The following is a 72089-nucleotide window of genomic DNA, read 5'->3' on the forward strand; positions in this document are numbered from 1 at the left end:
TCAAACTGAAATCACAAATATGATTTATGGATTCAAATTGCTCTATGGATTTCTGCTGACAGAACTCATGACTTCATTTAAACTAGCAAAGTTTAGATGAAAATTCTGCAATTCCAGTAGAATCAGTGACTCAATAATATAGGAAAAAAGAAAATAAAAATGATTGTTTCTCTTTATTTATGTTAGCTCAACCATACTGCAACAAGGACTCAATTAAAATATAGCGGAAAAGCTCCTGAGAGCAGATTGACACATTCATTTGATTCCTTCAAAAGTACCTACCTGGCATACAAATGGTCTTCTGGAGAAAATACTGTGTGGAACAGTCCTCTATTACCAGAAGGACAGGACTGAAAACTTCTCTCAATTTCAGATGAGTTCTCTATTGCTTTTTCCAAGAACTGCTGTGATGAGGGTAATTCCCTCTCCCCCCTTTCAGGAGCTTCTCTGTATTTCCTATTTATTAGTGTTGCTGATTTCTAAACGCCAACTTGGGTCAAGAAAGCAGAGACTGGTCCTATAGAAACAACATAGGGTTTATGTGCCCCCTTTAGCCCTGTCTCAAAGGGTGTGAACATGACATGGGAGACAAGCTTCTCCACTCCCCAACGAGCTGGTACAGGGTAGGTAGTCCTACAGCAAATTACTCCCTGAAACGAGGTGGATGGCTGAGGGCAGTCATATCCCGGAGGACCATGCCTGAACAGCTGCATCACCTTCCAGGCAGCACACTTACGGCTTTGCCTCAGGTTGCAACATCTTTCCCATTTTACAGAATTGTGTAGGATGTTCATATGGGTTGCAGTTTGGAAAAAGACGGCACCCATCCGGACACGTCATAATGCAGGAAAACGCGGGAGGAGACCAGATGTTCATACAAGGGGCTCTCTTCTGGAAATGCAGGCTGTTGGACGCGGAGGGTTTCACCCTCAGTTCATATAAACCGGCAGAGGCAGCGCTGCCTCCAGCTGTTGTAGAGTGCTGTATGAACGGCAGAGCTGTGCCAGGTATTGCAATCCCACAGAAGACCAGGTGGACAGTTTCAGGGGATTGTCATGAAAAAGCATCACAATGCAATAGTCAGTGACTGCCTGGATTTGCTGACATTGCAGTCTTTGCAGAATTGTTTCCAAAGCTGTGATCATCTTACAGTTGCTTCACGTTTTCCTAGGTTGCAGCGGAAATGACCTAGCTTGTATTCTGGTTCAGCTGTAGTTGACTTGCTGGCTGGCTGTTGTTACTGCAAAGATTTCTGAATTTCTTTTATTATTGTCCTCCTCCACAGCATCAGTTTTAGTTTAGCATCTTGTGCTCCAAAGTGTTTTTAATGTCTCTTTTTTTTTTTTTTCCCCTCTCCCATACATTTCCAAGCTACTGTAAACAAGCTGTATTGCTGGTCAGCAGACAGGAAACAGCTTGAAAAGATAGGAAGGACATACAAAATTCCCATGAGAATAGAGCTTGAGTATCTTCAGCTGTGGTTAGGCAGGTATTTGCACTTCTGGTGTGGCAATCAGACCCTTCAGTGTTGGGCTGTTGGAGGGGATCTGCAAACTTCTTATAATACAGCTTTCTGATAGGCTACTTGGAACAAAAATCCATGAATTCTAGCAAATGCTAGATATACTCTGAATCTGTTTGCTAGAAGAGAGCTTTAGCCAGGTGTTGCTGGGCAAAATTCCCCTTGCGCCCCAAGGGTGGGTTACCCTTCAGTGAGCACTAGTGGCTGCTGCCGTCATGCCAGGAATGGCTGTGTTCAACTGGTACTGCGTGGGTATGATATAGAGAGTGACCACAGATCCTCTGGTTGGAAAGATATTTAATCCAGCTCACCAAACTGCTAGTCTTTGATCCAAATGTCCTCTGTTTGAAGTACTGCTGAAGGGGGAAGTTCTTTTTACTCCCATCTGGTTACAACTAATCTTCTCAGCCAGGCTCCCTTTGGCCAAGGAGGGGCCCAGGACAAGAACGGTCTCTCTCCCTCCTAATTACAGGCTTTACCCTTTGGTTTAACACAGAAAGACTAGTAATTAGAGTGCAGAAATGCCAGCTGGTGTATGTGAACATGGGGTGAGTTTACAAGGTGCTATGTTAAAGCTGATTCAAGCCTGTACACAATCTCTTACTCATTATGGAGGTGTAATTAATCACTTTGTCTCATTATCACACTATTGGATTAGAGTCATTTTAACCTTCCTCCCTATCTTGGAATCTACTGTGGCACAACCAAAGCCAATTTCCTTTGGAAAATGTGACTGAGCTTTTGTTATCTGTGTGGACATGTCTCTGCAGAGATCTTCTAATATTAACTCGATTTTAGGCTTTTCCTCAACCGCCTGAACTTGGACAGCGTGCTAGAGGCATTGCCTTGGAGAGCATCGCCCCTCAGGGTGCCTTGTTGGCTCAGCTGAGGAGCTCAGCTGGCTGAGCCCAAGGTTGGCTCCTTTGCTGATAAGGGCTACGGTGAAGACAGCTATAGGCGAGGGCTTGCCCCTCCTCTGCCTTGGGAGCTGCTTTTCTGCTGAGGATTTGCTGCTGGTCCCACCTGGGCTGGATGGCCATTGGGTAGCAGCTGTGCCTGGGCTCCTACCTCCATCCATGATCTTGGCCTGGACCCAGACCCGCTGCCTGGTCGCCGAGCCGGGTGACTGCTGGGCTGTGTCTGGCCCTGGTCGCTGGCTCCGGGCCTGATCCGGACCCCCACATGCCACTCGGCATTCTGGCTCCTTGCTGCTGAGGCCGCTGCCTCTGCCAGCCTTGCTGCCGCACATGGCTCCCAGGGCTCCTTCCCTGGGGAGCAGCTGGCGCTTGCTGCACCCTGAGACAAGGTTTTAGGGTTCACCTAAGTCTACTAATAATCAGGTAAACTTTCCCGTGTCTCCTCTCCATGGTCCAGTTCTGAGAGAGGTCTGAAAGCCGTTTCACCTGAGTAAAAACTGAGGGCAACCCTGAAAGCCATAATCTGACATAGCCCGAACCTTTAAGCTTTAGCCTTGTGTTTTATTTCAACAAATCAGGATTTATTGAATCACAGCACCTATCCTCCTGCTTGTCAGTTGATCCCCCAGACGTTTGGCACCCTATTACCCCATTCCTGTCAAACTTGCAGTATGCGGCCAGCTGTGGTGGTCATTAGGTTACGTTAAGGGAAGGTGGCCACGAGGGAACAGAGGTCAGCAGAGCCATGGGAAGGAGAGCCTGGGTTTACTGCAGTCCAGGGGACCTGTAGCATCATAAAACTTCTCAGGGAAGCAGCTTTCACCATTGATATTATTCACAAGGCAGGACAATTGCGATGTGAGGCAGACATCCGTGCAATTTTGCTGTGGTTTATATTCTGCAGCGGGGATGGGCTCAGGCTTTGCAGTGGTTTGGGTTTTGACATTAGACTCCTTCAGACCTTACTTAACCCAGTCAGACTGCTGTGGTAATGCAGGGACCATGTGGCATGGAGGAATCCCTATCGAAACACAGACCTTCACCCTCTCCCAGGTTCCACAAACCAGTAACACGCTCATTTGTGTTCTATCCGGTACCCAGTCATTTACAGCTGGACGGGAAATAGGAAAGTCGTCTCCACCCAAACCAGGAACATTTTGAGTCGCGTGAAGAGCCCCACCTTGGCGAGTGAGCGTCTCCGTGAGTAGCAGGGAGTAGCGTGAGCTGGGCGCAGAACGCACGCCAGTGCACGGAGCAGCCAGCACCCGCCGTTACGGGCTTCCCTCAGAGCAGCTTCGGCTTTACTTCACCCATACGCTGCTACAAAAGCCCCGCGGGGCACTGCGCTCGGCAAGATGGGGGCCTGGCAGGGAGCGAATCCTGTACCTCTTGTGGGGTACGAGGAGCTGCTCCTGACTGCTGCTCGTCACCAGAGCCAGACTGTAAGTCGGTGGCTGGGTGGGACAGGGCATACCAGAAGGGTCAGACATGCTTCGATGCCCTGCTGCAGCCTCACCCTGCGATGGCCCCGAGCCTGCGGGCCGGTACCAGAGAGCAGCCAGGGCTGCAGGGGAGTGCTTTGAGCAGGAGAGACTACCCAGCAGCTCCGGGCAAGGAGGGACCACGGCATGCCATCAGGCACGTTGGAGCCACAGGCACCCTGAGCTGCTGGTCGCAGGGGCAACGGCAGCAGAAATTTGTGTTGTGGACTTCCTCTAGGAAAGGCTGGTATTCTCTTTCCCCTGCCCTCGCTGGGGGGAGTTGAGAGGGAAGAGGCGGTGCAGAGAAGAGGCAATGGCGCCGAGCACGGGCAGGCAGAGTTTGGGGAGCGGAGGACAGGCTGCACCGTGCCAGGTGCTGTTTTGTTCCCAGCTGCCTGCACCTTATAGAATAATAGCTTGCTGCTGGACATAGGGATCCGAGGAACTTCCACCCCACCCCAGGTGCCCCTGGGTGCTGTGTGGCCCCGAGAGCTCTGCAACCATTCAACTCCTGGGAGGATCCAGGTCTGTGTCGTGCATCAGACCTCAGAGCCCTGTGGCAGTCAGCGTACCCCGTCCAGGGGCTGGCCTGGCTCTCCTCCTTGCTTTAATCCATTCAGACATTTTCCACCTCCTCTCTGTGGTGTGGAAAATGCTGAAATGTTTTTTTTGCCATAGGGCTTGGAGAGGCCTCCCCTGGCTAACCGGCTGCCCGCTGGTGACTGACTCCAACAGACTCACAGAATCATTTAGGTTGGAAAAGACCTTTAAGATCATCAAGTCCAACCATCAATGCAATGCCACCATGCTTGCTAAACCATGTCCTGAAGTGTCACTTCCACATGTATTTTGAACACTTCCAGGGATGATGACTCCACCACCTCCCTAGGCAGCCTGTTCCAACACTTGACCACTCTCTCAGTAAAGAAATTTTTCCTAATATCCAGCCTAAACCTCCCCTGGCGCAACTTGAGGCCATTTTCTCTCGTTCTATCGCTTGTTACTTGGGAGAAGAGACCCACACCCACCTCACCACAACCCCCTTTCAGGTAGTTGTAGAGAGCAATAAGGTCTCCCTTCAGCTTCCTCTTCTCCAGACTGAACAACCCCAGTTCCCGCATCTGCTCCTCAGAAGACTTGTGCTCCAGACCCCTCACCAGCTTCGTTGCCCTTCCCTGGACATGCTCCAGCATCTCAATGTCCTTGCTGTAGTGAGGGGCACGCTGCACTTGAGCACACCTCGGTGCTGCCCTGCAGCCCCACAACGGGTAGACGTCCCAAGGAGGGATTTCTTCTTCCTGTCATTGCAGCTCTGGTTTTCCTTTTAATTTTTACCAGGCAGAATCCCTCCTTGAAAATGAAACAGAGGAAATAAGTATCACCTGGTTTTGCATAGAATTAGAAAAATAAGATTTTTCTATGCAAACTCATAATCCAGGCTTCCTGGGCTTCAGCAGACTTAGGTTTATGAACCTCCAAGATTCATTTTGGTCTCCTTTAATTAAAGTCTCCACATCTTGAGAAAGCCAAAAGGAGGCTACAGACGTGTTTACCTGGCATAGCAAATGGCAGGGACTTTGCTAGGAAAAAGCTGGTAAGCTGGCACTTTCTTTCTGTCCTCTGGTTTCTCCCAGAGATAACAACTCACTAGGGTCATGCAGGACTGTGCAGTTTGCACTAGCTTGAAGAAATATCTGGAGAGACTTCTTAACTGGGGGAGGGGGGAGGCTGGCGCCTGAGTGAATCCTTTTATCCTCTGCAGAGGCTCCTGGAGCTCAGCCCTAGCTACTCTGGCAGGGCATTGCGTAGTTATCTGATTATAGTAAAACATATTCCCTGACTGCATCTGAAATGTTCTTTCCTCTTTAATTGTATATGCTGGGAAGACTGAGAAAACTTTTGCTTTCTCAGCCTCTTAAAATAACCTTTTGTCTAATGCATTTTGAAGTATTTGTGTAAATGTCTTATAGACATAATGAGCTCCAATCTGTGTGACTTCAGCCTCACACTTATGAAGAGGAATCTTACATTAAAAATCAATGGTCAGACAGCAAGGGAAGGTCACTCCGAGACCATCAGGCTTGTACTGCAGGAGCACAAGGGCAGGTTTGGATGCTATTCCAAGCTAGCAGGCTCTGACATGTCCTCAGGGGCAGTCTTAAATGATGTGAAGTCCCAAGCAAGGCTGAGCAGAAAAGCCCTAAATTATTTTTAAATCAGTGAATGTATGTGTCCAACTGTTTCTTACTGCTTGCTCAATGGGGCTGCTCCCTGCCCTCTCTCCATCTCCCTTTCCCCCACAGTACAGATCCTCAGCTCTTGTGAGGCCAGGTGATATTCCTGGTTGACTGCTGTTGCTTTGGTTTTAGAGAAGTCAAAGAGTGCTTTGCTCAGTGTCGTGCCGTAGATGATGAGCAGAATTAAGCCCAGAACCAAGGGACGGCTCTTCCTCGCCTTCAAGCCGATATAAATCAAGAGTGAGTCCACTGGAGCCACTGGCACTGTGCTAATATCAAAGAAGACAGGAATACCAACCTTTGCCACTTTGGCCTAAAGGGTCTGCAGGGATATTATCCACCAACATTTTCCAAACGTCCTTGTTTCAGTGCAGTTATGATGGGAACCCTCATAGGTGAGGTGCCAGTGGCTGCTTTTGTCACGACAGCATTAGAGCAGAGCTCCAGCCACCTCCTCCCTAACATCTTCTCCCTTACGGTCTTTAAATACCTGGTGCTTTTCAGGCATGCAACTAATTGTTACCAGTTAATCTATTTTAAAGGGGTGTAGGGATATTAAATCCTTGGCTATCAGTGAGATGCAGAGACTGTGAAGAGGCAAAGCATTTTTCTTAGTATTGAAGAATCAGCTAGCAAAGTAAGGGAAATGTTTCCTTCTGGACAATTTATTGTTGTGGAGTGAAATCTTTATACCTACATCTTATTTTCTAGGCTTTAAATTGTTTCCCTTTTCTTCCCAAGATATTAAACCTGTTCCAAATTGGCCTATTTCAGCTGTTGTTACAGGCACTTATGCACTTACCAAGTTGCAGTATTTTATTTTTATTGCAGATTTGTTTGATTTCCCTGCAGCGCCTTCACTACCACACCACACCTGGGGGTAAGTCTGTACACTGCTGGTTCACAGCTGTCAGTTTTCACAGAATCATTAAGGTTGGAAAAGACCTTTAAGATCACCAAGTCCAACCATCAACACCACTATGCCCACTAAACCATGTCCTGAGGTGTCATGTCTACACGTTTTTTGAACACTTCCAGTGATTGATAGTGACTCCACCACCTCCCTGGGCAGCCTGTTCCAATGTTTGACCACTCTCTCAGTAAAGAAATTTTTCCTAATATCCGATCTAAACCTCCCCTGGCGCAACTTGAGGCCATTTTCTCTTGTTCTATCGCTAGTTACTTGGGAGAAGAGACCCACACCCACCTCACCACAACCCCCTTCCAGGTAGTTGTAGAGAGCGATAAAGTCTTCCCTCAGCCCTTCTCCAGACTGAACAACCCCAGTTCCCTCATCTGCTCCTCATAAGACTTGTTCTCCAGACTCAAAACCCTTTCTTGTTTTGAAACAAGAAAGCAACTGTTGGAAAAAAAAAGAAGTTTCATGCTCCTCTCCCACCCAAATGTGGAATGTCATCTATGAAATTAAACTGCTGTCACATCCAGGGTGAGAAATATCCAGCCAGATAGGTGGAAAGTCTAGCTTCTCACATTCAGGGTGAAAATGAGAACTTTGTTTGGAAAATGGAGGAGCTCTGAGTGAGGCAGACCTTTTCATCCCCTGAGGGGTCCCGCAATATCAGACGTGGAGGTCACGGCATTTTGCAAACAAGCAATGCAGCCTTTTGCCCACTCACCAGCAAAGTCACTGAGCCCTCCAAGGGGAGCAGGGGAAGGCTTCAGGCTCTTGGAGCTTAAGCTGGCACTGACCGACATGGTTAGGATTCGTTTCATCGCTCCTGGAGGCCTAGGAGAACACGCTTGAAAAAAATGCCCCAAATTCTCATCGCATTTCTGGTGCAATAAATGAATTTGGAAAGAATCTGGATGTTAATGCTTACTGCCTACATGGAGCTCCTCAGAGGATCACAGTCAGCATGGCTTAAATTGCCTCATTTGTGTATGAAGTTCGTCTTTTCACCCCTTTACATCCTGCATATAAAAGTAATAATTTTAAATTATTATGTAGGCCATGAAGCCTCGCTCAGGACCTCTCTGAGGTGGAAGGAGAAAGCATTGCCGTGACCCAGGCACCTCTCAGGAAACCCTCCTTGTTGACCAAGAGGGTTGGTGAAGACCTGCTTCCCTGAACACGGGGGGAGTGGGCTCTGCGTTGCGCCCCGTCGGAGGCTTCCCCTTTGCTTCTGCCTCTGACCATGTTTGCTGGCAGCGTTCAACAGCTTCCAGCATCAGGGGGTTATTTTTGTCTCCCAGCCCAGGCTGTGGAGCAATAAGATTCTCATCCACAATGCCACTGCTTTTAATTTTCCCTTTTTATAGTGGGAACTAAATCAGGAGGAGTTTGATGTTCCCCTCTAATTATTTTATACTTCAAAAGGAGGAGTTTTAAGAGCACCAGTGAGGATGAGAACCACTAGAAGCTACAGCCCTGCTCCTCTGTAAGGAAACAATGGCCATGGTCCTCTGGAGCTGGGTGAGGGCTTGTTAGTGCTCCTCATGCCATATTTAATCTTATTAAACTTATCAGCCTTCCTCTGTCAACTGAAAGGGAAAATAAATATTGGTGAAGTCACAGGTAAAAAAAAAACCCAAAACAATATTAAGTGAGCTGCTGGGTTTTTGTTTTAGAAACAAGTTTTGAGGAACTCAGCCAGGCACAACTCGGGCATTTTGCGGCTGTTGTTGGTGAAATGGGACATTAACCCGTGTCTCTTTAATTACAGAGGGGAAGCAGGCGATGCTGGACCTGCTGAAATCAAGTGAACCTCTTGATTTTAATGGGAGCAAACTTGGGTTTGGGTCAAGGTGTGTCTTACGTGTGTGTGATTAGGAAAAGTAAAGAGAAAGGGAGAGGAAGCTACGGCTACGTTCTCCGTTTCTCTCATTTTAACGAGGGGGTGGTGGTTAACGAGACGGTGGTTCCTGGCTTCCACCTGCGGGAAACTGGCCTCTGCGTCAGGGCCTGCCTTGCTCTTGGGTGTCTGCGGCCGGCGGTCGGGCAGGCATTGCTGCCGTCCCACAGAGAGCCAGGCCAAGGGATGGCTGCGGGCCACGGGGTGCCTGGGGCAGGCCCCACGGTGGTGGTGGGATGGGCTCCCATGGTGGTGGGGCTAGGGATCACCTCGCATGGTTTTGGGCCAGGGCCACGGCGTGTTCCCCTGGCCAGCTCCAGGACTTTAAGAGCCAGTTGGCATTGCACTGGTCCAGCTGGAGCGGAAGGCATGCCCGTGCTGCCTAAAACAGCCAGACACAGGAGCCACTGGGGCAAGATGTCGTCCTCTTCTGCGTGTCCGGTGCTCAGAGCCAGCAGGGACTGCTCACCTGGACGTGTGGTGGATGGAGGTTTCTTTTCAAGGGCTCTCTCCATACTGAAATCACAGCCTCAGCCTCGGTTTTAATTCCATTTTTATTATGTAAAAGTTTAATATTTTGCTAAAAGATAGTATATTAAAAAAAAAAATATTCAACCCAACAGTGTGATTGGAGTAAAGCGATACGCAGACAGCTAAAAAGATGGCTAGAGAGCAGGAAAAGCAAAACACCTAATCACTGAAGAACAGTTATAACCAGCAATAAAATTAATACCTATATTAAACTAGCAGTGCAAAGATACAAACTGGAAGCAGCTTTACATTAAAAATACAGCTTTTTAAATACAGAAATAGCACCAATTTACAAAAGACAATCAGAAATGTAAACGTGGCAGGTAGATTCAAGTATAAGTTACACACTCGCTCTCCTCAGCAACTGTCTTGGGACAGAAAGGTTTCACAAACCCTGTGGAACATCCTGGGTTCGCACTTCACCTCAGTGCAAACACAAATTCTGCTTCTCTAAAGCTACATTGCTGATGAATTGTTCCCCGTTTATTTTACTTCTTAGCTTTCAGTGAAGGCAAAGACAGGACAGGTAAACTCATTCCCTCTTGACAACCAACCCTTCTCCCTTGCCGGTCTAGTTAGGCAGCTCAGGTACTACAAGTAGCATTGATCCCTTCGCTGCTCAACTGCTTGGTGGTCCCACTCCTTCAGTTCCCCACGCCTACCTCAATGAGAATTTTGCATTGATGAAAAACAGGACAGCGTATCAACTCCCTTCTCCTCCCAGTCCCAAATCTGCTTTCACCACCATGACCCACCCAACAGCTTGGATTGTGAGAGAGTCAATCCTCATTTCCAGACCTGCTTTATTTACGGAAACTCAAAACTGGATCAGAAATTGGAAAACTGAAGATCCATTTTCAGTCCCTGCATTTTCAAGTATAGTTAAGTTAGTTATGGCACAGAATAACATTACTGACAAAGCAAGGCAATTTTTGCAATGATGCTTCAACTGGAGCCAAGACCCAGTATTAGCCCTAATCCTCCTTCTCTGCTCCCAGCTGCCATTTTGCTAAAAGTCTGCATCATACTAGAGGGGAAGAGAAAAGACAAGGTTTGGAGAATCGACATCCACCATGTCATCCTGAACCCTAGCAGCCTGTTTGCAGCCCCAACAGCAACAAATGCACGCTAGCAGAAGTGCAGGGGCAGCACCGTGCCTATTACACATCACTTTTCAAAATGAAATTAATTTAAGTGGGTGTATAAGAAGAAATAATTCAGAAGCAAAAACTGTAAACTTTCACAACTGTAGTGTAATTAAAAAAAACCCCACAAAACCTCTTAAAATTTAGCAGTCTGAAGATTTCTCTTTACCACCCCTGAAATTTCCTATGATAATTCTACTATAGAAATTTTCTTTAAACGAGGGCTAACCAGTCCTCCTTATAAGGCTGTTATTGGTCTATTCTAAGATAAGGCCACATTACTCAAACTCCCAGCGTCACTAAAATTCTGTCTTAAATTCCATTTTCATAATACATTTTATTATAAAAATAAAAAACCTCATAAAATCCCCAACCCCCAAACAAAGTCCTAACCTCCCTTGACCATCAAAGTAGGACATCCAACAGTGTATCTACCCGTGGAAAACCAGTACCAGTACCAATGAGAGAAGAGCTGATAACACCGGCCCTATGTTTGCTAAAAATCCAGAGTAATGTGATGTCAACAGCAACACTTTCTGTCTTTTAAGCAGGAAACTGCACAAATTTAATCGCAGATTGCTACACCAGTGAAAACATACACAAGCATTAACTTTTAAAATTATGCCCTATATTAATAGCACCATTCATTATTTGAAGACTCTGAATGTTAACAGTTATACTTTTCTTCCTCTTTATCTTCTCCTAAAGAATACAGATAATTTTTTTCCCACTTCTAAAATTTATGGTTGCTGCTCTTTTCAGCTTTTTATGGTTTGGATAGATATGTGCCAGAAGATAAGATCTCCCTTGTCTTCCAAGTACACTCAAATGCACTATTAACTAGTTATGAAATTCGTGTAAGTGAAGAGTTAGGCACTTAAGTGCATACCCCTTAAGTAGACTTAAGTAAACCGCTAAGTAGGCACTTAAGTAGACTCAGGTTAGCATGCATCTAATCGTGTGGTTAATGACTTTCCTTGGTCATAAACTCTAGGCTATATATTTAAATGGGAGATGAAATCTTAGTACAGCCCTCTCAGTGGCTTGTCACTCTCAAATTACTTTGTCAAACTTATTTAAGGAATCAGGTTTTGTTTTTGTATTCTTTACATCTAACTTGTACATTTTGCTCAGAGTAAAAGGAAAAAAACAAACCCCAAGGACTAATATAGTTCATTAACACAATTATAAAAATGTTAACATTCACAGTTATTTTGGTCTTAACATTTTTCACATGTATACATTCAATCATATTGTGTTATTATTAGGTTTTTCTAACCACAAGTGCTGGGCAAATTGTACAATAATCAACTGACATTCAAGTAATCCTACCCTGAGAAAATCTGTTATTCTGAAGCTGCAAAAAAAATTGTTTGCACTAAATCCCACTCCAACGTACAAAGTAAATAGCAAGAGGCTGTGCTGCAGAGGCAGGATTTGACAGATTGGAACCAAGGAAGCACTTACTCTCACAACTGCAAAAGTTTGCCATTTTCACCACAGATTTACTCAGGGTAAATAGAGTACATGCGGAAAAAAAAAAATGCTTACCCCAGTTAAGTGCTAGACATCTCACTTAAAACCATGAATAAAGAAACCCTGGGGACTCCAAGGAAATCTGTTTGCATCTCCTCACAGCAATAAGGAGTTTTCCAAATCAAAACCACAAATATAATTTGATGCCCACAAGGCCGTGTGAAGCACCACATCTGAATTCAGATCAGTATTGATGGAACAATTCAGTAAAAGGTTTTCAGTACCAAGGGTGATTTGTGAAGAAGGTGGTTAACAGAATCGGTGGGTGAACAGATAGTGGGGAAGCATGTCAAAAGGGATGACATTTTAACGCGCTCCTCTTGCCAGGTAAGAGCTTGTTCTCTTGTAGTCGATACAGGGTCCTAGGAAAATCTGCCCACCCTTTGCAGTGAGTGGACTTAGTCAGGGCTGGTACTAGAGATTTCCAGTCTCCTCTGCACAGAGCTGGCATTTCTGGTCTGGTAGCCTTCATTTTTCTTGCATGCAACAGGGTCTCCAAGACTTCCAGGAGTTTTGAAAAATGCCTCATGACGTGCAGGACGAATGCTCTTGGGAGTGAGGGGAGCTGAAGAAGGCTATTTGTGAAACAAAACCAAAGTGATTCAGCAGGGTTTTCTCAAAGCCTCCAAGCAAGCATGCAAACAGAAGACAGCCTGTAGACATTAAGCCCTGTAACCTGCTACTATGGGGAACCATGTCACACATCCTTTCAGAAGCTCCACATGAAAAGCTACAGGCTTTGCCCCTTTTTGTTTTGGAGCTGTTTGTCAGTACATCACTGATGGAAGCTGAAAGCTTCTATCTCATTTCCAACTTAAATGTATTCATGACTAGTTCATACTCATTCATTCTTATGCCAATCTTGTCCTTTAGCTTAAATGGCTCTTTCTCTTCCACGATGTTTTACTTGCTTTTGTTATTTGTTAGCATCAAAATAGATCTAAAATTAGTCTCCTAAACCCTGGCCACTTCTATTTTAAGTGCCACTCTACTGTAACCTCTAATGCTAGTATCTGTAATCAGATTGGCTGCCAACCAGTTTCTATTACAGCATTTTTCTAAAGCTTGAACAAGATAAACATAAAGTAACATTCACAAAGATTCCAAAAGTTCAATCTAATTGTCACTGCGTCAGAAAATAGGAAAAAAAAAAATAACCACAGATTTAAGAATGTAAGCTGAAGTAGTGCCAAAATGTCACTGCTAATAGTTGTAAAGACCCAGGTAACACAGTGTGTCCCAACTGTTTTATGTCACTCAATGTACTTCAGCTAAATAAATCCTTCTTCACTTTTGAATTTCTCATTTTTTTAACTCAAAAAGTCTGTTTCTATGGTAGATTTTTAAAAATATCCTTATAAAAAAGATCAACAAAAGCCACAAGAATTGGATTTTTTCCCCAGTTCTGATGTTGTTATTATGTTTCCTTTAGTTAGTGAAGAGAGATCAGAATGGGGGTGAGGAAGCAACCCCAGACACTACTGCCTGAGAAGTGTTGCAGCCAGCTGACTCCAGAATTGTGACAAACAATCCTCCTGTCTTCCTAATGTGTTGCTGTAGCCATTGTGTAACAGACAATGATAGTGTCAGATGGGGAAAAAATACTGACTCGGACTTCTGGGGGAAAAAAACCCTGTAACTTATTTTTTTCTCTATTCCTATAAGATTTTTAAAGATTAAGATTTTGATGATTTTCTAATTCCTGTAAGATTTTTTAAAACTCACCATTTCACTTTTCAGGGCTAGATGTTCTATGCTGGGCTACATCTTTAACACTGTCCCAAGCCCTGCCACTACTACAGATGGACATGCAAACTAAGTGGAAGACACCAGCTCCTGGTGTACCAACTTACCGCTCTGACACAGCGGCACCAGCCTGCAGCGCAAGCCGCCTTCGGTCCCAGTGACCTGGCGCTGCTGTTCTCATCATCACTCAACCACCTTCGAGTCTTACCTGCTGCAGCTTCAGAAGGGTCACTGGATGCCCCATACACATGGGGGAGTCCAGTTTAACAGCACCGCAAGACCTCGCAAGCACAGGACTCAGGTGCAGAGTGGGGTGAGCCGGTTGCTGGGGGTCCACCGAAGGCACAGGTGACACCTTGGGGGTAACCATTGCAGTGGTGCCTATGAAAACAGGTGTTGTTGATGCCAGGCTGGACATACTGAAATTCGTGGAGGTGGCAGCTGAGAAGGAGCCATCAGGAACCGGGGAAAGAGGACTGGTGATTGTAGGAGAGCAGATGAGAGGGAAAGAAGCCAGGGCTGCTGAAGGCACCACGACGCAGGGAACGCTCAGAGAAGGCAACTGGCTCGCAGCCAGGCTGATAGCACCAGGGGCTTGGTTTGCAGAGAACAGGAAATTAAAACTGTTTAATCCTAAACCAAAGACAGAAAAAGCAAGGCATTAATAGAGTTGACAAATTGGAATTAAGCTATTATAACTTAATCTAGAACAGGAAAGGGGTATGACAACAAAGAAAGAGATAGGCTGCCTGGGAAGAAAACTGCGACAAAAAGAAGAAAAAAGAAGTAAGAAAACTGTCACAAATCCATGACTCTTCTGTCAAGTTCCCTTTCCCTACCTGCTTCCACCTCCCCCCCTACTGCCTGTTCACTATATCTACATCCATTTGCTTTGTTCATGCTAAGTACAAACCACACACCTTGCTGTTTTGTGCTTCTAACTTCAGTTACGAGCAACATCTTGGCTAAATAAACTTTTTTTCAGTAACAGGAATTATATCCTCTGCTATATGAAAACATACACACTGCTTTTAATGAGCCAAAAAACCCCAAAAACCACCAATGGAAAACACCCACAAAGACATACCCCAAAGACACTCATTTTCCTGAGAACAGCTGAAATACTCTTTTAAAACAGAAGCTGCTCCGTTTCCCAGTTTGTCTGACCTTCCAAAACACCTGGCTCAACATTTTCAAACTGAGCATCTCCATCCTATAAGTGAAATCCCATAGACTCCACTCTGTGCCACAAGTGAATAAAATACTAAAGTAGTAGTCATGGAAACCTGCCACACGTTCCTACAAAACACTTCTCTACTCCACAAAAACACAGGCATGAAAAATGGTGGACACAAAATCCTCCTGTGGTACTTTTAGCTACTTCCTCCCCATCCCTATTGTGTCCGACGAGCAGGCCTGGCTACACTCCCAGTGCCTCAGTTTTTGTGGGATTATCCTGATGATGCACATGACAAAACAGTACAAAGTTTATAGATGACTAAATTCACCCACTGAGGGAAATGCTGTTGCATTATTCTGGCTGCCTTACTGCCAAACCTAGGCTTCCAGCTCCCCCAAGTTCTGAAGTTCTGAATGCTGGATAGGTGTCTTTTTTGCTGCACATAATTCAAGTATACAAACCCCACATTATTAATCTCTATTAAAGTTTGGGTACCTCAAAAAAATGCCCATATTTTCAGAGAAGCAACAGGTCATTTGGAGTTGAGAGAGTTTAGAGCTATTAAAATACTACAGAGAACTGCTGATAGCTTTTGTGCCAAATACAGACTTATTCACCTATCTGTAGGTCTCTATTTGAACAGCTCAGTGAACAGATGCAGAAGTTTGAGGGTTTTTTAGAGTGCTTCTAGATCTCATGACTGTCCTTACCAGCAGTAGGCTGAACATAAAGGTACTGTGGTAGGAAAGGTTGATTGCCATTTTCTTTACAGATGTGGTCTTTTCCTAGAGAGGGTTCACCAGGGTCTTTATTCTGAGACCGTTTTTCTTGCTCCTGAGAATCTAAAAGCTTAGTAGACTCCTCATCTGCAGCCTGTGGAGCAATGGGACTTGTGAGGTCAAGATGAAAATTTTCTAGATGTACAGCAGATGTACAGCCACTTCCTGGGGTAGATTCTGCCTTGGGTGACTCAAAAGGCTTCTAAACAAAAACAAAAGAGGAAATGACGAGTCCAAATTGAAATAACACAGTACAATGTCTCTCATCCACTTTCCTCAGTTACAGAGTAAAACGTGCACCTGTGCAAAGGGGCAGCACAAAACTCATTAGCCTGTCACCAACTTAAAAATTTTGTTTGAGGGTTTGAAGAGCAATATTAGTGATGCCTAAGCCCTGTGCTATAGTTCAGTTTCAGTACTTGGAGACACTGGATAAAAACTTGGGGATCCATTTCTCTTTATTGATAAGGAAAAACACCTGTTTCAAATGGCTTGTATTCAAACATTGATACGACCTTGAGCTTGACCCCCATTTTCAGTACTTAAGAGAACTGTGAGATAGATGCACTTCACCTTTCCCATCATCTCCTCTCTCACCAGCCTGCTAATGGGCAACACTGAGCGTGAGAGAGGAACTCAGGCTGGAGAGTAGGGGGGAAATACAAATCACATTTGCGGTAGCTCAGTGGAGTAAGCAATGCTACTGCTGTCTGGAAAAGCCCAAGCTAACAGGGGAAGATGAAGAGTAATAGTAACATTGATTTCTTCCCATTTGGCAGGCTGTTTTGTTGAAGACAATGATCAGGACACTGATTGCAAAGAACAGCTGACCATCACTTCACTATGCAAAGCAATCACAGTCCATTCTCCCCTGGTAGTGTCAAAACATCTCCCAGTTAACGCTCGCCTGGCACAGCATGCTTACAGTTTTAACATGTGGGAGGCAGCATCTGTATCTATCGCAAGAGTGGTGCAGTGAATTTTCACTTCTGAAAACAGTCTTGAGCAAAAGTCTTTCCTTGCTAACAGGAAGCCTAAGCGATAATGAAATTCAATTCTTTACCTTGGGTACTACAAGTGAGAGGGGCACATCACTCTGTTCCACGGTCTGCTTTTTAGCAGCTGGCTCTTCATCATCTACAGGTGTGGAGGGCGATGCATACTTGTGGGAGCTGCGTTTCTGGCAGGCAGCTGGAGGTACAGTGGCCTGAGCTTCTGCACTCCAGTTTCCCGTGTCTCCTGTGGTGGGCACGTTCTCCCTCAAGTTATTTTCCTGAAGACTGCCACACAACATAAAAAGGGATGAAGATGGGAAGCACAGGAAGGGTTGGTTGGGGAGCAGAGCAGGTTTTCCATTTTCTGTTTTGGAGGCTGCTGGCGTGGAAGGATGTAGAGCTTGGCTGCTGACCCCATTTGGCAGCGAGAGCCTTGGCACATCTGCCTGAACCACAGGGAAAACTGGCTGAGGCAAAGGGTTAACACAAAAATCAGAGTCCCCAGGAACCGGGAGAAGGGAGAGAGGTGAGGTTATGCTTGCACTCCTTACTGAATTTAATATCGTTTCTGCGGCACAAGCTTTATTCCTAAAAAAAAGGTAATGAAAAGAGGAAAAATATTTACTCCAAAATTAAACCTCTATTTTAGCCTTAAAAGCAAACAGGTATATTGCTGGACATGAATGTGGAAAAATCCCCCTGCCAACCCACTACTTTTACAGTTTACAAGGAGGGTCACTTTTTATTATTTCTAATCACACAAAAGCAGACTTATCAGGTTTTTGGCAGAACAATAATGCTTTCCCTTGCACTTGACTAGAGTCAATCATTCACAAATGAATTCAAATTAGGATAGGTGTAGAGACGCACTGATATGACAAAGAGGCTCTTCCACAGAATCATTATTTGCTCAGCCTACCTAGACCACTGGCCAAGGGAGGCAGGGTTGACCTATATAAACACTCATGAGATGAAGAACTACTGAAGCTAAAGGACAACAGGGATACAAGTACAGGTGGGTATAAATTTGGCATGAAAAAAAAAAAAAAAAGCAAGCCACACTGAGATCTGTCAGCATCAAAATAGTAATAATAAGACACTCTCGCAATTTTCTATCTCAGTCCCATCAATGGATTCTAGCCTTGAACTAAACATGACTATTACAAAGCTGAAACCGGACAGGAGTTAAGACCTACCTAGTATCCTCCTCTATTTTCTGCCTGCAGACAGCTGCTAGATTTATCATTTTGGAGCAATATTCATCTGAATTCACAATACAGGCTGAAAGAACAAAGGAGCATTCAGTTAATAACAGGTAGGTTTACCAAGCATATTTTCATACTGGACATATAAAATAATTGGTATAATTTTTCTATTCTGGCACATTTTTATAACATCCACTAATCACCTAGAGCCAGAACCTGCAAGACACTCAGAACTTTCAGTCCCACCAGAGAGGTGGTCAACATCATCATTTCCTCTAAGAGGGAACTGTGAGAAGCCTTGTAATTGCTTTATCTTTTTTAACAGCTATCTGTTAGATTGTTACAGTAAATTCCATTATATTAGGAACCATAAAATAAAGCAAGCTTTTGTGGCTAAAGAATCTTTCTTTGTCTATACCAAATTTTAACAGAAGGAAATGTAGTATAGTTGCAGTTAGTGGAGAACAGAAACATTCACCAGAAAACAAACTGCAGATTCAAGGCAGTATGGCCCATATTCACCTCATCTCACTTTAGGCACTTGATTGGAAGGCCCAAAATAGAAGTCTCATCACATGGATGGTAGAAATATAGGCACTTCCCAAAGGTAATTCACATATTTCATTAGGCTGATTCACCCAATCAAGTGCCTTAAATTGGTGGGCCCACATTTGGGCAGATCCAGCGGGATGCAAAAGAACATGCTTCATTAGTAGTTACCTTGCCTCTCTTGATGTGGGCTGTTGGGCTCAGAACTGACCTTCCTTCTGGTCAGTTCACAAGGCTGTGCGCAGTTAAATGAAGCGTGACGTGTAAACCTTTGCTTTCCAGTAGCACAGATCTGAATCGGGGCACAGGCTCCTCTCTGTGTCCCGGGAAGAGGATCAGATGTTGGGCTATGCCCTCTTGGCTCATCTGTAGGAACATAATTTTGTACAACAGTCCTACAGGGAATGCAGCTTATCATTTAGTCTTCTGTCAAGTTACTGAACTTGTCCGTAAGAGAAGAGGTAGCCTCTGTACCATCCCAAACCTGACAACACTGAAGCAGACCTAGGCTCGGTAAGCACCGATAGACGAGATAAGGGTTTCTCTCCTTTACATTCCATGGCAGCTGCACCAGCAGCTACATTCTAGTGTGCACACCCAGGAGGAGAAAGGGTACTAAGATGACATTAACGCTATCCTTCACTTTTACTTGGTCCTAGCACTGGCCTGACCCAAATACATGAGCAAAGGGCTTTCCTTTGCTCTGGCTTCTAGCCAAGAATCTGCAGCTTACAGAGATGCTCTGGCCCACTGCCTCCTTCTTTGCAGACAAACAGTTTGTACAAGGGGACATGTGCAAGAAACAGCCCTGCTCTACCTTGGTAAGCCCCCTTACAAAGATAATCATTCACTGTCTAGTTATGACAGAATTACTGAGATTTTGCAACCCAGAAAAGCTGTGGACCCAGATTTTGAGATGTAGGCATTACCTGCCATTGCTCTACAGTTCATACAGATATTCATACAGCTAAGTGGGTATGAAAATACCAGCAAGACACAGTATCCTTCAACATCCCTCCACAGTTCCCACCTTGAGCATAAAGTCTAACAGGGCAAATGTTGAGCTGGCCAGCAGTTAATAATCAATGGTGGACAACGAATGCTGAGCCATTCTTTACACATGGAAAACAACCTTGTACCACTTGGGAAGGGATTGTCAAAACAAAAAGAAAAGACATGGGAGCTACACAAGTTACCAGTCTTTCCAGGGAATTCCACAGGCCCAATCCACTTGAAGGCTGGTTTGCGTCCTCGCTCCTCTGTGACATGAACTTTCTTGATCAAGCCTAGGCTGGTGAGAACATTGGCAATATCATACAGTCTTCGTACCTTTGCTAAGAAGAAAGGGCAGAAATAGTCAAGACGGTCACATTTACAATGCATACAGTACATATTTACATGGCAATTTCATTCCAGAATATCACCACAGCTTTCATAGATGAGGTGGGCAAAATCAAATTGGGATGGACTTAGCCACCTCCTATGAAGCCTGCCATGCCAGCTCCCACCTGCATGTCACTGCTTCTTCATATCTTAACTGCTCAGGTTTAAGCTCACATACCTCATTTTGATGGAAACAGGGAGTGATTACATCACCAGCTTGCCCAGAAAAGGCAGCTACCTCCACATGGGGTAAAGACAAGCACTTTGGGGCAAGAGGCACATAAGTGTGCAGCTGATCACAAGAGGGCAAGTATTTATCATCTTAAAAATGTAACACTCTTAGAAAAATCTCTGTGACTCCAATAAATAACATGTTTGAGTTGAATATGATACCCACAGGTTGTACAGCTAAACTCCTCACAACCCTCCCAGTATTTGGGGTAGAATTTTAAGACTGAAGTGCAAGTACTTTATTTTAAAAGTACTTTAAAGAATTAAAGTAAGTCTTTATTTTAAAAGAATTATTTACTAATGCTGGCTTTTTCCATGTTGTCCAAGGGATCTCAGTACTATGAAAAGCAAGCTGTGTCATACAGCTGTGAAACATTTCTGGGGTGAAAAGGAGAAGTAACACATTTCTGTAGAGAAGAAAATGGGTTCTAACAAATTAAACATGTTTCATTTCACTAAGTTCTGAAATGTCATTCAGAACGGTACAGGAAACAGGGTTAAAGTATGCAAAAAAATTCAAACAAACAAAAAAAAAGATTTTTCTTCATTCTGAAACTAAAACTTGGAGATGATTGTCAAATTGGCTCCTTCCCACCCCAAGCTCTGTTTTCACAAACTGGCACCTGCAATTAAAAAAACCACAAACCATATTTCAGCAAAAGATTCCTGACCTGCTCTTGCCGTTACCTACTGGTGTCAGTCCAAACATACCGCTGTTTTCTTTACTCACTGAATGATTGATTCATGTCTCAACAGCCAGCTTACTTTTAAATTTGCTGTGGTCCACTGTATCCTGGGTTTCTTCTATCAGTATCTTTGCTGCAATGTCCAGAGTGACTATCTTGGTCTTGGAGACAAGGAACAGCATGACAAACTTTTGGCTCATAATCCGCAACGACTTGTCCTTTCTGCTGTTTGCAGATGCTGTGTTACAAATAATACCCAAGCCTCTTAGCATACGTCATCCATCACAGCCAGAAAACTAGCAAGCAGGTATCTCACACGCAAAAGGGGTAAAGTATTTCTTTGTCGGGAAGCAGGAATCATTTGAAAGGCAGCAAATAACTGAGCAATGCAGACAGAAGTCTCTCTTCCAAAGGCAATAAAAATTAAAGCTTGCAGAAATAGCTTTTAAAGGCAGATTCCAGAGCTGAGTCTATGTTACGTTACACAATTTTGCGGCGCTGTTATCTTGTGACTCCATCAGACTAGGTATTATATGGGCAGCATGCAACAGTGGACAAATGGAAGATGGCACCTTCTGCTTGGATAAAGCATTTACTGTCAGGTACAGGTGGGGAAAGAAGAACCAGAGTCTTTGGCAGAAGTTTCTGCCAGTCTGGAGGATAGGGAAAATACATCCTGAGACCCATGCTAAAAGAATGGATAAAATGGATAAAAGGAAGAATTGTCACCTCTGCAGTGAATTTGGCACAATTTTGCAGAGTATTTTTTTATTATTTAATTTAAAAGCAAAGCAAGGGAAAAAGTCACATAATAAACTGGAGAAAGAGACTTGTGTCTGTGTATCACATCACACACATGAGTTATCTTACCAGAGGTGCAATCTGCTTCTGAAAAGTCCAGTAATGATCTGTCTTGAGAATCTGGAATAGTTTCCTTTTTCCGTTCTCCAAATTTGTACTCCAAGTCCTGCTCCTTGTGCTGGAAGAAGGTCATTAGCTCTCCATACTGCAGCTCTCCTGCTTCCTGAAGCGTTTTCAGAGTCTGACTTAGGTTGTGCCGGCCATGCCAACAGTACTGGTTCTTGGCCACACGGCTAACCAAGTGTAATGACTCCAGGACGTTCACTATATCATAAATACGTCTCCGCTCAACTCCTGTTTTAAGGGGGGGGTGGAAATAAAAAAGACATAGGTGCTCATCTAACTTTAATATGCTCTTCAGCAGAAGCAGAACAGAGGACAGGCTGTTCTCTTAATACTGAGTGTTCACAACACATTTTTTCACTGTTCACTTGGACACATTACATTAGATCTATCCAAATTTGCACACTTAAGAGCTGACATATATGGCCAGCCCCATAGTATTAAGCCCTTTGTTAACTGCCGGCTGAGGCATGGCTTCAGCTTGAAGAATCTACACTGTGTTTAGAAGAACTTATTGCAGTCTGCCCCATCCCACTCACTCAGACCTATCCAGACTGCCCTGAGGTTTTCAGAGCACTTTGGCCCTTCTTGTCAGAGAGCTTCAGAGCTCAGACACAGACCTGTACACAGGCATGTGTGTAACAGAGGGCAGGAAAGGGTCTGAGCCTAGCACTGACAGAGAGGAGATATAAAAGCCCACTCCTTCGGGATGCAGTGGGAGTGTGGTCCTCCACTTGCATTTCCAATGGCACAATTACTTGCTAAGCACATACCAAGCAAAGGAGCGTTGAAGGCTTCACAAATTGCAAACCAGTGGAGAATGAGGCCCACTGTTTCCAAATGCAGCAGAAAGAAGTCCTCGCTGCTGGCTGGGTCTGCACCAATGGGAAATCTCTGAAATATGTCCAACTTGGGTTCATCCTGACTGACGTGAGCAAGGTTGGGGACTAAATATGAACAGGCAGGTGGCTCTGCTCACTATCCCGAGTACTCATGTCGAGCGCTGTTTGAAGCATGGCTGTCACATATAACACAGTGCACTATATGCTGGTGGCAGCCTCTTCACCAGAAATCCCATAACGGTTAACATCAGCTGAGCAGAACAAGTGCTAGCCAAGGGGAAAGGTTTTGAAAGACTTCCCAGTGGAAGGCAAGGCCTTGATACATCTGTTTACCCATCTGGAGAATATGGATAACACTTACCAGCCTCAAATGGGTTATTAAAAAAAACAACTCATGAGTATTTCCAAGTGTGTGGAGATCTGGAGTGAAACATACTCCAGAAAAACAAGAGCGCTACACATATCCTGGTGTCTGTCATGCACCAGCAGCATAGCCCCCTTTGTGGTCTTTCCATAGGTCTTCAGCGAACAAAGCAATGTACATTTATAGCAAAAGCTATATTGCAACCATCATTTGTTACACAGGGAGCAGCAACAGCAGCAGTGAATAATTTTGTGGTCCCTGAAGAAAGTGGATACAGGCAAGCAAGGAAGTGAAAACCAAAGGGAGAAGAACAAACACACCCCTTTCTGGGAGGTAAAATCCCCAGCAGTAAGTTTTAAAACCAAGTTTCTAGTATTTAGGAAAGCAAGGTAATGCCACTCCCAACACAGAGCAAAGCACTACTCATGTTCAGCTGTACAAGGTTGGAGTACGAGCATCTCATGCAAACACAGAAAGGAGTAACTGCAAAATCTAAAAGACCAATTAATTTAAAAAGTAATTTATTTAATTAATTACTACATCTGAATTCTCTCCTATTTCCATTTCCCATTACCAAGGCAAATAAATGAGCATTTCTAGTAGTTTCTTAGCAGAGTCACACAGGACATCATTCTTCCGTTCCCTTTCTTCCCATAACAGACTCATTTCATTTTTGCTAGCTCTTTTCTGTTAAATACCTGAGTCCTAAATGTAGATAAAATATTTATTTAAAGTCCAATTTTGTAAAGCCCTTCCTAGCTAAGAGACAACCTCTCTAAGGACCTGTATCTTTTTGTTATTGGTGTAACCTGGCTGAGTCCTCTCTCCTGAGTTTTATTACTTCTCTCAGATATTTCATTAATCTTTTAACTAAGACCAAACCTAACAGCAGACCCAGCAAATAGGCTACTCGATACCTTCTCCCCACTTCAATACATTTTCTCATTCTACTGCTGCAGGTCTCCTGGTAACTTCCCCTCAGAAGATGATATTTAAAGCTAAGATAACCTTGATGAACCATGACATCTTGAAAGGTATAATGTAAGGCACGTTACTGAAGTCAGGCAGTAAAGCAGTGATTTCGTACACCTACTAGTTTGCCATTGTTTCCCCAAATGTTCCATTTTGACAAAATTTGCTGTTTACAAGTCCTCCTTCAGAGGGTTTGTAACTCATAACTCCTTCAGTGTTCAGCAAATTGAAAATTTAGGAAAGCAACAGAGTTGGTAAACAGCTGGAGGATAGAGCTGTCTAGTAAAAAGTACTGTCAGAAAGCAGATTTCAAAATGGTAGTGTTATCAAGCAGTAAAGACACTTAGGAATGATAGGCATTTTCAACTGTTGGTTAGTATGATTAGAAGAGCATCCAGACCCAGGGAAAGGCAGACCTTGAAGGCCCTCCTGCTGGGCTCCCCCAGGTGACCAGTTACCCCATTTTTGCAGGTATACATACCAAGAACTGAAGCCACTTCATCCAAAGAAATAGTAGTTTTTTCTGTTGACAATGGGTAACTTGGATAGCGAGCTAGAAACTTTTGGCACAAGAGTCCTAAGCTTTTCTGTTTTCTGCTGGGCCTCTGCTTTTCAAATTCATCAATCGTGCTGTCGTCTACCATATCATACTGTTAAAAAATAAACATTAACCCTTTAGTGCAGAGCTTTAGAAGCAAGGCATAGGCAAGCGAGGTTCATATTTCAGAAGTTAGCAATATTTATGCTTGGACTTTCTAATAAGGAAAAAACCACGGATTCCTTGCAAGCACAGAGCACTTGGGTGACACACTTTTGCTTGCAAGCTCTTTTTAATTTATCACACAAGATGTCTACAGAAAAATTCCTATCTGCAAGATTATAAAATAATAGTTATGCATAGGAAAGAAAACAGTAAGACCAAACACCCAAGACTAGCAGATGCTAAAATCCTGTTTGGAAGAAATATTTCTTTTTGAGAGGAGGAATATTCCCTAAAACACCTCTGGATCTAATGAACCAGATGACGTACAAGCCATCAAAGAGTTCCTGCAAAACCTCTTTCAAGAGATTTTATTGCCCTTTACCATGCCTCTACAACCTTAAGAAACCGGGTGTTGGGGAGGGGTCATGATGCTAAGAGACTATAAAAAGCACCACCTCGTCTCTGAACCTTAAACTCAGCCAAGCTGTTAGCTTGAGTGATCTCTATAGGATGGCCTGAATATGGTCTTTCTGTCCCTACAGGGTGAAAAAAACCCCAACAAAACCGTGATGGCAAGAATGTATGAAGGCGTATGTTTATTTATTACAAAATGAGAATGATAGAGGATTTTTCTGCACTGGTAACTTTGGGGTTTTGCTTCTGTGTCAAAAAAAGGAAAAAAAAATTATCTCACCCTCTGGCAAAGAAATGCTGAGATTAGTGGCAGCTGTTGAAACCCACATTTCCTTGCTTATGAGGTCTTAATTGTCCTTTGCTTGTTGTGACTAAGTGACCGTGTGGCAGGCTGTTGCTGTGATTGAATTCTTTGAGTTTTATATGGTATGGAAATAACAGTATTCTTACAGTAACACTTTTAGATATTTTGTAAGTTAACTTGCTGCATGGAGAAAATTATTAAGTATAAGCTTTATTAACTAGAAAATATTAGAACTCTTTATAGTAGCCACCCCCAAAATGCTATATGATCTTAGCAGGCTTGGAGTGGTAAAAAAACAACCTTTAACATCGACTATCTTTTACTTACTGGAAGCTATGCCAGCAATTATCTTTGGAGAACTGTTTGTTCCTTTATGACTAACTAAACTGGACAATTCTCCAGACTGTCACTGTAGATGCTGTAAAATCTACACTTGTAAAGTGATCTATACCTATGAAATGATGCTTCTCAGTAGGAGGACCTCAGAACTATCTTCCTGTCACTGAAATCACCACAGAAGGGTATTCTACAAGAAATAATCCAGGAAAAGTAGAGCAGTGGTTGGAACAACAAAAAAGGCTGAAGGAAGAAAACTGTAATGATGCTTATTACAACCTGATATAATCATCTCAATGGATGGACTTCCTAAAGTAAGACAGGGATGAGCCCACATTACCCGAGTCTTGACAAGCAAAAATCTTCCGAACACTTGACCATGCCATCTGAATACTAGTTTGGGGGCTGAGATGGAAAATGGGAGAAAGATTTTAACTGACCACTCTGTGGGCCTGTTGTGGACAAGGTACAAGTATGTTATTCAAAAGTATGTTGAAAAATACGCCCTCACTGTTGTCGAACTGCTTTTGAAAATGCTGTCTGTCTATTTAAAATGATCTGGCAATCTTCTTTCTAATGCAGTTCAGAACATAGCACCAGAAGTACTTATGTTGGGTAAAATGACACATTTAAGCTCTACTTCCTTCACTGTCCTTTTAAGTAATATTCAGGCTCTTGAGAGGTCTCAGGTCAGTTGCTAGTAAGACAGTTACTTTTAGTCTTTGACAGTCCTACTGCTCAGCCAGTGTTGCGTAGCAACTGTCCTTGGACATGTTTTACAATTCTGCAGTTTTTCATAGGGAGCAAAGGACCAGTTGCAAGAAAAGAGAGGCACAACTTAAGGAAGGTCTGAGTCCTAACTGAACATAAGTTAATCATGTTCTGAGTCTCACCTGTAACGAATCAGGTGTGTCACTCTGCTCACTGTTTTCTATAGGTCTGAAGAGCTCTTTCTTCTTTTCCCTGTCCCTCATGTCAGGGCTAGCAGCACTAACAAGCATCTTCAGGTTAGCAGTGGGGGTCCAGGGATCAGGCTGAGGTCTGTCAACGAGCTTAACAGGTGTAATTGGATTTCTTTCCGGAGTGCAGCCTTTTTGCTTTGATAAATCAACTGGTTCATTCTTAATGGGAGTCTTTGGGGCCATCCTGGATCGATCAAATATGTTTTCCTATTAAAAACAAATTTCTTGAGACACAACAGGAAAGAAAACAATCCAGCAATCAATGTAATCGTTCTTAAGGTAATTGTAGTGACTCATGCCTTGGCACTCATAGCTATATTTAGCACAGTTCTGCCTTTATTGGAAGAGGTAAAATATTCTACATGCTACTGTACTAGAGGCAGTGTATATGAGATACTGCCCTGAATTACAGAACTTGAGGTCAACCAGTCACACTTGTGGCCTATCAGGCTTTTCAATGCTGACTGTTATTACAAGACAGCGTTGCCCATGAACAAAAATCACCAAACTGGATCAAAACTGAAATAATGCATCAGTCACATGACATTTAGCAAGAAAACACATTGCTCTGCTTGAAAGGTCTCCAATGAAAAGCCATACTGGGGACGCAGCTTAGGCTATCATAAAATGTCAAACTAAAGTGGATGTAACTTCATGTGCAAGTGAAACAAGTTTTGCACCTGCACTATCTGCTGCTCAAAACAGAGAAAATCTCCGTTACTATTCCTTGACTACAGCTAAGAGCTGCTAGAAGAAAAAGTCTAACTCATCAGCTGATTTTTATCATGCTTTGAATGAAGCTCAACTCCCTCCAGTCCCTAGCTTCAATCAAATTTTTTTCATATTTCATCTTTGGGTCCAGTTTTAGCCCTTCTTCTTCCTGCAAGAATTATCACTACCAATCAACTAGTTTCAAGGAACTGACTGAAGAAAGTGTCAATGGTATCCTTGAGCTCAGAGATCTGGTTTTGAGCAACAAAAGACACTATTTCACTCTAGCCTGTTAGTGCAAATACCTCATGAAGACTAAAGGAATGAGGTAGGTAGGATGCCATACTGGCTTTCTTTGCAGGATATCAGAAATTGAGGTCCAGGTATCTTAAACATGGCACAGAGCAAGACTTCCAGAAATGCCCATGCAGAAAGTTGTACTGTTGCTTTTTGCCCAGGGAGATCAATGTTCTGTTCTTAGATAGTCCAGCTACCACTTGTCCTTAATACCCTACAAACAGGACACCATGTTTTTTGACTCTAGCTAATATTGCTCAGTGGTTTCTAGATTTAGTCCCTTGAAATTAATGCATGCACGTTGAGTAAAGTGAGAGAAAGCAAAGCAGAGCTTATAACTTTCTGGAATTGGGAGTGAAGCCTTTGGTATGACAGCAAACTGCTTTTAAACTATAAATCAGGCCTCAAGTTGTTTGCTCTTCAGTCTAGCTGTGGCTTTTTTGGTGTTGGTCTCAAATTGAGCAAGTCTTCTTGCTCAGATTAAGATTTCCACTTCTTTTTTTTCAAAATGAGTTTTAAAAATCTAACATGACAACTTTGAGGCCAGATATTGTTATTATGTGTTTTATTTTGTGCTACAAGAAGTCCAATTCTGAAGTGGAATATAGCCTGAAAGAAAATATTAAGTTACTATTGGCTTGCTGTAAGAACTTCCCCAAGTTAAGTTTCACTGTTTACTTGGAGCAATTCCACTATCACAAGCTAATAGAGATATTTAAATGGGTGATTCCAAATATCATCTTATCTGGTACAGTCTAGGTAGAAAGCAGAAATAAATTCTAGTAACTGAAGTTGGCTTTTACTAGGAACAGTTCTGTAGCATTCAAACTGAAAATGAATTTGGCACATAGTGACCTCAGCACTGATGAAGAACACTTTGCATACATTCACCTATGAATTACCCAAAAGTGTATAATAAATATATCTCCTTTTACAATTAACAGTTCGCCAGTTGTAACTTACCACACTATGATAAATAGGGGTCAATTTAGAGGTACTTCTTGGAATACATGTTCACATAGTGTTGGCACTCCATATATTCTTGCAATTTCACATTTGGCAGTGAATCAAGACTTAATCTCTAATGGAGAAAGTCTACCTTCCCCTCAAGTTCCTGTTCACTATAGCTGGTGCGAATGGAACTGCAGCGAAGGCAGCTGAAGCAACCTGCTGTTCTACTATCTCAAATTTTCATGTTTGTGCAAATATCACAATGAAAAAAGTAGTGGCACTACATGAGAAACAGACATCTACTACGAACCTTTCAGATATTTATTGCTTGAATGTCATAATTGCCTACTAAGGTAAGAAACAATTTTATGCCCTCTCCCCCTCCTTTTTTCTTTTCAGTAGCTGCAATGGTCTATGAACTCCTAGCTGTATTCCACAAAATCGCAAGGGCAGTTCGTAGAAGTACAAGATTCACCTTGATCCAAGCAGAGATGGCTTACAAATACAAGAGGACAGGGAAAGGCTAGCTTAATGAACTTAGTGTGTAAGCAGGAATTGAAACAAGTATCTGAGATACCAGAAGCCGAGTCTGACAAGAGCTATGTTATCTTTGGAGGACTCAGATTGAGCATGGACAGCAGGTCATGAATCGGGCCTAATTCAGGAGACGTTACTGAGCAAGGTATGCCCAAGGCTAGATATCCTGTCTCCTGGCTGGTGGGGCAGGAGAGGAACAATGAGCTTGCTCCTTTGCAGAGTGGCACTGCGTAGCCTCTTGACCTGGGACCACCACTGTATGGATACAGGCATATTTTTGCCGGCCAGAAAGCAAGCATAGCTGACGTGCATCAGCACGCTCAGACTGCTGCTAAATAACAGGACTATACTATTCCCATGTCATGTCAGGCCGGGTGTCGGTTAGCTTTTGAGCTGCGAGTGTGTATGAAAGCCTCCTGCACCTTACCCAACGGTAGCCACTGGGATGCTTGAGATTGTTTTGTGAATTTTGCTTATTGAAAGCTAAAAACTGTTTCCCTGGGAATAATGCCAGAGTGTAAACCCTTCACTTACTGACAACACTGGTGTGACTCACGGCCATTTTTCCTGGACTGTCTCTTTACGTTAACGGTAGCACCGGACACCCCCTCGCTCCAAGTGCCGACAGGTAAGATGCTGCTGTACAGACCAACATAGCAGGGCAGACCAGGTGCGGTGGTCCAACGGGCAGCACCCCAAATGCTGCCATCGGGACCCAGAGGGACACCATCCGGGGGCACACGCCGGAACCGACCCAACTCCAAGCCCCCCGGGCCGGGGCTCTGCACCCCTGCACGCACGGGGCTGGGGCGCCGCGGCCCCAAAACCCTCTGCAGTCCCCGCCGCCCCTCCCCCGTCCCGTCCTGGGAGCTTCGCGGCGCGATGCTCCGCACCGGGAGAGGCGGAGTAACGTGTGAGGGGACCCCGCGCCGCCAGGGACAAGACCGGACCTCCCGCCCGCCCGCTCACCTTCTGGGCCGCCTCGGCACGGCCCCGCCGCCCCGGCCGGCCGCTCGTCAGGTCCCGCAGCGCCAGGACGCTCACCTCCATCTGCAAAGCGAGAAGGCGCTTTTAGCCCGGCCCTTAAGAGGAGCCGCTCCCATCCCCGGCGGGAGGCGAAGGGAGCGCGGCAGCTCGGGGTCGCCCTCCCGGGGAGAGTGAGGAGGGGGGAGCGGCCGCCCCGGGCCCGGCCCGGCGGCGGGAGGCTCCGCGCCCTCACCTCGGCGGCGGCGGGCAGGCGGGGGGCGCGGGGCTCTGCCGCTCCCGCCAGGCGCCCTCAGACATCGCTGTTACAATCCGGCCAATGAGGAGCGGCCCGCCGGGGAGCCCCGGCCGCGCGGCCGGCCAATCAGCGGGCGGGCAGGCGGCGCGCGGCAGCGGGGCGCGGGACGGGGCTCCCGCCCGCGCGGGGCCGCTTCGCTCCTTTTCTTCGCGCGGTCGCCGGCGGCCCTCCCCCCTCCCCCGCTCCCGCCGCCGGGCCGCCAGCGCGAGGCGGGCCGTTGGCAGGCGGGAAAGGGCCGCCCCGGGGCGAGCGGGGCAGAGCAGGCAGCAGGTGGGGCTGGGGAGGGGGAGGTCTCTACCGGGAGGGTCCGGGCTCCCCCTGGGCCGTTGTGGGGGCAGGTTTGTGGCTGAGGGGCTCATTCCTGACGGGAAGGCGGCGGGTGAGGCGGGGTGGGGACACACGCGGGACCCTCTAGCCCGGCGCCTTCTGGATCCGTCCTTAAATCTCTGAGGGGGGAGGAAGGGCTGAGGCAGCGCGAGGCGGCTGCAGCCTCCGTCGCTCGGCCACCGGCTCCCGGGAAGCGCCGTCGCCGCGGGTGGAGGAGAGCAGCCCGGGCCGCCGGTCGCTGCCAGGACTCCCCGCTGAGCGGGCGGCCCGGCGGCGGCGGGCTGGGCGCTGGAGTGCTGCGGCTCCTCCGGGGGTGCTCGGCATGGGGCCTGCGCGGCCGGCAGCTCCCCTCGGGGGCCCGTGCAGGCAGGCTGCAGCCCAGCCCTGGGCATCTTCACGGTCATCCCCCTGAAACGGGTCTGCTGCCCGGAAGATAAAGCGAGCAGATGCTTTGGGGAGTAGTTTGGGCAGAAAGAAACTTTTGACGAGCCCCGAGTCAGTCTGCTCCGTGTTTTTCCCTGTTTTACTGAGATAAGGGAAGGATGGGGAAAGAGCCTTGTCCAAAGTTAACACACCAAATCCAGGCAGCCTGTGGAGCTGTGCAGTGATGGGTTTTCAGCTGGTCCTGTTTTGACTATGGAGATACAATGTTACCAAAAAATTGTCAAAATAACAGCTTTCCGCTCTGCAGAACTACTTCAGGATTGAAGGTGGTCACTCTAAGCTTGAGACCCATTACGGAGAAATTTCCTCTGTGCAGTATAATTAATTTTGCTTTTTAAATTGAGTTTGTACTTAAGATAATTTTTTTGTCATGCTAATGACAGGCATATTGCTGCATTATTTCTGTCTTGTTTTGTCGTAGGAGGATTTCCTTCTCAAATTGCTCATGAGTTAGTAATGAGTTGTTACAGAAAAGAAACTTCAGTACACAGTTCTGATAATTTACAAAAATACTCATGTGTTAAATTTTGATGAACAGAAAAACTCATTTTTTTCAATACATATGTAGAAAACAGATAGATATTAAGTCTCTTGCATTAACTTTAATTTATTCACTCTTAACCTGCTCTAATTTTTTCTTTTCAGCAAGTTCCAGTACACCGCAGTTTGTTGAAAAGAATGAAATGTAAACTCCCAGAGAACTTCTTTTTAATAAATAAAAAAAAAAAGCCCCTTGCTGCTTTTGAGCCTTAGTCTTTCTATTGTCTAGAGGAAAATTAATTCCATAATTGCAAAGTATGACTGTCAGTATGTATTTGGATCATAGCAGTTATATATGGAAAGAGACATTTCTGATGAGTAAACTGTTACTATTGCTCTCACTCACAGGAACTCTGAAAATGGACTCATGAGAATCATAGGAGATGCAGAGTCATGGAAAATCTAAACAAGAATCTCATGTTGCAGACTGACATGCTCAGGCATGAACTCTAGACCGAGGTAAAGAAGTTGAGAAGAGAGTTTAGCAGCTGAGAACCTGCTTGTGTGCTGCACCCCCAGTGATACAAAATTGCTACCTGGCCCCTCTAGTAGTCTACTTCAAAGAAAAATTACTTAGAAAAATACATTCTCAGACCTTTGTCTTAGATCCATCAAAGGCAATTATGTATCCATCACCAATTACTAACTTCTATGATAAGATATTATATGCTGTGAAAGTTTAATAGGTCTAACTGCATTTGCAGTTTTAGTACAGAGACTTTCTGGTTAAGAGCTTAATGGTGGTCAGGACCTTAATATTTGAGTCGCTTGCTAAAATACTATGGCACGTGTGTGTAGAAGGTTGTTTGATCATTACAATTGCTTCTGGCCTTAGAAATCTGGTCATTTATAAGGGATGAAACAGAATATCTGTAGATTGGCATGAGACCCAGGAAGCATAAGTCTGGATACTTGTCAACATCAACTACAGGCCATGTAGGCAATGCGGCACATCTAGTTGAGATGTTACTGACTTGTAATACTGCCATTTTGCTGGTGGAATGGACCTGGGGCCCTTAATCAATGCTTAGGGCTTGTGACTTTTCTTACTTTAGGTTAAGGAAGCCTCTGAATATAAATTGTGTTACTAGTAAAGGTCTCTACAAGTCATTAAGGGAGAACTAATTTGAATCAAGTTTGACACCTTCATTTAATGTTGCTGATGTTTTAACATGCACAGTATTCTTGGCAGCTGAATTGCTTACTACTTGAGAAGGAGGGGTTAAAAAAAAAAAGAGTCAGAGGGAGAGAGGAGGCACTCTTGTGTTTAAGAGGGGTGCCAGAGCCCCCTTTGGCACTGGGTAAAATAAGAGGTATGGGTTGGGTATATAGGCTAAGGTGGGAGAAGTGAGATGTAGCACCAGATGAGCAGCTGTGGAAGCAGCAGTGGGTGCGAAGGGACACTGGGTGCTGGTTTAGTCTGAGGAAATGATGTATATTTAGACTGGAGAAGCCCCTTTCATGGGAGATATTGGCAGTGATTTGGATACAGTAATTACCCTTCTGTAATATGGAAATGAGAATGTTCACAATTAACATGTTAATCTTAAACTGTTACACAATGTGAGGAACATATATAACATAAAAACATATTTGTTAATGTTAATCTTCTCCATAAGATCAATACACAGTATTGGTATGCATTTAATAAGCTAATTCTTTGTTCAGTGAAATAAACAACCAAATCTCCTCTAATAGTGAAATACAAACCTTAACTGGTTACCGTGTTGTGAGTTAATCGGAACAAAACCATGACACTGCATTTCCTTCCCTGGCTGTAGCAGCTGAAAGAAGCTTGCTGATGATCAGATAAGATTAATTATTGCAGCCATTACACACACTTATCATAATATGCTCCAAGATGATTTTATATCTATCTCTATATGCACAGGTGATCTACTACAACTGGTAGGAATGAGTTAACAAATTGACTACTAAATTTAAGTACAAGTGCCTGTTCTTGAGTGTCGTTATATAATTTTTTCACAGGACCAAAAAGACCTGTCTGATTATTTACAATTTTGTATGAATTATACATGATCAAATATATATATATATCTTCCTATTTAATATGAATATTATTAAGAATTACACATTTCCATTAATTTCCTTCCATTTGCCTTCAGACTTGAAAATTCAGTATTTCACACAAGGTAGAGGTGAAGGTGCCAATGCTTTGTGATATAAAGCCAATAATTTTGTCAGAGGAGATGGATAAAAACAAATCATATCAATGTAGCCAACAGTACTTTCCATCACGGAATAGGAAATCATTTTGAAGACACAATTTAAAGTATCTTCAAAACAATTTTTTGAATGTGTGTGAAGACACATTTAAACCTGTATGACTTCTTGTAATGCAAAAAATATGATGGGTCAAAGACCTAGTAGTTCCTCTCTGCTTTCTCCTCTTCCCAGCTGCCTTTTCCTATGAGCTCAGTTATGCTGGAAATTTATATTTTTCTGTCAGTTTTGGCTGATATTTGAAAGTTCAGCTCAAAAGCTATGAGTGAGGAAGAGATAAATTCCCACACAGATCAGAGTATGATACCTCATACCTCAGAGTATGAGGTTTTATATCCATTGAAAGCCAAACTGAGTCACCCAGTTGCTGAGCCGTCAGGGAATCGGTGGACACCAGCGCTCTTACCAGTGGAGATAGCAGTGTGCGTGGCGTCCATTTCCCAAGCTGCTGCTGGCTTAGGTGTCATCTCCTCCCTGGGGCACCTTGGAAATTCCCACCCTTCACTGACCTCAGGCTGCCTTGGGGCTTAGGCGTGTTCTGCAGAGGCATGGGCAGGAGCCATGACCATTTGACATTCAAGAACGGCCAGAAGGGTTTGCACTAGATGTGATCCTATGGACTTTTGGCATCAGCAGCCGAGGCTAAAATACAGAAGCAGGACTGGGAGTGGGACCCTTCTCTCACCATGCTGTAGGGTTGTGTGCTTTCCAGGTTTGCTTTCACTGTGGCACAGAGCCCCAGCTGTGACGAGAGGGACAGAGAGGGGCCACAGGTAGACCACAGCTGTGTGGCTCAGGTAAATGACAGGTAAGATGTGCACGTTGGAAACCATTCCAGCAGAGGAAGGCATTGAATGAGTCTCCCATGTTCTGAGTCCTCTAGTTGCTGAACTGCTCTATCAGTATCATTGCTTTGTTCTTTGGCTCTGTCTTATCTGTAAAAAGAGTAAGCAATTTCCCTGGACCCAAATCAAGGAAGGTGCTGATGATGTTTAACCTGAGGCTAGAAGTTGGTAGAAGAGCTTCAGATCTTCGGTATTTCCCATTGCCTAATTCAGGTGCAGCCCTGCTCAGGGTTGCAGATTCACAGGAGGCAGCCAACTGTTTGCCTAGTGGGTAGTGTAGGTAGGTGCTCCAGCTGGTTGGAGAAATCCCTTCTCAGAGCTGGCCGTGCCCCAGTCCTTTTATGGGTCTGATCTCAAGTAACCTGCCAAAGGTCACATAAGGAAGCAGGTAGCTCACTAAATCACATGTCTCTTTAATCAGCTTTGCACCTGAAAATCACGTCCAGCTGCTGCTTTTACAAAAAGCTGAATCCTTCACAAAGGTAGCATTACACCCCCAGTGATTATTGCATACTGAAAATAAATTGCTCTTTGCATACTGAAATTAATGGTCAGCTCTCTAAGGTTATAATTTCATTACTCTTCTCTGAGTGGGATATCATTTGCTTAATGTTCCATACCATAAACCTTCTCTATTAGGGCTTCAGGTAAATATCTTTTTGGTAAAAAGAAGTGAACAAAGAATCACTGTGTTTAGTGCAAAAGTTTTAAAATTATTAAAACAATTATTAAAATATGGACACCATATAAAGTTCTGGACACCGGAGGCCACCATGATAGTTGAAGCTTTGTCTTCCTGTACACCATGTGGTATCTTCACCCTGGACAGCCCTCGATCTAAGAGACAAGGGGCTATGGATATCTTTCAGCTGATTTCTATATAATAGAGACACAGTGTGCAAACTCTTTGTCTTGTCAGGTTACCTTTCCTGAAAAGTACTTAAGTGCCTCTGCTTAGCTTGTTTAGACTTATCCTAAGATGAATCAGGACCTCACAGCAAAGGATGATATTCAGACGTGAGACCACACATCTCCCACGCAGCTGCAGTCTCCATTGATTCAAGTTAAATTCTAGAGTTCTTTGTTTTTCCTGTGGAATGTCAAGAAAATACTGATACACAACCATTTCCGCCTAAAACTCACAGAAAAAGATTTGTTGTTCCATAAAACTGCCAGTAGTTAACTCAAAGAAGGATGCACTCCCTGCTGTAAATATCGAAAACTGCTCTCTAGTGATCATTTGCTGCTATTTCATTGTGCTGAATGGCTCAGCAGTGCTAGTTTCCTCCATGGACCTGCCACCTGAAAGTTTGGCTTTTTGAATTGGCAGTGAAATAGAATGCCAAATATCTTCTTACAGATGAATGGTTTTCCTCCTGATTTCAGTCCAAAAACAGGACAACCAGCCTCCTTCAATCATTTCAAAATTTCTCTTGAGACCAAACATGGAAAATACAAATTTGAAAAGCAGGCTCTTACCTGGAAATTACGATCATAAATGTTATAACAGAAGTCCCAATATGACCCTAGTGATGTGCTACCCAGAGAATTCTGTAAGAACGTTTACAGCCAGCGATACAGTCTATCCACAAAATATCCTCCAATGGAGGAACAAAATCAGCAGACGGACAGGCGTAAAAGAAAAAAGAAAGTCCCGTACATCTTAATTTTATAATACAGTAGTTGCCATACATGCTTCTCACTCATTTCATTACTCTATCCTCTACACTTTGATCTTATATGATTGTCCCTAGATTATAAAGCCGGAGGGACCATTAGATCGTCTGGTCTGACCTCACGTGTGTCACAGGCCATTAAATTGCATTCATTATCCTTGTATTGATCTTAAAGACTTCTGCTTGGCTAAAGCTTGTGTTCCAGAGAAGCATGTGGTATTGATCTGAAGAGAACAAAAGACTCTGAATCCATTCTTTCCACTACTATTTGTTTAAATATTATCCCATTGTCCCTATTAATTTTTTTTTTTTTCCCTTATTTCTAATAAGATTTTGTCTGGCTTCAGTTTCAAGCCATTGGTTCCTGTTATGCTTTTCTACCCTAAACTGCAGGGCTTTTCAAGTTTTGCTTTTTTCCCATGGTGGTATTTGAACCATAAGCAAGTCACCTCTTGCTCATTTTAACAGACTCAGAATAAGAGCCTTTATTTCTCACAAAAAGCCATCTTCTGATGCTCTCAAATGACTTCTTTTTTTTTTAAGAGCTTCTCCAATTTTCTTGCATGGGTTTTTAAAATATGGATACCCAAGCTTTTTATTTTCTTACTGTACCAGTCTCACTAATGCTTTATGCAGGTGCAAAATCATTACCCACCGCTGATCTGCAGTCCCTTAGAAAACTGTGTGCAGAAAGATTCTCCTTCAGCAGAAGTAAATTTGAGGCTTGATATGGAGATTTGTATTGTATTATAATATGTATTATATTATATATTATTATTACATTAATAATACATATTAATATATGTAACATAATATGTATTCTATTTTGGTGGTCTTAATTTTTCACAAAGCAATTTATCAGATAAAGTGCATGTATCAATCAAAGTATGTATTTTGATTTTTTCACTGGGCCATCCTTCTGTGAAGCTCTTGGTTTTGATAAATTCAGCATTTCAGTCAGGATATAAAAATGTACTGCAGAAGTTTCCAGACTGCTCTGCTCCTTGTTCCTGACACAGAGATTGCACTAGTCCTCCTTATACCTGCACTGCAACGAGAGCTCAGCAGTAAATGATTGTCTGCTATGGTCTCTAGATCTTTTGAAGTCATTGCTATGTAACACAAAGATATTCAAAGGGATCTGCCTTCCCTCTTCCTAAATGAGTAACTTGGTGTGTACGGATATTTTTCATTTGAAAAGGGCTCTTCTTGTCAAGCAGTCCATATCCCCTATATGACAACCCTTCTCATCTGCAAATTTTATCCATTTTTAATTTTTTGTCTTTGTTTAAAGTTTGTACCCACTGAGAAGATAGCAGGCACAGCTATCAGTAGAGATATTTACAGATGTAGACATTTACAGTATGTCTTCAAAGCTTGCTGCTTTGGCAAGTTACCGTGCATCAGCAAAACTGTCACTGGACTCACTGCCCACCAACCTAAGATAGAAAGGGGAGCAGTTCCCACTGGTCCCTCATATTATGTATGCACTATGATTAAACAAAACTGGCCTGTCTGGTGCCAGCTCCTAAAGGCAGAGCTACCAAAACAGATAAAGAAAATAACTTCTTAATAAGCAAAAATGGGGAAAACCAGCCCCCGAGTCTAGGTTTCTGAAAGTGTCTATCATGTGTGATAGAGCCTGGTGCAGTAGCCTTCAGAGCAGCTGAACTTTGGTGGGAAATCTTGAACTCAAAACTGTACATCGCACAGATACTCTGGTGACTACTTGTCACATTATCTGAAGGCTTTTGTTTCAGAAGCATGTTGTTTGGATGTTGAACCCAAGCTGGTGCCATCTGACCCTGAACCCAAGCTAATAAACCCTTTTGGAGCACAGAAGAACTTGTCCCTGCGGTCACTTTTACAGCCTCCTTCCTTCCATCATGAGTGGCGTAGTAGTCAGAGCTACTGTTGCTTATGTCACTTTTCTTTCTTCCTTGCCCCAACTCTTCCTTTTTGCCCAAAGGCTACTAGCCAGTTTGCTCAGAGCTGCCCTATATCTATCTATCATCTTTTATGCAGTGGTATCTCTGCTGCTTTTCAATATTTTCATTTTTGGAATTCTGAGCGAAGACAGCTCCATGGTTCTTCAGGGGACTAATTGCAATCTGGCAGAGCAGCAGTGTTTACTAGCTGGACTGCTTCCACCCAAGAGCATTGCTTCCAGACTGTAGTGTGGAGCAATACAGGTGCACTCGTGCAGTGCTGTCCCTGGGGTAATAAACTAGCACTAAGCCAGTTCTGCACAGAGCCATATGATGTGTCTCCACCTGCAGTGAGGTTATTCTGTAATCCAGATAAATTGCCAGTAAGTAACAGAGCAGAGCCAACTATGTATCTGAAGTCCTGTACAAATGCATTTTTAAAAATATGACACTAAAAGAAAGCAACACTTCAACATTGCATTTGATGGATGGTAGGGGCTTATTTGACCTGCAAAGGAATGAAGACATTTAACACCTTCCAAGAGCAGACCCTGAATCTCTTGGTATTTGTAAGTATTTAGTATTATACTTACAATGCACTTCAAGGAAAATAGAAGCCAGCTGATACTTATGGTTGGCACATGAAGGCTGTGATTTAATGAAATTTCCCCCTTGACATGAAAGGAGGCTCTTGGAAGTGGAATAAACTGAAATACCTATGTGTAATGATCCTGTCAGGGCTAGAGAACAGGATAACATTGTTATCCTGTAAGTTTTGTGGGATATATTATTTTACAAAGTGTGTCTTAAAGATTTCTCTAAATACGTTTCCATTTCTCTGATGTTTGTAAGCCAAGAGTAGTATTTTTCTCTTTCTCTGATGTATGAATGTGGATGATTTGGTAGGGGTCAACCAATGCCATAAAAATAACAGTAGAATCCTAGCCTATTAGGGTTTAAAATGCCAATACAGAATAGAACTGCAAGTCTTTTTTAAGTAAAAACTGAGTACCATTTGATGCTCAAGATGAGCCCTACAAGCCTCTCAAATCAGCTGGGGAACTGCTAAGGATTTGGTCCTTTTTAAGACCTGACTTACTACAATAGCTCGTCAATTGCTGTGCAAGGGATTAAATATAAATCCAGTTTTTACAAGCCCAGAAAGGCTGCCTACCCTCTAGATAGTTGCACTTTATGTTTCCCTTTTTGTTTTTCTTGCTTCAGTACATTATAGGGAAAGTCAGGGGAAAATATCCTCTCTCATCAACCAATCAAATTTCCAAGGGAACTCTTTTTAAAAATTTTTTAACTTAACAACCAGGTGCTTAAGCCTGGTATAATTCATACGAAACAAATGGGGAATAAGACTTTCTGCTAGAGCCTTTGGAGTGTATTTTGAGCTGTGCTTTACTAGAAAGATTCTCAAACTTACTCACATTCTTTTAGAAAAATATAAACAAAATTTCTCTTGGAAGAAGAGAAAACATTACTTTACCTAAAATATAACTGGCATATGCCCTGTGGGGGAGATGATAGAAAGAAATCAGCAGAAGGACAGAGAAGGAAGTCACTTAGATTGAGTCTAGTCAGGCCTGTTGGCTGCAATTAACTTGGGTAAACACACTTGATATCCCTTTTATTAAAGACTCCCATGTACAGACATTCTGTCAGTTACAGGAAGGATACCAGATGCAGGGAGGTTGCCTTGAGCAAAACCATACAACATCCACGTCGCCTGGTAATTATATAGTGCTGGTGAGGATGGGGGAACATTAAGAATGGCCATGCTAGATTAAGTCAGAAGTTTGCCCTGAGTAGCCCTGTGTCACACAACAGGCAGTAGCAAACACTGAAGGAAAGTGTATAAAATCAGAATATAGTGAAAATGTTCCTTTCCCTGGTCATTTTTCCCAGGTCCAGCACTTTTAGGAAACTTCCTGAGAAAGCAGTTGCATCTAGATTGTCATGTTGAGCAGCTGCCACTGAACGTAGCCTGTGCAAAGTCCCTTTTGAACTCATTTGCACTTCTGGCCACCTCAGTCTTCTGGAGCGACAAGTTCCACAATGTAATTACACAGCGTGGAAACTACTTTGCTTTGAAATATGCTGCCTGACTGAGTACAAAGAGGTTTTTTTTTACATTAAGCTGGCTGTTAAAACAGTAAAAATGAACAAATGAAAGGTCTGCTGTGGTATCCCACTATAGGATTTATCTCCAAGTGTGTTAATGCTACCAGTTGGTTTGCAGGTGTAAATCACATATTTATGTGTCAATGCTGTTCTTATTCCCCAAAGCCCTCTAGAGTGTATGAATGAGTTGCTGTGTTTGAGCTGCAGTGTATGCAGATGCTTCTGGTTCCTTTGGGAATTCAGTTATGGCATGAAATTAATCTCTTTCAGCTACTCTGGTTGAACAGGTGAAAAGTGAAAAGAATTATCAAAGCTCTGTGGCCTCTAGTAATTGTGTGAAACCTCTGAATATGCCTGCACTGCAGCTTGCTAACATAGTTTGCAATTGTCTGAAATGACACAGTGCTTAAAATAGATAACAGCACTGTTTTCCTCTTGAATGGCTGGAGAGCTGCAAAAAACAGGTAGTCAATCACACACCTTTAAAAAACCACTAATTTTCAATGCAAGCATTGAATGAGTTGCGTGTTCAGCATATCCAGTGTCCTCCTGATAAGTCCTGGGTAGCTAGGAATGCAAATAATTAGGCTCAGAGCAGTGACTGTCTTTTTACACAGAATAAGAAGAACTGATTTTACTGGTACTACCTACACTATCAAGAAAGAATGCAGCATCTAACCTAGAGAATTGGCACCAAACCTTAAATGGAAGCTACTGCTACTTTTTTTGGCTGAATACCAAGGATGACTAAATATAAGCTCAGGGCTTACTTTGATCGCTTGGTGAAAATTGTTAATAACCTAGCGTTTTTACTTAACCCTTTTCACTCACTAAGGAATCAGAATAATTTCCAGAAAAGTCAGTGATTGCTTTTGCTCTTTTTTCAGTTAGGTTTTTTTTTTTCCTTTTTTAAAATGTTCAGCACAAATGAGAAACTTAAAAGATACTCAGGAGGGTTGTTAAGGAACCACCTGTTCTCGCTCAACAAATATGTAAGAAAGTAGTAATAAAAACATGTTAGCAGATATGTTCTGGCCTTGCTTACAATGGGCTTTGTTCCAGATTAGGCTTGATGTTCCTTTCGTTGCAGCCTCAACAAAAAATAATAACAACTAGAGCCGGTAAAGGACCTGGATGCTTGGGAAACTAACCTGAGTGGACTTGGGGGGCCACAGTTAGAGGCTCACATTCCTGCCTGAGATGTCTTGCAATAACTATCAGACAAACCTGCCCCTGAGACCTAACCTCCTTGGTTTTCAGGAAAAGATGATTAACAGCCACTAAGACAGCTCAGTATCCAAAATCCAGGAGGTGTTTTCAGTCTTGCATTGCTAACCAGGTGAGGACCATGGGAAGATGCCTGAAGCCCTGGTTGCAGGCACAGAGGAGAGGCAGGATTTCAGTTCATCCTGCGGTCAGCTGGGTTAGGTTTGTCCCAGGCTCAGCGTATCGTTTGCTGAATCCCTAATTCTGCCCTTTCTGCAGCAGGACCTTGTCTTCAGGAATTCCACACAGGGGCTGGCAATGCCCAAATTCAACATGAAATTGAGATCCATCTGGGGTTCAGGCATAGGCGCTAAGCGTTCCCAATTATGTTGCCTCTGAGCACTCCTATGTGCTTTGGAGGAGTCACACAGAAAGGTATCTAGCAAGTTTAGATTCCTAGAGCACTGGCAGGATATACTGAGTGATTTAAAAGAGGAAGTTGCATCCCACTGCCATGTCCAGCGGGGCATCCTGGTTGCACTTAGTCCAAGAACAGCTGGTATTCCCAAGCATTCAACTCATACGAAAACACGACTGTTTGTGCAAATCATAGAACAAATGGGCCTGCTGCCACTGGCTGGCGACTGGTGACACTGATTCAGGTTCAGAATCTTGTTATGATCGCTAGAGATTAGCATGAAGTATTTACAGGCATGAAATGTCCTTGCTTTGCTCAAAACTTGTTGATAACTCATCTAGCTGAGGATGGGGAAACACCCCTTTTCTTGTAAAAAGGCTTGTATTATCAGTCTTGCAAACATGTAGATGGATTGGTTAAAGCTTCTGCAGACCTCTGGAAACTGGAAAGCATGCTAAGGACAAATTATTCAGCAAATACATATGCGGGTACAGTGAACTTAGCCATATCAATCATAGACGTGCCTAATTGAAGTTCTCAGGGGTTTGCTTTTCTTATGCTGTCTGTGTAGATCTAGTGTGATATGGAGTAAGGTTTGATTCATGAGGATGCTGGTATTTAAAATGACTGGTTGTCAGTCAGTATCGATTCTGGAAATCAACTGTTACTGGAACGAATCTGACAGAATAAAAGGTCTAAGTGTATACCTGTCACTACTCATTTGTCCCTCTTGACCATATTTATAGGTGTGACACTGGCATCTGAAATGAAAAAGCATGTTAATAGTTCAGAGGTGAAAACAGCAGTTGATGTATAAGACATAGTAAAAAAAAAAGCAATGAGCAGCCTTCTGTTTGCCAAGTAATTTCAATGAAAGTACATTGATATTCTATCTGTTCACTGAACAAGGTAGCTGAAACTGAAGTGCAAAAGGCCCTTTTAAATCAGAGGGAAGGACAGAAGGACACGCTTCAGCTACCATATTTACATCCTTTTAAGACTTCTGAAACAGCTTGTGACTATTCTATTCATACAGAAAGATCCATGACTTGTATTATGTGTGTCACGTAGGCAGAGGATAAATTCAGCATGCTGTGGACAAGTACTATGAGGACTTAAGTGTTCACTTATATCTGGCTGATATATTTTGCTCATGCACTCTGATTTATGCTGTCTCCAGATTTGAGTCTAGAGATGAGGTTGGGTTTTTTGCCCCTTACTGCAACATGGGGTCTTGTTCTTCCGCTGATTTTTCCAGACACTTCCCGCTTCAAGAATTCCTTGCCCTCTTGGGGCTTCTAATGTTCTGTACTGTACTTATAGCATGCCCGCAACATACCTTTTCAGATTTTTAATAATGGAAATACTTACCTTTTTGTAAGTGGATGAGATACTCTGTCATTTCAGAGTAGACACTCTTGGCTTTTGTTCTGTGAGACTCTGAAAGACACAAAGGTTTGATACATTGCACAGGACAAATGTTTGAGAACTTTTCATGTCATTCATGTCTTTTCACCCGATGTGTTATTATCGAGACCAATAATCTTGACACACTTGTTTTAAGTAAAGACATTCCCTTTTCTTATGGAAGTACAATATGTGCTTCTGCAAGGTATTTAAAGTACTTATTACTCAGAAAAGAGTGTGCTGTGTAATTGTGTTTTGCAGGAGACTGCTTTTTATGAGCAACTGGACTTCTCTGTTCAATATGTTGTTTGATATAACTAGTCTTGGGCCCAGATTCAGACATCTGATTTTGATCAACTGGATATCAGTAGCATAGTTAAGTAAAAGGATGTGATTATCTTGGTTCTGCCTGGACTTTAGTCTTTAAATATACTTGTAATTTCTTGTCAGCTTGACAAGGAAGTGACAGGAAAAGAAAACAGAGGTGGGGAAAAAAGTTAGATTATGTATTGAATGTTTGGTGTGACTGCACTCAAGGTGTAGTAATTGTCCTTGCTGTTCATTCCAGTCTCTCTGCCCCTTGCCTTTCTGGAGGTCATTGCCAGCTGAGCTCTTTGCCTGACTGCTCTTTAAATCTCTGGAATGATTTGACTTGACAAAACACACACATTCTCAAATCCAGGTTATAGTAATTTCATATTTTCTTTAGCAGATGTGCTGGTTTAGGAGTTCCTGCCCCTGGGTACAAAAGGGTTACTTCTGACCCAGAGCAGTTGCCTGGCCAAGCTCCCAGTGCAGCTCCGCAAGTGCTTGGCACTGTGGAGAGGGACCAAATATCTGAAAGTGGGAAGAAAGGAGAAACAGGACCTTCCTGGGACAGGACTGCCTCTTTCAAAAGACCACATGGAGCCCAAGGACAGGGTTGGCATCTGATGGGTGTTATTTCTGCCTGTCAAGGGGCTGCTGATCTTTCCGTAGCCCTCCCTCTCCTTCCCATCTCTGTTCTGCAGTTCACCAGCGCCCTTTTAATGTGATGGTAATTTTTTTTCTGTGGATGCCATGTATGCCAGACCATAAGATACACCAGACTTTAAAAAATGTCTATTTGTGGCATGTTTTTAATTTGGATCCATTTTTAATCTGGATCATTTTACCGTTGTGGTTTAGAGCATGACATGCTAAACAGTTGCCTCAGTGTAACATTGGAGAAGAATGAAGAAAATAACTTCTGGAGTCCAGAAAGAAGGGAAAGGGAGAGGAAAAGTCTTCTAAATTGGCTTTGCAGCAGAAGAAAAACACAGTAGTGCTCAAACTATCTTCTAGATCAAAAATGTTAGGATTTTGTTTCAGCAAGACCTGGCTTAGGGGGCCTTCTCCCTTCAGTTGACATAGCTGAGCAAGCTGCAGACTCCTGTGGGGCATGGGGCTGAGGAACCAGTTGGCTCTGGAAGATGTAATTTGCCTAACCACTTCAGAGACAGAGACACCATATGCAAGCCCAACTTTTCTCCATAGCAGACTATATCTATAATGTGTCTTCACCAGTCTGACGTAGCTGATACTGGTATACGCAAAACTTTTATAAACCTGAAGGAGATTTGGACTTTTCACACAGCTTCTTGTGCTGCTCAGACAAGCACAGAGGTGCCTAAAAGGATCTTCAGATATTGCTGTGTTAGAGAAGAGTCCTGAGGTAGCAAGAGAAGGTAAGGCTGTGCTGTAACACAGTGCTCTTTCCTGCCTGATGGGCCAAAGACAAGGCTGAGTGTGTAGGAAGAAGAGCAGCAGAGCCCTCGAATTACAAGTCTTTTAAAGACAATTCCTATCAAGAAAAAAACGTTTCTCCACATCTTAGCTATTGTAAAATGCAGACTTGGCAAATGTATTTTTTGTCTTGGCACTAGTATGTCAAAGTTATGGGTTTGATTCAGCAACATCTTGACAATATTTGTTGGCCTGGGGGCTTTGTTACTATTTTTGTTTTGGAGATCAAACTAGATGATCAGAATAGTGCTTTTTGGTGTTGGAATATATGAAAGATTCATTCACTCTTATTCATATTCTCCTTTATAGTTACGAAGCATAAAATAGCTACCATAGCAAACTTTATTAAAAGGGGAAGGGCTCTCAGAAATGGTCTTGCTTTCCTGTTAACTGTTAGTTCTTTCACAACTTTCAGTTGTAAATTAAATGCAGCATTAAAACCATCCAGTGTTAATATAAGTAACTTGCAGACAAAGTAGATAATGTTATACCACTTACTGGACCAAAACCACATGTAAGCTTTGAAGCTGAATGCATCTCTAATGTGTTGGCAGTTTTGATGGCTTTAAAAACTTCTGCTTAAGATCTAATCAGTCTTAAGCTCTTCAGACTCCCAAGGCAGCCATTCAAAACCAAACCAATGTAGTCATCATTGTAGTCAGGTGTGTCAAAACAGTCTTTATCGATGAAGGGTGCATGGAACTCCATATCCAGCAAATGGATTGCAGGTCTTGACTTTGACCCTTCATATTTCTAAAACACTAATGTTATTAAAACAACAAAAGAATAACAGTTGGAAGCAAAATTGTTTGTTCTGACCCTTTCAAAAAGAGAATGCCATGTAGCTGTCACATGACTCTGTGAAAGGGTGACCATTTAGACTATTAATTGATGTCTGGTTAGATCACACAGTATTTGAAGGGTGCCTCCACAGAAGAGAATTTAAAAAACAAATATTGTCATAATAATTATTGGGGAGCAGGTGGAGCCCTGGCTGGGGACACATGAGGTATGGTCTTTGTCATTGCTTCATTGTGTGATGCAGAGCTGGTCACTGCTCGGAGCTGTGTGTCAGTCTGTCCCTCTGCAGAACAGAGAGAAGAATGCCGATCTTGATAAGGCATTTCAGAAACCTATTTATGAAAATAGCAAGATATTAGTACTTAATTATTCAATGCCCTAGTTGTGCAACCTGGTGCAGGTCTAATTTGGATATCTTGAAGCAAAATCTTCAGTCTGTCAAGGGAAAATGTACCTGGGAAGGCTGCTGCAGAAGAGCTGCCAGACCAGAGGAAGAGCCTGAGCAGAAAGCCTCATACTTCTACTACATACAGGCTTCTGTTAACTGTTCAGGTCCTGGTAAGATGATACATTTCTGCCTGAAAATTACTTGATTTTCATATCTCTGTTCTTTGGCACTTGTGTGGCAGTTGCTTTGGAAGGGGCATCTGTCATTTCCTCCAGCAGTCAGCAAGTCAGAGCTTGTTTTCACAGTCATCTGGTAGATGTTCCCAGCATGAGCCGCATGTCACCTTCTGTCAAAGAAGAGGCAAAGAGAGAAGGAAGAGAGACAAAGAAGGCATAATCAATTAACAAGACAAAAGATTAAAGGATTAAAGGCAGAGAAAAACTAAGCAGGAAAGGAGAAAAGAACAAGGGTTTCCATAAAAAAAAGAAGCAACTAAAGAAAAGAGTAAGATTAACAGAGGGAGGAGAGCGAGTCATGTTATGCACTTAAAGCACAAAGCAGGCCTGTTCACAATGCCTTGTGCTTTTTTTTTCATATGGAAGAGTGGCAACTGGAGGTGGGCAATGAGGTTCATTCCCAAGGAAGATCCCAAAAAAGTGTTGACCTACTGCTATCTTAATCACTGCAAATGTCACACAACCGATGAAACAGCAGTGCCATTGCAGTTGCCAGGGAAGCCCTGCTTTTCTCAGGAAGTCCCATCATCAGTTTTCACCTGCTCTGGTGCACAGTGGTGTCGATGGGGGAGAAATGTGCTCAATTCAAATTATTCAGCCTAGTCTGGAGCCGGGGTAGGGATCAGTCTGCCAAGGCAATTGACAACCCTTCAAGGAGACAGAAGAGCAGGTTTCTCTGAACAAGGACAGGCAATCCTTCAAGCTCATTAAAGAGATTTGTGTTCTAGCTCAGCTCCCAACAAATAATTTATCTGGTTTCTGATCTTTGCCATGTGTAAACCTTGTATGAGTCGCTGGTAGTCTAAATTCTGGCTACAAGTATGGTAAAGTCTATCTGATTACTGCTTTAGGAAAGCACAGCCAGCTAAACTTAATTTCTCTGCTGAGCTTTTTAAAAGCACCTCATCGTCCATTTTATTATAGCCATTCCAAGAAATAGAACCCACAGTCCTGAAAGTGTCTTCCTCTTTGTAAACTTAATATTCATATTTTTGTTCCAGTGGACCATTTAGAGGCACATTGCAAAAGGTGCCCTAAACCAAACATATTTAGAATAACTTGTCATTCCTAAAAATCACAGAAAGTTGTGTTACAACAAAAGATAGTGGGTTTCGTATGCTCTTGCACATACTGATCTTTGCAATATTATAACATTATAAAAGCTATTAACTGCAGGTAAGGTATTACAGTAGAAGAAGGTGGGTGTCTGGGAGTGGGTAAGGATCATGATTGTCCAACCAGGACGCAAATGTATATATTTGGTTTTGTTTGCCAGGAGCCACATAACTTCTCTAAGCCCCTGGATGTGCCTGTGAGCACAAGCTGCCCATCAGCCCCCCGTGGGACATGTAAGAGGGAGCAGTGGACATGAGGTGAAGGCAGCGTGTTGGAGAGGGGCAGTAAAACAGGGGTAGTCATAATAATCATTTAATGGAACAAGCTGTGAAGTCCAGAAAAACATTTTTGCCTATGTCTGGGTCTCATCTTCTGTAAGGACAGTGCTAGCATATGTGCCTCCTAGACCATCTTTTTCGTCTTCTTCACAACAGGTCATACTACTATATTCCCCTTTCTAGACATCAGTTCGTGTGGTGGGGAGGGCATCATCCAGTGCATGTGGGAAAAGGACAGTCATTGCCTGTGAGCTCCTGGCTGTTGCTGCTGTTCAGACAGAGGGACAGAGAGACCGTAGCAGTAGCTGGAAAGAGCCTGAGGAGGGTGTGGGTGAGCTCAAATGCAAAAATACCTTGGTACAGATCTGGCTGGACTGATTAGTTAACGTCTGGCAAAAGAGATTATGCTGATATATTGGACTTGCACGGACAGGAAGCTTTTCTCCTGAAGGATCTTGAAGAGCTGTGTAGCTGGCAGCCTGCTGGCTCTGGCAACCTGCTATCTCTGCCTTCCCCCAGCAGGTTCCCTTCTGCCACTAAGAGAAAATTTCAAGGGTACTGTGTAGCCTCCTGATATTTTATGCTGAGAAGAAGTCCCTGCAGGCACCACACTAGAAGTGACAGCTCTGAAAAATAAAGGACAGAATATTAATGTCATCTTCTTAATCCCCTTCTTAAGCAGGGACTCTACCAGAAGCAGGGACTGCAATATGGAGGTTTGCCAAGGACTGTTCCAGCTGGGTGCCCCAAACACTCTGTGGAGACTAAGCCACTGAGGAGGACCTGTGGCTGATTAAAGGTCCTGCCTGACACACTGGACCAGTCATCTGCAGTGCAAGATCGACTGTACATGGCTAAAGCCATTCAAGCATGTATTAAGTCCAGAAAGATACTGTCCTTGGGAGGAAGGTGTTGGCAAAAGGAGTGGCAGGGAGCAAAAGCATAAAAAACTGGTCCATCAGGCTCCTTCAGGAAAGAGGGGCCCTCCAGAAAGTGATGCGGTTTTCATGTTTCCTTCAGATTTTATATTGTCTCATAATATTTGGTCTTTGTCCTGAATAACTTTTTGTGACTGCCTGTGCCTAAGGAAATGTTTTATCATTATCATCTCTAAAGATAGCTTCCATCATTCACAGAATCACAGAATCATTAAGGTTGGAAAAGATCTTCAAGATCATCAAGTCCAACCGTTAACCCAACACCACCATGCCCACTAAACCATGTCCTGAAGTGTCACTTCCTCATGTTTTTTGAACACTTCCAGGGATGGTGACTCCACCATCTCCCTGGGCAGCCTGTTCCAACACTTGACCACTCTCTCAGTAAAGAAATTTTTCCTAATATCCAGCCTAAACCTCCCCTGGCGCAACTTGAGGCCATTTTCTCTCGTTCTATCGCTTGTTACTTGGGAGAAGAGACCAACACCCACCTCACCACAACCCCCTTTCAGGTAGTTGTAGAGAGCAATAAGGTCTCCCCTCAGCTTCCTCTTCTCCAGACTGAACAACCCCAGTTCCCGCATCTGCTCCTCAGAAGACTTGTGCTCCAGACCCCTCACCAGCTTCGTTGCCCTTCCCTGGACACGCTCCAGCATCTCAATGTCCTTGCTGTAGTGAGGGGCACGCTGCACTTGAGCACACCTCGGTGCTGCCCTGCAGCCCCACAACGGGTAGACGTCCCAAGGAGGGATTTCTTCTTCCTGTCATTGCAGCTCTGGTTTTCCTTTTAATTTTTACCAGGCAGAATCCCTCCTTGAAAATGAAACAGAGGAAATAAGTATCACCTGGTTTTGCATAGAATTAGAAAAATAAGATTTTTCTATGCAAACTCATAATCCAGGCTTCCTGGGCTTCAGCAGACTTAGGTTTATGAACCTCCAAGATTCATTTTGGTCTCCTTTAATTAAAGTCTCCACATCTTGAGAAAGCCAAAAGGAGGCTACAGGCGTGTTTACCTGGCATAGCAAATGCTCCAGCACCTCAACATTTTTCTTGTAGTGAGGGGCCCAAAACTGAACATAGTATTCAAGGTGTGGCCTCACCAGTGCCGAGTACAGGGGTACAATCACTTCCCTGCACCTGCTGGCCACACTCTTTCTGATTCAGGCCAGGATGCTTTTGGCTTTCTTGGTCACCTGGGCACACAGCTGGCTCATGTTCAGCACCCCCAGGTCCTTTTCTGCTGGGCAGCTCTCCAGCCACTCCTCCCCAAGCCTGTAGCGTTGCATGGGGTTGTTGTGACCGAAGTGCAGGACCCAGAACTTGGCCTTATTAAACCTCATACAGTTGACCTCAGCCCATCGATCGAGCCTGTCCAGATCCCTCTGCAGAGCCCTCCTACCCTCTGGCAGATCAACACTCCCACCCAACTTGGTGACATCTGCAAACTTACTGAGGGAACATTCGATCCCCTCATCCAGATCATCAATAAAGATATTGAACAAGACCGGCCCCAGAACCGAGCCCTGGGGAACACCGCTTGTGACCGGCTGCCAGACGGATTTAATGCCATTCACCACAATTCTCTGGGCTTGGCCGTCCAGCCAGTTGTCTACCCAGTGAAGAGTAAACCTGTCTCAGTCACGAGCCGCCAATTTCTCCAGGAGAATGCTGTGGGAGACGCTGTCAAAAGCTTTACTAAAGTTCAGGTAGACAACATCCACAGCCTTTCCCTCATCCACCAGGCGAGTCACCTGGTCATAGAATGAGATCAGGTTGATCAAGCAGGACCTGCCTTTCCTGAACCCATGCTGGCTGGGCCTCTTCCCTCGGTTGTCCTGCACATGCCCTGTGAGCACCCTCAAGACAAACCACTCCATGGTCTTCCCCAATACCGAGGTCAGGCTGACAGTTCCCAGGATCCTCCTTCCAGCCCTTCTTGTAGATGGGGGCGTCACATTGTGAAGCCTCCAGTGACCTGGGACCTCCCTTTTAACCAGGACTGCTGATAAATCATGGGAAGTGGCTTGGCAAGCTCCTCCGCCACCTCCCTCAGCACTCTTCAGTGGATCCCATCAGGCCCCATAGACTTGTGGGTATCCAGGTGGCTTAGCAGGTCCTTAATTGTGTCCTGCTGGATTATGGGGAGTTTATTGTGCTCTCCATCCTTGTCTTCCAGCTCAGGGGGCTGAATACCCTGCGGATACCTGGTCTGGCTATTATAGACTGAGGCAAAGAAGGCATTAAGTACCTCAGCCTTTTCCTCATCCTTGGTGACAATGTTCCCTGCCATATCCAGTAAGGGATGGAGATTCTCCTTGCCTCTCTTTTTGTTGTTAATATATTTATAAAAGCATTTTTTGTTATCCTTTACAACAGTGGCCAGATTGAGTTCTAGCTGGGCTTTTGCCTTTCTAATTTTGTCTCTGCTTGACCTAACAAGATCCTTGTACTCTTCTTGTGTTGCCTTCCCCTTCTTCCAAAGGTGATAAACTCTCCTCTTTTCCCTGAATCCCAGCACAAGGTCTCTCTTCAGCAAAGCCAGTCGTCTTCCACGCCAGCTCGTCTTACGGCACATGGGAACTGCCTGCTCCTGTGCCTTTGAGATTTCCTTCTTGAAGACTGTCCAGCCTTCCTGGACCCTTTTGTCCTTCAGGACTGTTTCTCAAGGGACTCTTTCAGAAGAAAGCACAAATCCCATAAAGCCTAAAACTACCAGTGCAAAAATGCAAATTAAAAGCAGAACTTGTGATATACCTCGTGGCCATTTTTGACATCAGCGTTGTGGCTCTCAACCTATTCACCTATTCCTCATCCTGAGCTTTGCCTTCAGCACAGAAGTTTCAAAATTGCCTTCTCCCCTGTCACCACTGAGGAAAAGAAGACCTTTGCAAATCCTGCTAGTGGTTATGATCCACAAGCTGAGCATGTTCAAATTAAGGGAAGTATTGTCCAGAGTGAATTACCATGAAACATTTGTGTTCGTTCATCATGTCACTTGAGGAATGTGGTTTACATAGTTTTTATACAAAATAGTGTGAGACATAAAGGGGCCTTGGACAGCAGGTAAGACATGGCCCTTCACCCATCCATGGATGAGTGTTCTATTCTCTGTAACAGTCAGCTCCCATGTGCTTAGATGCCCCCATTTAGCTCTCATTCTGGTAAACACCTGAAGGAAGACAGTAGTTCAAGTGCAGACTGAATCCTAGCTTGCTAGTTAGATGTCCTGCATTTTCAGGATAGGCAATAATTTTAACCTGTTCACCAGATCCCTTGCAGAATGGGAGCTGCAGGACTGTGACTGTCCTCTGCTGGCTTGTAGGTAGTGCTGATCTCATGTTCTACCATGCATGGTCCCCTCTGGCTGTGAGCCCCTTCTGCCCACAAAACATACGTTTCCTGTGCTCCATATCATTGTTTTTCATGAGTACCTCCAAAAGTTAGGCTTTTCCTTGATACAAGGGAAAAAAAACCCCAACTAACAGCTGTACACTAAAAAAATCCAAAAGATAGATAGTTTTATGATACGTCATTTTATTATTTGTTACTTAGGTGCTTCTTAATCTGATTTTCCCATTTCATGTTTTTCTTGCACTGTAAGGTTTGGGGATCATTCTTCGGTTTTTGTCTATGTAATAGAATTAGACACCTGCCAAAGTGACACAAGTCTATCAAAGAGGTGCTAGCATCAAGGGAGTTACTGGGCAAAAGAATCCTTAAGCTATACATAAAAACATCAAACGGCTGAGCTGGTAAAGTACATGCTGACTTCAGGGGAAACATTATAGAATTCTTTAGAGCCTTGAGAATGGCCAGACATGAATTATGCTGATATATGTCCACATTACTATTTTATTGAGGAAGATAAGGATAAAACAGGAAAATCAATCATATTCAAGCAATCCAGAACTACTAAATATATCTTCAGCTGCATTAAGCAAGTATTTTTTATCCATTTATGTAGACAAATACTTTGGCTTGATCATAAACAAAATAAAAAGTGTGTTTTTATCACTGGTCAATTTAAGCTTTGCTGCAGACATAATGGAACAAAAAGGCACAATAGCCTAAGGCTGCACATTTTGTCTGAGGAGCCAGTAATTTCTTTCCTTTGTGCATGAGTCAATGTTTGTTTTGGAAGGAAAACATTCTTTTACCTGTAAACAAAATATTTCTCAATGTCTTGGTTTTGTTTTTAATGCTGAACATAATTTTAGGAAGAATGTAGTTAAAATAATTGTTCTGGAAACAAAAATAGAGTCTAACCTTTGAATGTTTAGTAATGTGAAATGTGAAAATCTGAATTTGTACCCAAGGTGTTTTCTACCAAGGAAACTTTAACAAAAATCCTGAATCTGGCCATTTGAAAAACATATCATGTAACACTACTCCAGTTATGGAATTTTAATCTATTCCTAGAGGGAGCTGTGCTATATAATTCCACAGTTCACCAGGATTCTGCTTCGTTTTTCAAGAACACTTCCTGAACCAAAGAAATATAGGCTTGACTCAAACTAATTAAGCTTGTGAGGATTTACAAATGGCAGTCAAAATCTTGCCAGCAAAATATTCATTGGGAAACAGTGTAGAAGCTCAAACCTCTCTCCACAAATTGAACAGCTTAGCTTGGAGCTCTAGCTAGGAGTCTGAGGCTTCGGGGATGTCTTTAATTTAAAGAGGGATTTTCAGAGCACAAAATGAAAACAAAATGCTTAGGGACCAAAATATTTTATAAACTTTTCCTGCTAGGCTGTGCTGAATGTCGGAAAGTATTAATGGCTGAACAGACGATCAATCTGCAGATGGAAAGCTGAATCACGTTAACCTGGCCTGTACATACACTCCTAACTTGGTGCTACAGTAAAACAAAACATATTAAGTTAAGCTAAATATATACATTTTATTCCTCAGTTACAATGAGTCAGAAGCATGCAGATGGTTAGTTAAAACCCTTCAGATGATGAGTCAGCTTCTCAGACCACAGTAACTAAGTCGTTCACAGTTAACTTGAATGCCTGTGATAGCCTGACTGTACCCTTGCTAAACAATGAAAACCCCCATAGTTTTAATTTTTCATTTTCTGAACAATGATATTGTACCTGGCACTGCACAAACACCACCTGGGTGTAACACAGCCCAGTAATGTCCTTCAGAGCTTTCACGTCATCTCATCCTTTCCATTCCTGTCTTCTTTCAGGAAGGCTGAATCTTGAGTGAGGTGGGAGAGCTTCAGTCTGGCAGATTCATGTCTTTTTATATTGACACTGAGTCAGCTTCAAAAGTCAGGCGCACATTTAAGGATTAGCAACCCATTCAGTACTAAACTTGCTTGCGTTTGTGGAACTGGCTCCCCTCTCTGAGTCTGCATGACATTCACCAGCACATGCCTTTGCCATGTGCTGGTGAATGTCATGCAGACTCAGAGAGGGGCGCCAGTTCCACGAACGCAACCATGGCCAACCCATCTGTTACAGGATTTAGGCTCTTTGGAATAAATCTGCTTCCTTCATATAACTTGTGCTTCTGCTGAGTACAATTCTCATACGAGGATCCTTTACTTAATAAAACCCAAACTGGCCCTGTTAGGAAGAAAATATTTTCTGAGATGCAGTTGGCTTTCTGAGATTCATTTTTGTAAAACCAGATTATTGCTGATGCTGACATTGAACTTTTCCCACCTCACACAGTGTGCTGCACAGCTGAGTGGTAAGACATGCTCAGAGAATGATGGAGAGCAGGTTCCAGAGGGTGAACCCACTCCTGCTCAAGACAAATCCCACAGGAGATAATTTTCTGACACTGAGAAGTATAAGGGGAGAGGATAAGGCATACAGCTGGGCAGCCCAATTCAGTTGCCTGAACAGAGGTGTCCAGTGACTTCTGAGAGGCAGAGGGTACCCAAGAGATCCGCATGGGGCTGCCAGATGTTATATAGGACCTCTGGATGTCTTGCACCTTAATGGGGAGGCATCTGGAAGTGGGTTGGGACAGCCTAGGGCATTAGATGCCTCTATTCAGAGATGTGAATTGAAGCCATGATGCTTCCATTATCTTCAGAAGACTGTGATGGTGGAGAGGCATTGGGATTTTTTCAGTGGTAGGCTCTGTAGGATATGAGTTATGTAAGAAGCTGTAGCACTTACTTGAGCCATGGTATTCAGTGCTGTATGGCACCAGGAACTCCACCACTTTCCAGTGAGAAAAGTCACCCAGCTCTGGGAGGGATCAGGGAGTACCCAGCCCAGATTTGTCCCGGGACAAAAGCAGCTGGTGGGGGAAGGGTCAGAGGCGAAGCGTCTGCATCAGAGGTGATGAGTTTCTGCCAGGGAGCAGGAAGAGGAGTCTCAGAGGCAGTTACAGATCCAGGTTGGCAGGAAAGCTTTAACAAATGAAGGTCAGCAGCATTTGCCTTGACTTGAGCTAGAGGCCACACAATACAGAACTCAACTTTCCATCAAAACTTGTATTTTTTAGTAAAGCCACTGCAATTGCTGTCTGTCTGACCTGTGTTAGATGAGTTGCTGTCTTGGTGACAGTTGCCTTAGAGGAGTAAAGGATGGCACTGTCGTGGATGACTGAGCATCCTTCTCAGATGCTACTGGAGATCCCAGTCTGCTCTGAAGAGCAGTGTTACATTGGCACCATGACTAAATAGAACTTGTGATGACCTATGAGACTCTTGAGTAAAAATTTATTCTGCAAGCTTTTTAGCAAGCTCTTCATCCAGACTTGTATGTTGCTACTGTTGGACCTGTTCTATCTTTAGTTATATCCACACTTGGACAGATAGTGAGCTGTAAATTTGGATTTAAAAGGACAGATGATCTCATTCTGACAATATTTACTGCAAGCTCCTTCCTCCATCATGAAGAAGCAATAGGCTGTGAGTGATTTTTTCTTACTGGAGGTAGTTTGTGAATAGCAGAGGAAAAATATAAAGAAGATATTTTATCTTAGAATATATTTTCAGATGATACTGGATATCCTCTCTTAGAAAATGGAGATATTTTAAGAACTTTATAAAACAGGCCATTCCAAAACTTATAAAAAGGATATTAAACAATGAATTGATGTCATGAAGTGTCTCTTTTTTTTTTTAAATCACCACTGCATTTCTCCTTCACCAGACCTTGTATCTAACCATACGTTTCTATTGGATTTTTCAAAATTTCTTCACTTATAGGTCATCTCTGTAAGGTGTTAATTGCCCTCAGCACCAATTACTTTCCCAGTCAATAGTTGTAACAATTAATACAGCAGTCCTACATTGGCTCAAGTGTTTCCTGAACAAAGATGATCCAATCCAGTTCCTACTGAAGTCATTGGCATAGATTTTTATTGGAATTTCATCAAAACTTTAATTTTATAGACTTTGTTTTGACATTGAAGCTTTTTAGTACCAGACAAAAGGTACATCAGGGCCTTATAAAACTGAGTTGTTATTGATGAATAATACTGAAAGATTGCTTGCTAATTACCATGTGTTGTTCAGTTAGTTTCAGCAGCCAATGGCATATTATTAATCCTGCTTTGAATGATTAAATCTAAAGAGTATTCTCTTCAAAGTCTCCTCTTTCATTGTACAATAAACTCTATTTGTCATGTTTTACATAAGCTATTTTTTATCCTGTCTGAAGTACTGAAAAAAATTACTAGATTAGTAATTACTTCAGAATAGGAAATTTCCAGTAAGTCACAGCATTTTATCTTCTGAAAATAAAAATGCAACACCTCTAATCCTTTGTTAAGATATAGCAGTTTATTCATTCCATTGTTTTTCATTCTATCTTTTTTTGAGGGAGAGGGAAAGTGAGTTTTTGTTTGCTCTCCAAAATAGACAGAAGGATGAGCAGCACTTGACAGAATCATCTTAGCAGATAGATAACTATGCCTGTGTATACATACATATGAACCAAAAAAAGAAATGTATGTCTGCAAAGAAATTTGAAGTAGACTTAGTGAGGAATGGTGTGGGATGGTTGCCACTGCTTTATTTTAAACTGAAATTATTCTACCAAAGTCAACACCATTGTGTGATTAATAGCGGAGATAATTGTGAGCAGAGCAGTTTATCCACTGCTGCTGATGGTGCTTGACAAGCCCAGTGGAAAAGGCAAGGTTCCTAAAGTTCTCTGAATGAACAGATAGGTGCTTCTGGAGTAAGAGAGGAGATGTGCTTCTTGAGCCTAATATATGAAAGAGGCAGGGACAGAGACGTGGAGACAGTATGACTTGAGTGGAAGGTGATGGGGGTTCATGCATTGGCAGGGTTTTAGGCAACAGATCCTTGCTTTAACAATAGTATTTTGTTACTAATCACACAGCTATAGCTCCATGATACTATGGATAATATTGTGGGTATTGTTTACCGACAATATTTTTTACAACATTTTTTTTCCCCTGGAATACTTCGTGAAGTTTATTCTTCCATACAGTAGATCACTTGCTTACAGAAATTAAAAAAGTAGTTTCATCTGCTTCATCTCTTTCAATTTTAACTTCAGAGGTCTGAGTAGAGAAAAAGGAGCCCAAGACTTTTCAAAGTCAAGCTGTCTACCATTGCTTGAGGTAGGAAAACTTGGGTTTCATACCATCATCTGGGATTACAGGTGGGACAAACTGATCTTTGAAGTAGGCTGAAATTATCCATGAAGTCCGTAGCAAAACTGTAAGATTTTGTCAAAAAGAATGACATGTTTGGGGTTTTTTATGTTAAAAAAGGGGAGGGGCTGTGGATATAACAAAAGTGCATTTACTGGGAGGAATCAAAATCTGTTCATAGCAGAGATAGTGTATACAATACAGAAAACTAACAAACATCTGTATGGTTTAATTTCTTGTTCCTTCTTTTTCTGCTTTATTTGGCAGTTCACTGTAAAGGAAGAGGGACAGACTGATGATGAGCAGGGTGGAAGAAGTGCCATAATTTTTCTGCTCAAACTGTGCAGAATGTGTGTGCCAATGCTTGCAAAATGTTATTGTTTGGGAGAGAGAAATCAGTCTTCTGTTAACTTTCATGTACAAAAGGAGGTTACCTATAGTTTGGATTTATTAAATTAAGTTTACACATTGTCTCTACTCCAAGTAGAGACAGATAAACACTATACTGTTCTACTTTCCCTGGTTATTCAGAGGTTTTAACTCATGTTTTTAAACACCCTTTTCTGTGTACTGTACAAGGTTTATTCAAAGTTCCTCTCCTACTCAAGATTTTACAACCAGCCTTAAAATGTGTTATTTCAGTAATGGAACCAGGATAGTGTCAAGTAATTCACTGCTGCTGGAAGTCCAGGGATTTATCTTCATCACAGCCATCACTATTTTTTTGAAGAATGGTTCATCCTGGTGCCTGTGTGATAATAGATAGCTATAATATAAATATTGCTTTTGTGGTTAGACCACCATAATGAAAAAAAAAAAATTTTTTAAACAAACTTTAAGGTAGTAATTTTTCTATTTCCTCTTCCAGTTATTCTGAGTTCGGTGAAAAGAAGAAATTTAACCCTGTTAGAATCAGTTTTTCTTACCTGATGACTTCCCAAGTCATTTGGGACTTCCGACATCATGCTTTCCACTTGCCAGCAAACCTTTTCATCTCCCACTACTTATATGTATTAGCAATCAACAAGACTGGAGATGAAAGTCCAGATAGTAAGGCTTGACGTAATTACATTTATGACAATGCTCTGATTTCTATTTCAAGGCAACACCAGTGCGTTATTCCTGACTCTGGCCTGCTGTATGTGGTGAGAAGGGTTGTTTGCTTTAAAAAAGGACCCATACACAACTGTGCTGTGCATATAGTTGATTTGAGTGATGCATAAGTATGAAGAAGGTCTCATATAGCAGAAACATTTCTTTTTTGTTCTTGCACAGTGCATTCTGTCCTTCTTACAACTCTGATCTAACCATAGAAGTTGCTGTGTATGTCTATGCTGTATTATTCTTCATACTACAGCCAGACCAGAGGATGGCGAAGTTCCCTCGTTGCAGCTGTGGCTAACGTATTTCCTTCGGTGTTGCCTTCTGCACTGGCAAATTATTTGTGGGAGAAGGGGCAGAATGCTTCAGAGAATTGCTGAAGAACGGTTGAGCATCTAGGTTACTGATATAAGCCACCTTCAATTAAGAGTTACAAAATGTAATTAACATCCATACTGTTTTTGACCTATATGGAAGTCAGTTGAAGTTCTCTGTTCTGCAGGAGGCTGACAGCAGAAATGACAGTGACAGTGCAGGGATTTCAATGCGAAGGACCTAACTCTTGCACAATGGGTGGACCCTCCAGTGCAAATTTCAGGGCCATTTTTTTTGATATTAAATCAAAACAACACCTGGTGCTGTCTGCTGGCTAGAATGTTTGAGCTGGTCAGTAGTTCAGTCTAGCATTTTACATTGTCTCCAAGATACATGTAAAGAAGATGTGGATGTATTTTTCTGATGGAGTCTAAAAATAGCTGATGGTTATCAGAAACCCTCGTTATTATTTCTGCGTAAATCAGCACCGAAAGTACTAAATCTGAATAACAACAGTACCTGTTGTACACACAGGACTCGGCCAGGTCACCTGCTGAAATGTTTGTTAGACACAGTTAAATTAGTGCTTAACAAGTGGTACACTTGTGGAAACATTCAGAATTGATTTAATTTTAACTATTGCTTTTAAATGGCTTTTGCTACTTTTTGTCTCATAATCGTGTTGCTCTGGTATTGTGACTGGGTGCAAGTGGGAAGCACACAGACAGCTCCCAGCATCTTTGATACACCCAAGGTATAAGGAGTTTTTAATGGAAGGTGCTAAGGCATTATGATTAGAGAAATTTTAAGAGTTTCTTTCTGGATTTCCTTGTCCCAGGCAATACTTTACTGATAGCTTGTTTACTTTTTCTGGTTTTGAGCATGACATAACCATGCTCAAGTCTCTTAACCACATTACTGAGGTGTCTGGGCTGGATCTTCAGGAATTAAGTTACTCTCTTACTCTGTTTACACTAAAATTTCATTTACAAGGTTTATTTATAAAATCTGCTGGCATAAGCTTTTTGTCCCCTTTGGCATTGCGCATCAAACGAATATAGATGCACGTACACTGTCCTTGCAGGAAACTGTAGCGAGAATTTCAGTGTTCCAGTCCTCTGCTGAAGGTTTTCTACATATAAGTGTCCTTGCTGATCCACCTGCAGACACAATGTGCCCTAACCTTACAAGGGAGTAGATAGGGCAGTAGAGAACATAATCACATTACCAGAGGCTTCAAAAAGCCTTATTGTGTGTTATTTGCTATTCCACACCTCTGCCTCTGTTGCAGGTCTGCAAAAAAAGAAACGTTGCTGCCTTTGAACGTTGTGAGAGAAAGCACTTGCCAAGAAGAGAGAGAAAGATTGACAGTTAGACAAAATATGAGCTGAAGGACCCATACTTGTTTCTGCTGTGAGTCCTAAAAGTCAATTTATGAGCTTTAATGGTGTATAAGCCATTCAAATTTCACACTAAGTCTCTAGAAAAATATTGTATTTTGAAACTGGAATTCATAAATATTCACAAAAGCATATTAAAAAGAAACATCAAACAGAATTTTAACTTCTAACTTTTCTATATACTTGTAATGTTTTTAAATACACTTATGTAACTTAGAAGTTACATGACCATTCTTTTCTCCCTGAAATGAAATAGTTACCAAATTATTCATGGTGGACTTTTCCATTACATTGTTCAAACAACAAACCAAAACCACCTAAATCAACAAAACAGGAGAGGTAAAAACAGTATTTCTCACTGTCGTTCTTTTGAAAGTGTCAGTAAGTAGTACATGCAGTAGATTGACTCTACGTCAGTTTTTCTTCTGCAATTCTTCAAATTGTATGTAACGCTGATCAAAGGAGCCGTCAGTGCGATACCTCTCTGTGTGGAGGCGAGGGGCATACTGAGCATACATCAACACAACACAAGAATCCAAAATGAAATGCTAACTAGATGGTCACTTGATGCACCAGATAACAGACAGCAGAACTAAGTTACAGGATGAGATCTCTGGCTGGTTAGTCCTAAATCACAAGAAAAAAGCCTTGGTTTGTTCCATAATTCAAAATTCATCCTTGGAGAAATTAATCTGTAAACCAAATCTTTTTACTGAGCTTAAACTTGCAGACACTGCAAAGGTACAGGACTCTCCTTAGGTCAAGTTTATTTGTCGCTCCAGACAGATTGCCAGCCTATCTTCTCCATGTTCACATACGAAAGGCAGTCTAATAGCGAATCGTGACACATGAAGTAAAAAATAATTTGTACATGAAGTCTAGGCCTCCCTGCCAAATAGGAGGGTACACGTTTTTAATTGTTACTCAACAGAGAGTTTCAGTTGCCACTTTCTTAGAGGTGCATTATCATTATCCCTAGGCTCAAAAATCAAGAGTCGTGAATGTTCCATTATTGCTGCATCTGCTTCATCTTCCCCTTTTATATGCCATGTACCTCTAAAGACAAAGACCAGGTTTGAGAAGCATGAAAATTTCCTTGTGATTATTTCATAAAATAGCATGAAAGCCAGGAACGGAGGGGAGCAATCTGCTGATGTCCTGCTATCCTGTGTGAGCTATACAAGAGCATTCATGAAAACTATCCCCTGGCAATAGCCAGAGGAAGTGCTAGTTGCCACTTTAAAAAAAATTAGGAGGTTATTAATATATTACAAAACAATGTAGGTGTGAGTCCACATTTTCCCTCCACTCCCACTCAAGTCTTCGTATGTCCACTGGGGACTTCAGGGGTGCATACTTCTCTGCTTTCTGGATCCGAATCTGCACATAAAAGCAGTATCAGACTGAATAAGGCAGAATAATAAGGGAATGGAAGGAGAGCTTTTTGTTTTAAGAAAATCATGGCAGCAGTGAATCAGCAGGATGCCAATAGTAAGTAAAATATCCATTCCAATAGGATCACAGCTCTTTGGTTGCATGTCTTCTTTCTCTCTGAACTATTGTTATCTACAGCGACTAACTCTTAGATGTTCCTGTCATTCTTTTTACCAGGGTTAACTAGGATCAGATCATGAGTAAAGATTCCTTTTTAAAACTTGCTTCTTTCATTACAATGCTCTGCAATAATTTTTCTGGCCTCTGTTCACAGACTAAAACCTTCCCATCTCTTTGCTGCCTAGCATTGAAGAAACTCAAATAAATCTCCTTGGTGTGCTGTGTGCTTGCAAAGATGCAATCACTTACCTCCAGTAAGTCCCTACCACTTACCCTCACCCCAAGGGTTACTGGCTTTCCAGGTGACAGTCGTACTTAAAACTCCATCCCTAAGGCAGCTTTTGCTTCCTTTTTCTGATCCTTGTGTTTTTTGCAGCATGTAGTTGGTGAGCGTGAGTTTCATGTGTTCTCCCAGTGTACACTGTGAGCGTACAGGAGGGGATTGGCTTGGATCACAGCTGACTGATGTGCTGGGCATTGCCTCTGGCCAGATCACCTCAAGGGTGCTGAGCTGCTTAGGACTGGGGCATCCAGTACCAGGCTCAGCAGACCCTGAATTCTCCCTTTACATGGAAGAAAACTGTTCCTGAACCAGAGAGGCAAAGGCAGCTCCCTTTTAGGAAGGGTTGCCTCATCACTGCTCTGCTTTCTTCTAATAGCAAAGCTTCCCCCCGCAGTGACTGCAGCCGCAGCGGTGTCACACAGAGCAGCTATCATGGGAGTTTGCTGCTCCCGAGGGATGCTGCTCTCATCTTCATGTGCTGCCAGCATTGGCTAGGAGGGTCCCTCCTTTACCCAGGGCAAGTGGTCTCAGTGCTGTGGGTGCTGGATGAAGGTGGTGATCACAAATCCATACGCTTCCTTGTTGCAGCTGCAGTGAACAGATACCATGACCTCTCCGTAAGGTGGGTCCCTTCAAAATCAAGATCTTAAGGTTTCCCATTCCACTGGAAGGGAAAGGGTAAGCAATAGGAAAATTCATGGTGTTTAAGGCTCTGGAGTTTTCAGCCCATCCTGTGAGGGTGACCTCTGCTTTTAGTCATGCTTGTCGTTCAACCCTGCTGTGCTGGGCTAGGAAGCTAAAGTCTGGTTGCAATGAACTCTTGGCTTGAGCTATGTAAATTAATTCTGCTGTTCCTAAGTCACCGAGTAAGGATTTCTCTCAGAGTACCACATCTCAGATCTACGGGATTTCTAACCCAAGCAAGGAAAATGTCCACTGAAGCACCTGAGTGGGGACTTGCTGGTACAGTGCCTTGCTCCAGTGCATCAATAGATGGCAGCAGGCAGTGCCTCCAGAAACAGTCTCCAAAGCAGCGGCAGCAGCAGCAGGTGATGATCTTCCCTTATGCTTGTAATGGTTTGAGGTTTAAATCTGCCTGCAGACACTTCTTGGGATTCTGTCCCGTTTAAAAGCAAAACGTCTGGGTTCTTAGGTAGGGTACATGTTGTTATTGTAGTATTGTGGAAACAGTAAATAAGTATTGGCCTCTAACACAATAGTATTGTAAGGAGATTAAATATTTGGAACCTAACAGGTTTTGTGCTACATTCAGCTGGTTTCTTGGCAGTCTTGAGTGTTCACAAATCCCACTTCTCTCATTCCTTCTTGTTTCAGATAATTTTGCAACAGTCTGGCAAGGGGATATACTTTTCTGAGAAAAGGCCAGGTAGATTCAGTGTATTTAAGAAGATAGGTGAAAAAACATGCCTTAAAGGAAGGCTAGTGTGCTTCATGGGCTTACACACTCCCTTTCATTCTGAGCATTTCAATTGTGAGTTTTACTCAGAGATTGTTTGTTAAACTTTGTCAGTCTGTGCTGAGCCATAAGCAATAGACATGGGTTGTGTTAAAAGTGAAGCTCAAATTCCACATGGGAGAATATAAACCCAGATCAAGTGTTTGGCCAAATCAATCCCCTACTCACTTAAAAAAAAGAAAGAAAAGGGGATGGGGGGAACTTTTGATATGCCCAACACTCCTAATGACATACTGTAGAGCTGATACTGCTCACTGACTGGGAAATGCAGTCACTGGAATTTTACTGCAGGTCCAAGCCAGAACTGGCAAAAACCTCTTTTGCCTATGGGAGCTATTGGCGTTGTGCTGTAAAGCACTATGTCCATAGTTTGAAGGTATAGCTCTGTTTAGTTCTTCCTAATGAACAGTTGCATTGCTGTTCAGAGTGGTTGTGTTGAAAATTACCTGTAATGACCAGAGTGATGGAAGAGAGCATCACTATAATGTAAGTTTTAATGTTCCGTCTAGTGGATGGAATTGACCCCCTCTGGTGTTTTTATCCTGATGTGAGCCTAAAAGGCTATGTAAGGTATCAAGCGTATGGTTAATGACCAAGCTTCTGCCTTGCAAATAGTATTAGCAAATCCTTTATCAAGAAGACATGGTGTCTCTGTGAGCTGGCTCCGCAGTCACAGGCATCAATTCATCATACTCATTTACTGTGAAAACACCAAATTTCAGTCTGCAGTGTAATATAATGCTTTGCTTCCCAGATTTCTGCAATTCCCAGAGTTGAAAAAAAGAAATTTAAAGCCAAATTTTCATGTGAAATGATGTAAACATAAAATTCAATTAAAGTCAAGGCGAGCTGTCTCCCAAATTGCTGATCTCAACCTTTCAAAAAAGACCTTGAGGTGATGTTCTTAGTACGAGCACGAAGGGTTGTGAGTCAGGATGCACTGGGTGAAGAAATACGACTGAAATCCATGGGAGCCCCTCTGCGTGGAGGACTATATTCCTTTTGGGGGTAGGAAGGTAGGTAGGAAGGCCCTCTCTTATGTCTCTGCCTTCATAGCATAAATAATTTTTATTTTGACATGTCAGCTTATTACAATGTTTGAGGAAAGGAATACAGCAGCTTGTTAATGTTTCAGGGCTGCTGTGGGCCTAGAGGATTTTCAGACTTGGTCTCACTCTGAATATTTGTGTGTGGTTTGAGTTTATCCACTGTGAAGCTGTGCAACCTAAGGTGAGAGAGGGGAAAAAAGAGTGAACAGAGACAAAAGGTATTAGATGAAAGTATAAAGGCCCAGAAACCTGGTTAGTTTATTTAGGAGCTCCAGGGAGTCATTGCGAGAAAGATTATAACTTTTCAAATATCCCTTAAAAATTACAATCTGGACAGCCATATTTTTGCTTTCATGTTACTTTTTTTGTTGTTATTTTCTAGATTGATAAAACTAGGATGAATTCCAGTATCTATAAGCTATTGAAAATGAACATGCTGCCTTGCCATCCTTCTTTTCCTGTAGGACATTTTCAGAATCACAATAATTGAGGCAGAATTGCTCTGTATGCCAATAGTCCAAGCCTTAACATGTGAATACTGTCTGTGTAAGCATTAACATACTATTCTAATTTTTTTCCATTTGAAACAGGACTTAAATAGCAGAACAAATCCAGCTGCAGATACCAGCCATCAATATATTTTCATTTTACGTGTCACCAATATGGCAGAGCTGCTGTGTTTGTAGTTTTCCACACAGCTGAAAAAATCAGCACTGAATTACTCACCAGCATTTGGGAGTCTTTTATATGTGCTGGCTTCTGTGAGCTGTAGAGCACCAGCATTCACACTTTTGAAGACTAAATCACTTCCTTTCTCTATCCTCATATATATCAGGATGCACATGTCTTTATGGTTCCTGGGTGATAAGCCATCAGCTTTACATCCTCTGCTGATTGTTCTGGAGTTCCTTCACAAACAAGTCGAGGAAGTTAGTTAAAAGGATGTGCAAACAGAGAGGGAGAAACGTCTGTGGTAAGTAACGTCACCTGAATCCTCCTTCACAAACAAGCGCTCTCCAGCCACATCACGCTTGAAACCTGCGGTTTACCCTGCAAGGCCTGCAGTACCCTCCATCCCGCAGGTGGGATAGAAAGGGGCAGATGAGATACTTCGCCAGGGCTTTTGGTTAAAGGAAAGTTGCGCTGGGAAAGGCCTGAGGCCATTTCTGGGGGTGCAGTTTGATGCTGCGGATAACTTGATTTAATAGCTAGTTGTCCCTGAAAGTGGCATCGCCGTGGCCCTTCCTGCACCCAGCGTGCGCTCACACCACTTTCCTGGCACTGGCGCTCCCCGGTCTGCCCAGAGACTGCCCGGTGGGTCGAGAGCTATCGCCAAGCGGAAGGCGTGAGGAAGAAGGGGGAAGTGGGATCGTGCCTTTTAGCAACAACTGGCTCTCGTCTTGGCTTAGCTGTGTTATCGACGGCACCCTCGGCGCCTGGAAGAACATGCTGATCCTCGTAAATCCAGCAGTTTGCGTGGCAGAGATTTCTGGGGTGCAGGGTGTTGCTGGATACAGAGAGAATAGATTTTGCTCTCCAGTTCCAGACTTACATTGGTGACATTTCTTTTATCTGGAACTAGCAGAATTTGGTCATCCACACGGAGAGTAACCTAAGTGCGTATTTCCAGTAATGTTCATTTTGACAAGAGTTACACATGAGTCCAGCTAACAGTGCTGCTTTACCTGCTGTGCCTGAGCAGGCACAAGAAGAACAGAGTGGAAACTGATGCAGTTTATTCTGGCTTCGCTTTGATTCAGTATCGGCCACTGAAGAATTAACTTAAACCTAACTACAATAAGGTACTTCTATTGTAATGCCAGCTCAAAATGTGTGCCCCAGTCTCCAGAGGAATTAAAACCATCATCAACATAGGCCAACAGCACTTCATGGGGTGTTGAAGAGCAAAGCTAGGCAGGAACACCCCCAGACTTTGAGGCAGTCCTGAAAGGCATGCTAGGCTCGTGAGGCCGCGGCTCTGCAGCTCTCAAATGATTTTCCGAAGGACTGGTGGAGGGACTGTTGGTTGATTTGCTGGACTGCACAAGGGTCAGCTTTGGTTGCCTGAATGAACATTTCTGGTGCTATTTGCAATGCTTTAGAGTAACTTGGACCTCCAGGCTGTTTTTTTTTGCCAGCCCCTTCTTGCATATGCCAAGGCATCTCAAATGCATGAGATGATGTCTCCTTTTGGACAGCTGTGACTGCTCTGTGACTGACCTGCCTGAAAGGTTTAGCTTCAGGAGGAGGTATAGAGCTGAGAATCACTGTCAGAGCAGCATTAGTCAGCTTTGCAGTCCCACTTTTCTCCTCTTATCTCCTCCTGCCTAGATATGACAGCTCCCCACTCAGCATGCTGACTTCTCAGCATTGTCCTCCTGGGTGCCTGGCTCTCCCTGTGCATGGTGTAAGGAACCGTGTGCCTCTGCTGCAGTAGTGATTTTCACTGTGGGAGCTGGGTTCCTTAAAGTTGGACTCACCCACATGTTTCTGCTGGAGTCATCTCAGGATATATGACATAGGTCCTTCTGTAAATTTGCATCCACCACTTAGTCAGGTGTCTCAGAGTTAGCAGCTAGTAGACAGGATCCTGTAGCACAGGTGAGAAATATGTGAATGCAACCCAAAAGGACCCTAAGTCTGACCTTGCTCACGGATGCTTCAGCAGACAGGTAAAGCAGTGGCTAGAGGAGGAACAAACAAATCTGGTCAGATCGACCTCCCCTGGGTCATGGAGATGAGGCAGCAGCCAAGAGGGAGCTCTGTCACTCTGCGCACTGGCACTGCTGCCTGCATGAAACGGATGTCAAGCTCCTGAAACATCCTAGAGTTGTGCCCCAGGAATTGAAAGGGTGGTTCAGTATCACTGTAGCCCCTTGGGAAGATGTGTGTCTTGGTTGGGGAACAGAAATATCCCACCATGTGTGTGTGTGCTGCTGCTTTTCCATGTGGCAACTGATTTAATCCCTCCCAGAGTTCTCAAAATAGCATATGGAAATGTGTTCTTGCTTTCAAATTAATTTCATTCTGCCTTACACCTGTTAGATTTCACATTTTCCACAAAAAGAAGCTGCCATTGCCTTTTTTCAGAAAATAACCTTTTTTTTTCTCCAGAGCCAGCTGAACTGCTTGTGCTCCTGATCAATTTAAAAAAAGCTGTTCACCTAAAACCACAGATAAGTGAATCATATTCAACGAGGTCATCTATCCCCAGATAAATAAATTACTTTTCTTCCAGGGTAATACAATCTTCTGTTACAGAGAGATTAAATTACTGCATTTAAAAAACCAGAAGACTTAACCTTTTAAAATATCAAAAGTTTGGGAATTTGCTTTCAACAATCTCACTAGCAGAGCAGTCTACCAAAGCAAAACAAAAAATGCTTCTTCTTGGACATCTTCAGAAACCATGTGAAGTGTTCCAGCATTCACTTGGATAAAGATTTGTGCTGGAGGATTTTTTTCTCTATGGTCCCTAAACCAATCTATTTACTGCCATTACTGCTACAGCTACAAATGGCTTATGACTTCAAAAAGTCAATTAGGAGACTGGCTTTGAATCTTTCTTCTACCAAACTCCTGTCTGTGGCTGGTGTGTTGCCAAGGGAGCTGCATTGTTTCCTAGTGCAGCAAATGAATGAAGTTAAATTTATATCTGACTATGTGCTAGAGAGATAGAGATGTAGTTATGTATGCATTACCTTGTATATAAATCATACAGAGATCCCCACCTCCTCTGTCTGCTACAAGGCATGCATGAAAATGTCCCCCCGGAATAGAAATGAAACCGTAAAACACTATGTCTGTAGCTAAAAGTGAGTCAGATGCAGACTTCAGAAGTGGATCCAGATTCCAAATACCACCCAATCTGTGTGTGTGATCAAAGATTTTGGTTCTGACCCAACTCTAAATCACCGTAACAGCCTGGATAAAATTCTGAATCCATAAATCTCTACTATTTTATACATCCATTTAACCATATGGAGCTCCTTCCTCAAGCTGGAGCTGTGCAAAGAAGGGGAGGATGCCTTGCTGGGCATTGCAAGACCTAAGTACGACTCACAGGTCAGCTGCAGAGCTCTCTTGTGGCCTTGGGTAAACCATTGAATCCTGGCAGGCATTTCACGAGTAATGGGGCCCAAAAGGGCAGCGATAGGGCTGATTGTATCACCATCGGGCATGGGGGAAGGCACAGCCATGCCGTGGCACCCTCGGGCACGGGCATGCAAGGTTCAGCCCTCAAGTTGGAGGTGTCCTACGATGAGAGGACTCCTGCCACCCACCAGCAGGCTCTGCAGCGTACCCGGGGCTGAGCCCGTGTATGGCGTGCATGGCAGGAGGAAAGGGAACAGCTGGGCTCAATTCCTCTTTTTTTCACAGAGCTTCTTCTCCTCCTCTAAATTAAAGCTGCCTTCACTCTCGTAAACAATCCACTGTCTTGATCTTCCCTGTATCAGTAGGATAAATACTTCCTCCACTTCACAAAGTTGGTAGGTGGGTGGAAAAATATTCTTTAAACTTTGAGGCACTGAGATCTAGCAGTTAGGAAGGCACAGAATGATCAGCAGTGGGGAGATCACTGAGATATTTTGTGGATTTAGTCAAAACCATCAGATGACTTTTAATGATAATATTATGTATTAGTTTTGGTGTTTTTTATTAAGTAAAATTTAGTTTTGAATTAAACCTCCTTGTTAAAATACTTAGTTTAGTTTTCCAACTTTCATTTGTGGTAAAATGTTTTGTCCCATTTTTAGTACAACAGGGAAACCAAGAAAGAGCTCTAAGCACAGCTCGCTCTCTCTCAAATGATGTTTGCTTTCTTTTCTGTTATATTTACACTTGCCTTTTTGGTGAGTGCAGGAGGTGAATCGCAGTACCAGCTAACCTTCAGGTCAGACACAGGTATCAGACTTGGCTTTAGTCAAGTTACCCAACTCACTGTGACCGATTATATTGCATTTCCATATGTTACATCCTTCTGAAGCACCATACATATATTTTGCCTTCTGGAGATATCCTAAAATTAATTAATAAGCTATGAAAGCTTGATGAGGAGTGCTTGTATCTCCCTTAGCGAGAAAAGAACTTTATGTATCACTGTGTAATACGTCATTAGGCTTGGCTGAAAATTATCTCTTGCAATCATAAATAAACCCGTCTTAGCTAAAATTTAGTATGTTTTTTAGAAATCAGCAAGTGATTTTTATTGTTAGGGCAATGGAGGGAATGGGTCAGGATGGAAGGACATGAGTTGTCTCCTTCTTAGGCACTGTCCATCCCCCCTGCACACTGTCCTCTTTGCAGAGGGAATTACTAAAGCAAGGAAGGGGACCAAAACATTCCCTGTCCACATTTAGGGAAAAAGCCCCCATTAGTGTCTTTAAGGTTGAGACACAAAGTGAAAGAAAGCATCACTTTCAGCATACAGTAACAATTCCAACTCTAATTGGGAATGTTATTTCCAAAGTGTCACATTTTAAAGCTCAGCTGTTCCACTTCAACCTCCTAAAGCCGTTTCCCATTTTTTTAGTAGAAAAAGAAGCTAAAGGGATAGGGCAGGGCTGTTTAGCATGAGAATTAGAACAAAAATTTGAAAGGCCAGAAAAATTCCAGATCCTTTTAAAAAAAAAACAAAATAAAGAAAACCCTTTAAAATGTTTCTGAGGCATTAATGCTGGTTCCTGGAGGCTGCCAGTTTGACAGAGATGCTATTTCATCACCTCAGTCCCGTGCAGAGAAAATCTGAGCTCACGAGCACTGCGTGGAGATGCCATATGGGAAGCTTTGTAAGCCTCTGGCAAATATCTGTATCAAACACGCACTTGTATAGTGCCTTCTGCACACGAAGCACAAAATGGCAATGAATGGAACCTCCCGGCGCCAGCGGGAGGCAACAAATTACCTTCTCCACTTACAGATGGCAAACTTGGACCCACCTGTGCTCCTTGTAGCCGCGTCTCTGAGGAGGTAGTGTAAAATGCTGCTGCACTAAGCCGGTGTTGTGTGTCTGTAGTTAACAAGAGAAGGCTTGGTGGGAGGGAGGGATGATGAGCCCAGCACCTGTCTAGGAGGAATATAATCTAGATCAGGCTCCCAGGCCACCCTCCTGCCTAGGATGGACACCCCATAGCTGGTAAGCATGAATACTCTGCAAAGATACAGATGCAGGCATTGTATTTATTTGGTAACTCAAGTCCGTATACATCTTAAAACTTCTGTGAGAAATACAAATGTAAACCAGCTCTGACCAGCAGCATTGCAGCGTCCTTCAGTGCTTGGGAGATCCCCTCCTCCTCCCGACACCCCTTATCATCATGCTAATTTGCTACATTAATAAGCTTTATCTTGGTGGACAGTAGACCTGCCACGGCTCAGAGCAAGGAAGCTGGTCTTCAAGGACCAGTGAGCCGGACGATACCCTTCATGGCATTCACCCAGGGAAGGCACAGGCTGCAAAACAGAAATGTAAATCAGTTCTTCCCAGGCAGACTGTGAAACAGGGTGACTGTTATCAGGCCCATCCATAATGAAAATGAAAAATGGGAGCATCAGTCTTTCCCTGTCCACATACATCTTTCGCACTCAGTATTCTCCCTGAGCCTGGAATATTGGAGCACCCTTATTGAGCATTAAGATATATCATACACACCATTAATTCAGCTTCATAATGCCATTACCAAACAAGCAATTACAACTATCTAAACTGAGCTTCATAGTAGGTAAATATGGGGAATTGGCCTTCATTCACCCTATAGGGTTATTCTGTTCAGAACCATCCTATCTTCTAATTATTCAGATGCCATGCAGAGTACTATGAATTCTTCCCCACGCACAGCAATTTTTGAGTGTTAAATTTTTCCCAGCCATTTTTACAGAGTGGTAGTTATGGTTTCTACAGACTCTCATCAATAATATCCGTTTCCCTCTCAGACACCACTAATAAATGCTGAATTTAGCAACCATGTGCACAAGCAAGGAAACCTAACTGCAGGATTGTTTATTGCCTGGAGCATCCACTGATAACAATAGAAGGGATACAGTCTTTATGGAGATCTTACATGCAAACTAGGTTATGCATCCAT

The 72089-nt window shown here is 43.1% G+C and overlaps 1 protein-coding gene across 1 annotated transcript; it reads right to left on the reverse strand.

Moving 5' to 3' along the window:
* Window positions 1-12580: 12580 nt before the first annotated feature.
* E2F7 (E2F transcription factor 7) lies at window positions 12581-30408 on the reverse strand (the record flags this gene model as incomplete). Its single annotated transcript, XM_081997586.1, has 12 exons — window positions 30223-30408; window positions 26689-26964; window positions 24520-24688; window positions 21807-22091; window positions 21016-21174; window positions 19833-19970; window positions 18808-19002; window positions 18079-18163; window positions 16951-17470; window positions 15819-16089; window positions 14137-14561; window positions 12581-12757 (listed from the first exon to the last, which is right to left on the reverse strand). Exons 1-12 carry the CDS (start codon window positions 30301-30303, stop codon window positions 12581-12583), a joined length of 2781 nt encoding a protein of 926 aa, XP_081853712.1. The 5' UTR covers window positions 30304-30408.
* Between the last annotated feature and the right edge of the window lie 41681 nt (window positions 30409-72089).

Source organism: Phaethon aethereus (assembly GCF_964289735.1).
Source record: "Phaethon aethereus genome assembly, chromosome: 1".
Lineage (NCBI taxonomy): Eukaryota > Metazoa > Chordata > Aves > Phaethontiformes > Phaethontidae > Phaethon > Phaethon aethereus.